The following is a 65,618-nucleotide window of genomic DNA, read 5'->3' on the forward strand; positions in this document are numbered from 1 at the left end:
ATCAAGGGATCAACATCTGCTCAAGAGATCGATAAGGTTGTAAATGAGATTGCTGTTATGCTTTCTAAAAGTGCTTTGAGAAGCTCTATGTTGAAGAGCCTTGAGATGGAATTTGGGTGTGCAGATTTGAACATGAGTCACATTCACAAAATAAGGTGGCTAAGCAGAGCAAATGCTGTGCATAAATTTTGTGAATCTTATGAGCCACTCCTTGCATTTCTAAAATCTGAAAACAGAGATTTGTATGCCAAATTGAGTGACTTTCAGTTTATATATAGTGTTCATTTCATGGCAGATATCCTTGACAGATTGTTTATGCTGAGCAAAATATTTCAAAGCACTTTTGTTGATGTCTCATTAGTGGTTGGGATGGTAGAGGCTGAAATACGCTTGCTTTAAATGCAATTTATGGACAATCCAAAAGTTGATATAAATGCATCTACTTTTGATAGCAGGGGGCTCTTTATTATTCCTGATTATGGATCTATGAATGGGCAGCTTGTTGGCCTAAGATCTTCGGTTTATGGCAACATATATAGGTCTTTCGTGATTCAAAGAAACATTGATGGATCTGATATGGATAAAGCCATAGAATTTCAGAAAGAATTCTGTTCTTTAGCGATCCACAACTTGCATGAAAGGTTTCCTGATAGAGGTCTTATAGGTTGCTTTAAAGCATTGGCACCATGTAGTTTTCCAAAGGGAAAGTCTTATAAAAATTACGGATTTATTGAAATTGAGACCTTAGCAGCTTTCTATGGTTCAACCAAAGTGTTGGAAGGTGGAGAAGTTATTGGTCCTCTCATTGACAAGATTGAGGTAAAAAAAGAGTATGAATACTTCAAAGCACAAGCTCCTCATGAATGGAATGAGCGAAATCTGCGAGACACATGGGTGCCAATTGGTCGAAATCCAAAGACAAGCACAAAATATCCTATGTTGTTGAGATTGGCACATTTGTCAATGCTCCAATGCTCTAGTACAACAGCATGTGAAAGAGGCTTTAGTATTCAAAATCTCATCACACACAAAGTCAAAGCATTAAGTTCACGTAGCTTGGATGCATTGATGCGTGTGTCTATTGAAGGTCCTCCACTTAGAGAGTATGATTTCAGCAATGCCATTGATTTGTGGAGAAATAGTGCAAAAACCAGCCGTCATATTTATGGCGAGAACACAAGGTATGTTTCATAGGTTTTATATGTTTTCAGTAATTATATAATGTACTTCATTAAACTTATTTTATTGTTTTAAGTTGTAGGGTTGATGGGATTCAAAGAGGTTGAAGCTCGCTAGATACTAGTTAAAGCAGTTTTGGTGATGTTTGTAAGTACTACACAGTAAATGTTTCTTTCAATTAAACTTTAAAGTGTATCTTGTGCAAGATATTAATGTAGTATTTTATGTCTTCCAATTGATCTTGTTTTTTATTTTAAATTTTAGGTTTTTGCAAAGGATGTTTCAAGGTGTCATATTTATGCTCTATCTATTAGAAGTGACACTAGTGTACTTCATGCCAATAAGCTGATTTTAGTCCATCGTCCCTGATAAGCTAATTTTGAAAGAAAGGATGGTAATAATACTAACCTTGTCTTTATTGGAATTTATGTTATGATGAAATAAATTATAAGTTTTCTTATAAATGATCATGGTTTATTAACATTGTATGTTGTGTACTTAATTGCAGGCTTTTTTAAAGAGAGATATGCTTTTGTCATACATGTTATAATTATCATAGTGTCTACTATGATACATATGTATAATATGGCACTAGGTGTATTACTACAGCTTATGAAAATGCTTTCATGTTTTGTGACACGTATGCTTTTGTAACATTTTATTATAAGTATTAATATGTTAATTAATGTGGAAGTAGGTTTTGAGGTTCTTGTAGAGGTTTTTCGTAGCATGCATCAGGAAATATACCCAATCGAACTTCAGCAAATTGTGTCCAAATATTCGGTAACACGAGGTCAAGCACTTCATGGGCTTCCTTCCATCGATCCCAGAGGATGCACACTTTCAGGGATGCCCACTTCAGTTGAGCTGGAGGCAAATAGAGAACCTTGCCAATGACTGCAACAATGGTGTTGAGCTTAGGCAACAAAATCTCGTTAAGTCATGGGAAATGTATCCACACAGAGCACTCATGAAGCAAAACATCTTGAAGAGTGAAGGATGTGCTCCATGGTATAGCATACACCAGATTACCTCTGTAACCCACTTCGCTCGGAACCAACCATTCTCTCTCTCCCACATTGAGCACAATGGCTTGATAGAACCCTTGTCCCACAAACCGAAAATCTACTAGAGTAGCTTTGCCCTCATACGTTGTATGGAACCACTTTGGGAACTCGTCCTCCATTGGAACCCTTCCAAAAGGAGCATGAAAAGCCTGCAATCAAGGACACAACTATATTCGTGGCGCAGAGAACGTGCTCCAGGCAGGCGAGCTCCACTGCTTGCATGCAGTTAGAACCCTTCTTAAGCGCAACTGCAAAAGACAGGTTGTCCATATCTTTCTCGTTGTTCTCATTTACCCTCTCAACCTTGCAAGTCGAAATCTCCGCCAGAGACTGCGAGCGCTTCACCTCTGCTACGCTTGTCATCAGGAGCAATTTCCCATTTTTCAATATAGAGTGCTAATAGAAATTGATTTTTGGCCTGCCCTTGGGGTAGCCTTAGCAACATGCAATTTGGGCAAAGCAGAAATTATGCATATTAAAATTTCTTGGAAGTGCATTTTTCCTATTGGACAATATGTTGATATGTGGCTTCTCTTTTTTACTGGACTTGAATGAAGACTTTAAAGTGGTTGACTTTCTCTCTTTCTCTCTCCCCTTCTTTATCTCCTCAAGTCTTCTTACACACCATCTCCACCTTTTCTTCCTCCCCTCCCCTCTCCTCCTCTCTCTCTCTCTCTTTCTCCCCCCTTTATCTCTTGGAGCCTTCCTTCACACCATAGGTAGGTCTAAGTGAAGGCAATTCATCAAGAAGCAAAAATAGCCATTTTTTATTTTAAAAAACTTTATTGATCCAAGAAATCCTCCACATTTTTAGCCTCTCTCTCTTTCTCTTCCTCTTTCCTCTAGAAAAACTCCACATTTTTAGTCTCTCTTTCTCTTTCTCTTCCTCATCTCTTTCAATTCATCATCTCCACCCTCCTTATCTCAAGGGAGGCCTTATGAGTTCCATTTAACGTTCAGATATAGAGATATAGCCAAGCCATTGACCACCATGGGCGGGTCAAAGTAGAAATAAGAATAACGAGTCCCCACCCTTTTTTTTCCACGCCATCGGAATTCATCCTTGCCCCTGCCAGCCAGATCGACCCATTCCTTCAGCCCCGGAGTCGAATTTTCAAGGTTTCTTAGTCTGTCTGCACACGGCTTTTTTATTTCTTCGACGCTGCTTCTTTGGGCGATCGTAATTTGAGGACTGTTTAGTCGGTCGGTATCGAATGAAGTTTTCGTGTCAGAGTTTTATGTTTGAACAGAAGAGCAACATGAATGTGAAGGGAGGGGGGCAGGACAGGGGTGTAATCTCAATGTGGAGCTATCTGCTTTTGATCGTAGACAATTTGTGGTCTTTCACACCAACTGTCGCTTTGATGTGCTTTGAGGAACAGGACTTTCAAGAGCAATGTTGGAGAAGATCGGATTACCGCCAAAGCCGGCACTCAAAGGCAACGAATGGGTAGTAGATGCTACTCATTGCCAAGGTTGCGCCTCGGCCTTTTCCTTCTTCAATCGGAAGGTATGCTGCTCATACGTGGTCCCTTTTATTTTTTGTGTTTTCATCTTATCTATTATCGTTTTGGGTTTGCTACTGAGCACCGAGCTGGAAAATTTCTTTCACTCTCCCGAAAACCAGATGGTTTATTAGCGTATCATAAGAAGGTGGTCTTCCTTCGTCTAGTATTTCGCCCCATGTAGGAATTTGTGAGCCCTACGTAAGATTCTGTGCACACCTTTCATCACAACTCAACTTTCTGAATCTCTCTTTGCATGTGTGTTCTTCTGCTGTCATTTTTCCGTGTGTTTATGTTGTGAGTTCCTTGCATACCCCCCCCTTTGCGTGGCTTACATAGGTGAGGGACGCTTTCGTGCGCTGTTTGATGCCATACTTATTTTTGCGCGCTTCGTCTCTAAAGCAATTTAAAAAAAATACGTCACAGGTTGTCTTCAAAGTGTCCGACACATCTCCTTATGTATGGTTCGTGTTTCTATTTCCATTCCTCTCCTCTCCTTTGTGGCCTGTAAATTCTCCTTCTTCCCTCTAAGAGAGAGAGAGAGAGAGAGAGAGAGAGAGAGAGCTCTTGTTCTTTGCTCATCTTGACTATCACTTGGATTTCAGCACCATTGTCGTAGATGTGGAGGTATATTTTGTGGAAACTGCACTCAGCAAAGAATGAATTTGCGTGGGCAAGGAGAAGTGCCCGTTCGCATTTGCGATCCTTGCAAGAAATTGGAAGATGCTGCACGTTTCGAGTCTCGGTATGGACACAGGAACAAAGCTGCCAAAGGTTGGTTGAGTTCTTTTTTTTGTGGGAACAACTGTCTTAAAGGAAAGGAGGATAAACAAACCAACCCTGCTCTGCCTACATGTAGTCCTGTTTGCTGGCCATGGCTAGTGGCGTGCCTTTGCTGCCGACCTTGCAGTCCCATGTGGTCTGCCTGCATTGCAATCTTACGTGGATTCCTGCTGCTGCTAGTTGGTGGCATATGGGCTGCTCTGGGTAGGGGGGATGTCCATGACAGATGGCAGGTACAGGATGGAGTGGGAGCAGGCATCTGCCAAGAAGTGGCCTGCAAATCTCGCTGTTTCTTGCTTCCAAGTCTCGTGTGTGCCTCTGTGGCCGTGTCAATATAGTTCACAGGTTACTCGCTCTAGAATTGCTGCTATTTATGAGTCTTCCATGATCCACGACCTCTCTTTGAGTGGGGTTATTTTGTGCCACAGGCATAGTAGTTGGCAAGGACTAAGGATATGTCAGTCAGCCAGGCAGCTGTGGGGTACTAGGCTTGTGTGCAGGCTGCTCAGGTTTGAGACTTGTGCACAAAGAACACATGGCCTTACTAGTTGGAGAGTAGAAGCACCCTGCAAAACAAGTGTGTAGAGTGATGAACAAGTGGAAGCGTGCATCTAATGATTACTTTGAACAGGAATCCAAAGGCCACTAATCAAGACGAATTCAGCTAGGAGCATGTGGTTGGAGTTAGTATGTTGTGTCTATGGGACTCTTGTGGCTTCATTGTTATGTGTGTCCTATTGCTTTTGTGTTATGTGTGGTCCTCGTAATCCAACTACTCCATCTTGTAGCCTATTATTTCATGGGTTGTGTGTGTAGCTGTGTAAGCCATATACGCTACATGGGTTCATTTGACCTATAAGAATATCATGCAGCACGATCCATACTTGAGAGCATAGTTGCAACCAACCATTTGGATCGTCCAAATGTCCCAAACGTTTGAAACCAAGAAATGTTATGTAGTTTCCAAACTAGTACTATTTTTTGTAGCATAAGTTTTCTTGAAAAACAAACATGCGTACATATTCTTAGAAAAGCTCTACTCACAAAGTTACAAACTGCACAGGTCCGATTGCAAACTTCAACATTAAGGTCCAATTTTCAAGAGTTAAAGAACATTCAGCAAACTTCAAAACTCGGAGGTCAAGAAACAATGATATACTAAAACAACAGCTTAATGTCATGACTGAATTCACATTGCTGATTTTTCATTGATGTTCCTTGTGAGACAGAGGTTTGTGTGGACAAAAACAAGCTTCTCCATCTGTGTGGGTTTCAATTGGTTCCTTTTTTTTTGTGTGAATGAGGGAGAATGTAGGCCAGTTTCTTTCACATGCAAAGGCACTAATACTTTGTGAAAGCAAGATGGAGTCTTTGTAGGTCTGGGGTTCCACCACTCCGCTGCTATGAACATGATGGGCTTGTCCTTTGCAGACATACTAAGAATGATCCCTTGCAATCACAATTGGGACTGAGCTGGTCTTTTAATTTTGCCTGAAATACCCAATAAAAATTTATCATGCTATAATTGCAAGTGTGTAGACCAAGGTTTTGGGAAAGACAAGCAAAGACTGACTCATCTGCAGCTCCATATTATTTTGCTGTGATTGCCATCCATGTACTCCGTACCTCTTGGTCAGTTTCATGATCCTTGCCTCTACAAATGGGATGGATAAACCCAGCAGCATGCAAAGAAGACTGCATTATATTCCACATAAATTATGAGGTGCAAAGTTCAAACCATAATCCATAATTGATTATAATTTAAAACATTACAAGTTTACATGATTGACTGAGTCATGGACCATGGCTCAAAGAATGGAAAAGATACCACTCCAAACTTAATTCTCAGAAATGACAAAATCTCACCTTTCCACACACAAGGGATGTGCTTTTTGTACTGTTTGCTGGAATATCGATCATAGTATCCAGCTGCTCCCTCATCTTCTCCATGAGCTCATACAGAAGCCCCATGGTTGCAAGACATGAAATTTAATAAAGGACCTTGAGAGAATGCGAGGCTCAAAGGATGTCAAGGAAGAATGCAATATGTTTTGGCCAAATGTTCATAACGATTTGCGCCCAACTCCAGTCTTTGAAAATGATGAACCTCAAAGACTGGATTGAGACAATGGCACGTGCAACTAGTGGAACTTTAAGCATGCCACCACAACGGGGACCATAGATGTACGCCTATCTTTGCGTGACCGTTGCTTTCATGTAGATGCTCCGGAGTTAACGTAAAATTTGTACATGGTCTTCCTCTAATTTGTGGCCAACCATTTGACACTATTGACTTCCATGATGGACTCCTTCATAAGATGGAGGTGTCCATAAAGGTCCAACCTGCCCCACTGCCTTTACAAAGTCAAGGAAGAGAAAGTCAAGTCCTCAGCAAAGGAAAACCTTTTACAAGCATCAGCTTTTGTTTTGCTGCCATGTCCCAAGACTGTGTAAGAGCCTTGCTTGCCCCCATGAATATGAAGCCTATGTCTCTTTGTAGTCGCTCCGTGTTGCATTTGAGCCTTCTTACAACTCCACAATTGTTAGCATTTGTTAGTATTGAATGGTGTGGTAAACTCCAAGGGGTGGTGGGAAATGCAAAGGGGTCAGTGGAGGGGTGAAAATGCAAGTGTCTTGTGGCACGATCTCATGCACAATTCTATGTGGTTCCTATGTATAGAAGTCCTTTTGTGTATGGACTAGCCGTGAGCTTGACTCTCCCATGAGAGTCGGAGCTCTTGACTTCTATGAGCAGGGAGGGGGGTTAGACCTCTGCACCGGATTGGCTATGGCTGCTGGCTCAATTCTTTGCCTCTCTTCAACCTCATGTGGTTCTCTCCTGCGGCCTCTATATATTCGGCCTGTTTCAAAGCAGTTTGTGTGTGTGGTTCATGTAGAGCTTTGTAAACAGATGCAACAAGCCCCGTAGGGATGCACATCTATTAGCATGTGTGTTTTGTGCTTAGCTTGAAGCTTCTCAATAAAGTGAGTTTTATATTTCTTGCTATTTCTCTCTGTGTGCTAATTCCGAATTCACAGTTAGTAAGTTAGTAGTCCCAAGACTGTGTAAGAGCCTTGCTTGCCCCCATGAATATGAAGCCTATGTCTCTTTGTAGTCGCTCCGTGTTGCATTTGAGCCTTCTTACAACTCCACAATTGTTAGCATTTGTTAGTATTGAATGGTGTGGTAAACTCCAAGGGGTGGTGAGAAATGCAAAGGGGTCAGTGGAGGGGTGAAAATGCAAGTGTCTTGTGGCACGATCTCATGCACAATTCTATGTGGTTCCTATGTATAGAAGTCCTTTTGTGTATGGACTAGCCGTGAGCTTGACTCTCCCATGAGAGTCGGAGCTCTTGACTTCTATGAGCAGGGAGGGGGGTCAGACCTCTTCACCGGATTGGCTATGGCTGCTGGCTCAATTCTTTGCCTCTCTTCAACCTCATGTGGTTCTCTCCTGCGGCCTCTATATATTCGGCCTGTTTCAAAGCAGTTTGTGTGTGTGGTTCATGTAGAGCTTTGTAAACAGATGCAACAAGCCCCGTAGGGATGCACATCTGTTAGCATGTGTGTTTTGTGCTTAGCTTGAAGCTTCTCAATAAAGTGAGTTTTATATTTCTTGCTATTTCTCTCTGTGTGCTAATTCCGAATTCACAGTTAGTAAGTTAGTAGTGCATGCTTGCATCTCTCCAATACCAACAACAATCACCATCATCTTCAATAACAACGGTGGCATCGGTCACAGCCTCTAGCCTCTTGTATGTGTTCTTCACTTCAGGTTGGGGCTGGCATGGATCTTGTGGACCTCCTGTTAGAGTTGCGGGCATCTCAGCTGTAGATCTAGTGAGAGAGGGCTTCTATTGTGGGTGTGCCTGCCCCCTTTCAGTCTAGGATAGGCAGAGAGTAGAGGGCTGGTAGGCCCATTTCAGTGGGCTGCTAGGGGTAGCGTTGGGGCAGACCCTAGGTGCCCTGGCAGGCCCTTTATAGTGGGCTGTGGTCCTGGCTTGGGACAGCTTACCAGCTGGTCGGCCCTAGGTCGGCCACATCAGGTCCCGAAGTCGGCCTCCAGGCTGCCCTATTTATAGGGCCAGCCTTCCCTCTTTTCTGGCGTTACTTGGAGCAGTTCTTCCCTCTTTGGGTGTTCCCCCTTGCTATATACACAGAAAGACATGCCAAGAGAGAGCAGAATATGCCAATTATGTGACCAGGGTATGCCAGAAACAGAAGAACACATGGTAATGATATGCCCTTACTATGCACACATTAGGAAAAAGTTCAGCTCTCGTCTTGAGGGACATAAAAGACTGGCTGATTTGCTACATAAGGCGTCACCCTCAGCTTTAGGAACATTTGTATCTAAGCTTTTCAAGCACAGAAACTCACCTAAACATAAAGGTAGTTTCTCTTATTACCCTCCCCTTTGAGGGAGGAGTCTTTATGTATGTAAGGTTTTGTATTGTTTCAGGTCCCATAGGCCGATTTTTGGTCTTCAGAGGACGATAATATATTCTTCTTCTTCTTCTTCTTCTCTCTCTCTCTCTCCCTCCTGTGGCATACTTCTGCTCATTTGCATACTCTCACATAGTATCAGATTTCAGGCCGGCATGGGATTGAGAGAGGGTACTATAGACGTGATCTATTCAGAGGCTTTGTAACATGTTTTTGAGGGGGATTTCCACCCATCTATGCTGCGATTTGGTGTGTCCCTTCCCCGATCTGCTTCAGCACCCTCCCTTAGGCTGTTTTGAGGTGCTCTAGCCCACACAATCAACAAGAGCAAGTCCAGAGCATTGATTGGCAAGGAGTTCCAGGTCGGTCAGGTCGGCTGGGCGGTTCTACTCTCAACGAAAGGGATAAGTAGCGGGGTATCGTTTCGGCCCATAACCCACCCACAATTATCGCATCGCGCATGGACAAAACCATTGCCTGTGTCTTGACCAAGATCATATAGATCCGGTAGGGGCAGTTTCTTTTGCAGGATCGACGGCATTGTTGAGGTTGGTATAGTTCCAAGGTGATCACGTATCTATGGCTCCCTCGTGCACGGCTGACAAGGACAAGTTGAACGGAACAAACTACGCTCACTGAAACTACAGCTCTAGATTTGGTTCATTCGTAAGGGCTCATTGGAGCTTGTTCAAGGGTTTGAGAATAAACCTGAGTGACCTTCCAATCCCAAGAAGTGGACTCAGGTTAGAGCTTGCTTAATGGGAAGCCAAAACTCCAAGGCACATTTCGTCCTTGTGTACACCATCATGGAGGAGGTTTCTCCTGCAGTAGATATTGACAAGTGCGTTCAAGGAATGGTCCAAACTGGAGGACCTTTATGCAAGGGTTTAGCAATGCAGGCTGTTACTCTAATGGGGCAGCTTTACAGTCTTGAGTGTGCAGCAGTAAGTCCTATGCAGCCCTTTCTGATGAAGGCTAAGGTCATCCATGACCTGCTTTTGTCCATGGGAGCTACACTGACTCTCTCTAGTTGGCGGCACTTATTCTCATCTAGCTACCTCCGGCTCATGAAGGCACATCAAATCAAGTAAGCTCTCTCTTCTTTAGAATCGCTACGTTGAAGCTCTTGCTTACTTAGTTTCCACCAAGCCCCAAAATTCCCTAGATGGATCTAGTATGCCACATGCCTTCATTTTAGGGTCCCTCCTTAATGCATCATTTACCCCTCTTGGGATATCATTAAAACCATTTGCCCCTTGGCACATTTCATGCATTTAGGTCCCTTAGCCTTAGATCCACCTAGTCTAGTGCCATGTCACCCTCACCAAGGACCTTGACCTTGATTCCTTTTTTATCATTTACATGAAGCCCAAACAAATAATATACAAACATTGATCCTTTAAAGGAAAATGCCGACTGACCCTTCCGAGGTCATGTTACCTCGACTTGAGCGTAACATTCCTTCCCTCTTCAGGCATCGGCATCCTCGATGATAAAGTCTGGGAATACTCTCCGTAGCTGGTATACGGATTTCCAGGTAGCTTCTGATAGAGGTAAACCATGCCATGCAACCAACACCGTGGGTATCTTCCGATTGCGTACTTGCATTGTTCCTTGGTCCAAGATTCCTGTTGGTTTGCGTCTTGCATTATCCTCTATCTCCTGAAACAAAACAACACCCTCGATTAGTGAGTCACCTGTATGCAAAAATTTCTTTAAACGAGAAACATGAAACACTGGGTGCACCTTACAACCCTGTGTTAATTCTAATTTATAGGCTACCTTGCCTATTCTTTTTAGAATTAACCATGGCCCACAATATCGAGGTGATAACTTAGCACACTCTCTTGCAGTCAAAGACTTAGAGTGCGAAGGAACTCTGAGAAAAACTTTTTCTCCTTCCTTAAATTCTCTAGCGGATTGGTTTTCATCCGCATACGCCTTAGCTCTATCCATAGCTTGGCGGATGTTAGCTCTCGCAAGTGCTAGCATCTCCCGCATCTGAACCACAAAGTTCGCGGCACTAGGTACTTTCTGAGGTACTCCAACTGTAGTTGGATTCGCTGGTCTATAACCATAGTTCAGTTCAAACGGGCTGAACTGTCACGATCTGTGACGTATTCCTTTCTCTATTTCTAGACTTATGGATGGTTTGATGAATGGACACTTGTGGAAGGGTATGCCCTTTCGACGGGACACTTCCTGTGAGGCACAACCCTTGCCCTTTCGACGGGACACTTCCTATGAGGCACAACCCTTCACAAGAGACATCCTATTGAAGAGACATTTCTATTGTAATGTACCCTCTCATCAAGGGTCACACCCTTCACAAGGGGTACACACCTCTTCATGCACATACCCTTTGGAGTATACACCTTTTCATGTGTGACTCTTCACTCTCTATATAAGAGAGGCCCAATTGTATGGATGACACACAACATCTACCCTACAGACATTCAAGCAATACAATTATTCCTTGTTCTCTGCTATCTCAGTCTCCTTTCTGTTCCTTAGCACATTTCTAAATATAGTAAATCTAGGATTTCTTACAGTGGTATCAGAGCAAAATTCGCTCTTGCCTGTAGGAAATGCCCCCCACCTTCTAGCGCCGATCTGATACATCTTTTCCGCTAGAAGGATATCCGTGCACATTGTGCATGGAAGAGATGGAGAGGATGAGCGTAAAAATTTTAAGCGCCAACCCTGCCTAAAGTCATCTATGGCCTCTCCATCTCCCACACATCACAAGTTGATGTGAATGGACACGACAAAAATCGTGTCTTTTCAGGTGCTTGGGCTGTCCCAAAACCAAGGGACGCACCTTTTCCATCATCGGACACACCTTTTGATGACGAGTCTCGACTCCTCACTCAAGAGACACACCCCATCGTGGACAAAAGGACACACCTATTCATGTAAGGACATCCCTTTTAAAAACAGGGACAAACCCCTTCATAACAAGGTGCACCTATTCCAAGGGTCACACCCCTTCGAATAGGCACACCTTTTTAGGCACCAAGCACCTATAAAAGGGTACCTAGAGGGATAAAATGGGAAAAAAATAAACCCATCCCCTACCCTTAGGTTTACCCTAGCTACCCTAGGGTTGACTGAACCCCCAAATTAATTTTTGGGGCAACTAACCACTTTAGGCAGCCCCAACGAAAAGAGGCGCCCCTTCTTTAATATTCCGTACGGCCCGCACCGTACGGAACTACCCGCAGCAGCAGCCCGCCTCAGTCGATCTGCACGCCAGCCCTGCGCAGCCCTAGCCGATCTGCACGCCAGCCCCTGTGCAGCTCTAGCCGATCTGCACGCCCTTCCTGTGCAGCCCTAGAACTCGCCAGCACGCCAGCCCCCTGCGCAGTCAGCATCTCCTCGCCAGCATGCTGCCCCCCCCCTGCGCAGTCATCTGCTTTGCCAGCCATGCCAGCCTACTGCGCAGCCCTGCATTCCCATTTTCGCTGCCAGCCCTGCAATTGAAGCACGCTGCCAGCCATCTGCCTTCTACGCTGCCAGCCTTTGTCTCTGTCGCTGCCAGGTTCTGTCCTTTTACAGCCCGCTGGTATTGCCTCGCCTGCTCTTTTCCAGCCTGCAACGGGAGCACAGCATCAGTCAGCCCTTCGGTCGAAAAACAGCCTGCAAACAGATTTTTTTTTCGCCATGACAGCAGCAGCCTGGTGCACCAGTCCTTATTACGATCCAGAATCGGGTACCTGCAGCCAGTTGCGCCATTGATAGCCTGCTCTCCTTGCCAGGTGGAGTCTTTCCAATCTGCTTTTAAGGATTCTCTTGCCATTAACAAATTACAGCAAATGAAAGAATCTCCCTTAAAGCATGGAAACCCCTGGTAATTCACCCGGCATTTCAAGGACACCTCAGGCATCATCTACCACACAATATCGTGTTCAGATTGCACAACCAGCCCATTTCGGAGCCTTTGCATCTTGGGTCTTCTGTGTCACGTGCCCTCCTAGTGATTTGGACCACATCCTCTACCTTTTGCGTGAGGCACCTCAGTTACATTACTTCCTCAACACAGTACAGGTTGTGTTCCACGAGACACGAAGATATCCAGAACCCGATATACCTCAAGAGTTTGCTGTCCATCTTTGGAGAGAATTTTACCCCTCACCTTCGGTATCTCCAGGGTACTCTCAACCTCCTTCAGCTCCCAGATATCCTCCTCTACAGGTTGTACCTTCTCCAAGACAGTATCTACACTCTGAAGGCACTCTTTCTCCTGGATATCCTCCATTTCCGACAGCAGCTCCCTATCCCTTCTCAGATCCGTGGACTCTGCAACCTACTCCTGTCCTCTCACGAGCAGTAACACCACTTTCAGCATCACCAGTGTTACCTCAGACAGGACCTCCTTTACCAGATTTCCACAGGTGGTTCCATCCTGCCTCGCCTGCCCCCTCCAACATGAGCAACCTCAAGGAGCAGCCCGAATCTTCTTCCAGAAATGGTACAAACTAGAGCGCAAGTTCGCGCTTTTCTCACAGGGATTTCCGATATGTCGCAACGCTCGCGTGAAGCCTCACCAAAGATCAAAGAATCAAGTCCAAAAAAGACCCCTGAAGTCAACATACAAGGCGAATCACTATTGCAACTTCAAATTTCCCAGCTTCAGGACAGCATCTCCGACTTGGTCTAGAAAGTTCAACAACTTCAAGATTCTCGAAGTACCACACATACAGAGGATGACGTGACGCAACCAGACGACTATGCGGATTCATTCCCACTAGAGGTAGAAAACACTGAACTACGTGCCCTCTACCGTTTACTTCAAGCTTCCAAAACTAAAAGACTTGACATCAAACTTCCGGAAGCCTACACTGGTCAACGCAATCGCCGAACAGTTGACCAATGGCTCCCAAAAATGCGCATGTATTTTGATACTGTTGACCTCACTGAAGGCAAAAAGATCGCCTTGGCAGCCTCCCTCCTCAAGGATACAGCTTTTCTATGGTGGCAAAGATGCTTAAAGGACGGCAAAAGTGTGTTAACATGGGAACGTTTTGAACACGTGCTCCGTAAGTAGTTCATACCTGCCAATGCGGACTTCCAAGCACGTTCAAAACTCTGACAGTTGGAGCAAACGGGCTCCCTGTCTTCCTACATCTCTCAGTTCACCACATTGGTGCTGGAGATTGATGGTTTAACTGAGGATGATCGCCTTCATGCTTTCATCTTAGGCCTAAATCCCTCGTTACGCATTGATGTCCTTAAAGCAAACATCACCACCACAACTGGCGCTATTGCTTACGCAGAGCGCATTACAGATTTCCAAAACACAGGGAAGCAGAGTGCTAATCGCACACAGAACTCTACTATGGCCAAAGGTGCTCGTCCTCAAGATAACACCAGGTTTCGAAAAAACTCAGGTAATCAAGGTCAGCGACAGTCTCAAGATTCCCAGAAGACTCAGAAATCATATGCTGGATTCTAAAAGAAGCACTCCTCCAAGGATCGTGCCTCTTCTTCTTCACAAAGTCATTACCGACATCCCCAACATAAAGGTGCGGCCACTGACAAGAAGAACAGCTCTAGCACAAAAGGACTTTGTACCATCTGCACAGGCGACCATAGATGGTTCGATTGTCCCAAGCGACCAAAGCAAAATTCCAATATGGAACCTAGCACTTCCCAAAGAGAAGATGCTACCTCAGCACAAGACAAGAAAGGCAAAGCTGTGCGAATGGCGAATACCATCCACCTGAGTCTTGCCAGTAACCCCGAACCTTCCCTGGCCACTCAAGTACTTTGTGTTCAAGGATCGATTCGTGGAACAACGGTCACTATCCTCATCGACAGTGGCTGCTCTCATAATTTCCTAGCTAGTTATATGGTCGACAAACTTCGGTTGACCACCAGTCCTAGTCTCATGGACTATCAGATTGAACTTGCAAATGGAACTACTTTCTTGTGCAACACCAGGATCAAAAACTTGTCTTTTCGCATCCAACATTATACGGACAAGTTGAACTTCGACATCATGCCTCTTTCTCGGTACGATGTCATACTTGGACAACAGTGGCTCTACGACTATGATCCATCAATCAGTTTTCGCAGCCATACTATCCAGTTTGTCCACCAGGGAAAACTTATTGAGCTAACTAGTTCTAGGGACTCTCCTTCAATCCCACTTGCCTCTGTCCTACAAGTAAAGAAGTGGGTTCGTAAACGTCAAGTAAAGACTTCACTTCTGTTGGTTACGGCAGTAGAGGAGACACCAACTAAGGATCCTCCTGAATACCTCAACCAACCTTTTTTCCAGTCCTACCTGGATATTTTTCCACAGGAATTGCCAAAGCAGTTACCACCTCGATGACCAGTGGATCACCCAATCGAACTTATTTCTGGCAGTAATTCACCGTCGAAACCTCCTTATCGGGTTTCTTATACTCAAAATGAAGAAATCCAAAGACAGGTGACCGAACAACTCGACAAAGGTCACATTCGGCCCAGTCGCAGCCCTTTCGGATCTCCTGTACTACTTGTGGAAAAAAAGAATAAGTCAATGCGCCTCTGCATCGACTATCGAGCCCTCAACAAGCTCACTATTTAAAACAAGTATCCATTGCCTCGCATCGATGACCTCTTCGATCAACTTCTACACGCAACACAATTCTCAAAGATTGATCTTCGTTTAGGTTATCATCAAATTCGCATACGAGAAGGCGATGAGTACAAGACAGCTTTTCGAACAAAGTATGGACACTATGAATGTTTGGTCATGCCTTTTGGGTTAAACAATGCCGCGGCCACATTCATGACACTAATGAACGACATCTTCAGGCCTTTCCTCGATAAGTTCGTCATCGTTTACCTCGATGACATCCTCGTTTTCAGCAGATCCCTACATGAGCACAAACAACATCTTCACCAAGTTTTTGAAGTTCTCCGCGCAAATTCTCTCTACATCAACATTGAGAAGAGTGAGTTCTTCAAGACCCAACTCGAATATTTGGGACATGTTATTTCCGCTCAAGGCATCTCTGTGGATCCCAAGAAGGTCGAGGTAATCCGAAACTGGCCTACTCCTAAGAATGTCCATGATGTCCGCTCTTTTCTCGGATTGGCAAATTTCTACCATACAAAGGTCTATCAGTTTTCCGAAATCGCAGCTCCTATGTCCGAATTATTGAAAAGCACAGCAGTTTTTCAGTGGCTTCCCGCAACAGAGTATAGTTTTCAACAACTCAAGCAAGCACTCACTACCACACCAGTTATGGCTATTGCTGACCCAAACCTTCCATTTGAGGTCATGACTGACGCTTCCGACATCGCTACAGGAGCAGTCTTGATGCAAGAAGGCAGAGTTATTGCTTTTGATAGCCATAAACATTCTGATATCCAAACCCGATACCCGGTTTATGATAAGGAGTTTCTTGCCGTTGTACATGCTTATCGCTCTTGGAAATGTTTTCTCATGGGAGCCGACTCTGTGGTCAAGACAGACCATCCCTCTCTAAAGTATATCTTTACTCAGCCAGTCATGAACGCTCGAGATCTGGACGACTCTGACGTTACTTGGCAATCGGATGAAGACTTACAGCAGTACCCTGACATTTTACAGCATTATTTTCAGAATTTACAGTGATATTTTCTACGTCAATTCATTATCTCCACCAGGGTCTTATTTTGAGTGGGAGGGGATGTCACGATCTGTGACGTATTCCTTTCTCTATTTCTAGACTTATGGATTGTTTGATGAATGGACACTTGTGGAAGTGTATGCCCTTTCGACGGGACACTTCCTATGAGACACAACCCTTGCCCTTCCGACGGGACACTTCCTATGAGGCACAACCCTTCACAAGAGACATCCTATTGAAGAGACAAATGTACCCTCTCATCAAGGGTCACACCCTTCACAAGGGGTACACACCTCTTCATGCACATACCCTTTGGAGTACACACCTTTTCATGTGTGACTCTTCACTCTCTATATAAGAGAGGCCCAATTGTATGGATGACACACAACATCTACCCTACAGACATTCAAGCAATACAATTATTCCTTGTTCTCTGCTATCTCAGTCTCCTTTCTGTTCCTTAGCACATTTCTAAATATAGTAAATCTAGGATTTCTTACATGAACCCTGTAGAGGAATGTTTTCTATCATTGTAGGTAAATTCTAACAATGGCAACCACTTGTCCCATGTATGTTGCCTCAATGACGCATATGCTCTAACCATATCCTCTAAAATTTGGTTGATTCTTTCTATTTGACCATCCGTTTCTGGATGATCCCCACTACTCATTCAGTCCTTAGTGTCTCAAACACCGCAGTAAAAAAATGACCGGTAAATTTGACATCTCTGTCTGACACTATGGATTTGGGTAATCCATGCAAACGAAATATATGTCTAATAAACAAATCCGCCACTTGCGGGGCACTAACAGACTCTCTAGTTGGAATGAAGTGAGCCATCTTGGTAAGACGATCAACCACCACAAGGATAGAATCATATCCACCTTGTGTCGTAGGCAAACCTACAATAAAGTCCTTGGAAATGCTCTCCCATCTACCCAGTGGTATCTCCAAGGGCTGTAAAAGTCCCGGTGGCTTCACCCGCTCTGCCTTACTTACCTGAGACGAAAAACAATGTGTCACATATTCATGAATATGCTTTTTCATCTTTGGCCAAAAGAAATCTCGCTTCACGAGATCATATGTCTTCTCGACTCCTGGATGTCCCGCACATGGGCTATCATGGCATTGTTGAATGACTCTCTGCTTGAGATCATTTTGATTAGGTACTACTACCTTGCCATTTCTTTTCAGCATACCATCCCTTATGGCATATCTTGCATAAGTTTGGCCTTTTTTGGATGCCAGGTCATCCTTCTCCCCGAGTTTGAATACATGAGCCTTAGGCTAAAGGCTCTGGACGAACTCGTGCACCTTTTGAGTTTCTATAATCTCGGTCATTAGAGCACTCTCTAATACCGTGAAACTCATATTATGCATAATGCGTGACAATGCATCAGCAACTTTATTATCCTTCCCTCTTCGGTGCCGAATCGTCAAGTTAAACTCCTGCATCAGTTCTACCCACCTAGCTTGGCGGCCTCTCAAGTCAGGTTGTTTACAAAAATGTTTCAGAGTATCATGATCAACATCAACATAAAACTCTGATCCATACAAATAATGTCTCCATGTTTTCAGAGCATGGACAACAACATACAACTCTAATTTATGAGTTGGCCAATTTCGTTGAGAGGGAGAAAGCTTCTTGCTTTCAAAGGCTACTGGCCTTCCCTCTTGGAGGAGAACTGTTCCTACCACAATGCCACTTGCATCGGTTTCAAGGAAAAACGGTTTCTGGGGATCAACTATTTTTAACACCGGTCTTGAGACCATAGCTTGTTTTATGATGTTAAAACTTTCATGTTGATTTTGTCCCCATATAAAAGGTACTTTATTTGACGTCAGATCAGTCAATGGCGATACTATTTCGGAATATCCTTTGATATGCCTTCGATAAAATTGGACAAATCCCAAGAATGATCGCAAAGCGGTCAAACTCTGAGGGATTGGCTAAGTCTGTATCGTAGCCACTTTCTTTGGATCCATTACTAACCCCTCAGGAGTAATTACGAATCCTAAATATTCAAGTCTTACCATACACAGTACAGTTTTCTTTTTATTTACATAAAGACTGGCTTTTCTCAAAGTATTGAACACTATTCTTAAGTGTTCATGATGCTCAGTAATACTTTTACTAAATACCAGAATATCGTCAATAAAGTGTACTTCAAACTTTATACGGACGTAGTAAATCGTTCGTAAGCATGACGAATGTAGCTGGAGCATTGGTAAGTCCAAATGACATTACCAAAAACTCATAATGTCCAAACGTGCTTCTAAAAGCGGTTTTATGCACATCCTCGGCTCTAATACGGATCTGATGGTAGCCACATTTAAGATCTATCTTACAGAAAATTACGGCCCCATGTAATGCATCTAGCAAATCATCGATTCGAGCCATCGGATATCTGTGCTTAATAGTGATATTATTCAATGCTCTGTAATCTATACAGAGGTGAAAAGTATCATCTTTCTTCTTCTTTAATATCACTGGTGAAGCAAAAGTTGAGAAACTTGGTTGAATCTACCCCAACTTGAGGTATTCTTCCAGTTGTCTTCGCACCTCTGCCTCTTCGGTAAAACTCAACCTATAGGGAGGTCTATTTACAGGTTGTGCCCACGGGATTAGTTCAATCTTATGTTGAACATTCCGCTCGGGAGGTAACCCATAAGGTAGCTCATCCCTAAAACAATCAGAGAACTCCTCTGCTATTTGATCAGCCAGCTTGGCCATCTCTCCATTTTGAGCAACATCAGTGCTAGCCGAAGAATCATCAATCGGCTCTACTGATGTTGTACAAAGAAACAAAAACTCTTCTTGAGCTTTTCGAATTTCCATCACGGAAACCAACGGTCCTTGAGATATATCTTTTTCACCTCGTAAGACATACATCACATCATTCATCTTGAATTGATAAATGTGCTTTTTCCAATCTATGGCTGGATTCTTCCTAGAATGCCAAGCCTTACCCTGGGCTATGTCTACATGAGCAAGTTTAGTCATTTCAAAATCAAGCTTTTCAGCATAGTCTTGAATGTTAGAAACTCACTGTGCCCACCTGTGAGCCCCGGATTTGAGGGGACAAGGGGCAGTGAGAGGTAGGAGGGCTGGGAAAGAGAGAGACTCAGGCTGACATCATAGGCAACCAGCACACGGGCTGGTTGCTGCCTGCAACAGTAGAGAAACAGGGGGCCTTGGGCCTCACTTGGAGGCGCTTGCAGCTGCATAGACTGGCTGCACAGGGCACCCTTAAATAGGGGCCTGTGGCAGGCCAAGTCGGCCCAACCAAGGCCACTGACTAGGGCCAACCCTGGTCGGATTTCCAGGGCCATCTGGTCGGCCACCAGACAGGGTACCGACCCTGCTGGTCGGTCAACCCAAAGGACCTGGGCAGTGCCTATAAAAGGCCCACTCCTTCGGTCATTCCAGCATCCAGTGCAAGACTGTAAGCCTCCTTCCAAGGCTGTGCTGTGCACTCAGAGCTGGTTCAGTTTGTGCGAGAGAGTTCCATCAGTTTTTTCCAGCACTTTGCTGAGTTTTGTATTGCTCCCTTAGAGCCAGTTTTTGCCCACCTTCTGGTGGACGAATATACTCTTGCTCTCTCCGTTTAAGTTATCTCTGAGTGAGTGTTTATTGCATCTGTGATCATCTATCTGAGTTGAGTGTGGAAGAGTTGGAGAGATCTTGGGTGGAGATTTGAGTGATTCATTCCCTCCTATTCTTTAACATGGTGTGAGAGCCATAGGCTCTCAACTCTTCTTCATCAAAGCATTCTCTGAAGAAAGGAGTCCCTTGGCAGAAAGGCGATTCTGTTTTCAGCTCAGGCTAGCATGGGAGGTCAGTACATCTTTGTTGCTTCAGTTTTTCAGTTTGCTATTCACCGACATGGATCAGCGTTCAGAAGCCTCTACATCCATTGCTCGTCCTTCCTCCTTCTCCAGTCATCTTCCTTCTTCATTTATTCCCAATTTTGGTGAAGCTGGAAAGCTCGATGGGACGAACTATCCAATCTGGAAAGTCAAGATCCGAAGCCATCTGTTGGCACGGAAGCTGTAGAAGATAGTGATTGGGACCGAGGAGAGGCCAGAGGACATTGTGGACAAAAGAGGTGAAGTTATAGTTGAAGCAGATGCGGATGAACTCAGTGCATGGGAGGAGAGGGATGCTCAAGCTAAGTAGCAATGCTTATTGGCACGACAGCAGATGCTGTGATTCCTCATATCCAATTGGCAGAGACGTCTTCTGAGGCGTGGGCCATACTGAAGGAGCTGTATGAAGCCGATAATACAGCCCGTATCATTACTCTTCAGCATCAGCTTTATAATCTTGATATGAATGAGGGTGATAGTGTGCATGATCATCTGACAAAGGTGAAAGTCGTGCGGGACCAGCTCGCAGCGGTTGGTCAGAAGGTGGACACGAGTCAATTGGCGTTGCTCACACTCCACAAGTTGCCACGGAGTTTCAAAAGTTTTGTGACTACGGTCACTGTGGGTCAACGGACTAAGCCAATCACCTTTGAGGAGCTTGGCCCACTCCTGCTTCAGGAGGAGGCTCGAGAGAAACTCTTTACGCAAACCGACGAGAAGGCATTAGTGGCCAAAGACAAGCCTGGAAAAGGCAAGCCAAAGGAGTATAAGAAGTCAGAGGACGTTGACCGCAAGAAGAAAATGAAGTGCTATTACTGTGAAAAGCTTGGCCACTCCGCCAAAGAATGCCGAAAGAAGAAGGCAGATCAGAAGCGGAAGAGAGAAGCCAAGAACAAAGAAGAGCCTAAGAATGATTCTGCCAATGTGACGACTGGACAGTTGTTTTTAATCAGTGAACATTGTTCAGCATATGCAGTCAGTGAAGGTAAAGAGGGTTGGTATGTTGAAGTGGTGCTTCCAAGCACATGTCCAACAGAAGGACTTGGTTCAAAACCATGGAAAGTGCACACCCGGATTCCAAAGTTTTTGTCGGGGATAGCCGGACGTGTCTAGTGAAGGGCATCGGTAGCATTCCTTTCATTACAACCGCGGGTGAGGAGAAGAATATCTCTGGAGTACTTCATGTACCCAACCTTTGCAAGAATTTACTGTCTGTAAGTCAGATGGACAAAAACAACATGGCAGTTCTCTTTCAAGATGGTAAGGTCACCGTGACATCCAAAGCAAATGGACAGATGGTGGCTCAAGGAGTTGAAGAGAACGGACTGTACCGTCTCAGTGCAATGTTGGTTCATGAAGACAACGGAAAGTCCAAACTTTGGCATGAGTGCTTTGGTCATGTCAGCTATGGAATCTTGGCTGAAATGTCAAAGTCGAAGATGGTGGATGGACTTCCACCAATTACAGGCAAGGATGATGTCTGTAGGGCTTGTCTAGAAGGCAAGCAGCACAGGGATAAGTTCCCACAAGAGGCCTCGTTTCGGGCCAGCAAACCACTTGAGTTGGTTCATGCCGACATTTGTGGCCCAATGTCTATAGCATCGTGGGCAGGATTTAGGTACTCACTTCTCTTTGTGGATGATTTCAGTAGAATGACCTAGGTATATTGTTTGGCTAAAAAGTCTCAGGCTTTCGAGAAGTTCAAGGACTGGAAGGCCAGAGTTGAAAAGGAATTAGGGGAGGATGTCAAGACATTCCGCACAGACAGGGGGGGAGAATTCACCTCAAATGAGTTCAACACATTTTGTCGCAAGCATGGGATCAAGCGACAACTCACCACAGCACATACTTCTCAGCAAAACGGGGTAGCCGAGAGGAAGCATAGAACCACCACAGAGACAGAGCTTGCTATGCTTCGAGGGAGGAACCTTTCTAAAGCCTATTGGAGTGAAGCTATCAATACAGCCGTACACATTCTCAACAAAACCAAGACGAAGGCCGTCAAGGACAAGACTACATATGAGGCATTTTATGGTAAGAAGCCCTCTATCACCCATCTTCGCATTTTTGGTTCTAACGCATGGGTGCATGTGCACAAGGAAGACAGGACTAAGCTCGATTCTTGAAGCAGAAAATGTATCTTTGTTGGGTATAGCGAAGAATCCAAGGCCTATCGACTCTTCGACCTAGTAAAGAAGCAAATCCTTATCAGTCGAGATGTTATCTTTGAGGAAAACGAACCTGAATTCCAGGAGGAGCCTCAGATTGAGGAGGAGGAGATTGTTCAACCCCCGAACCCACCCCGCCCCAGGTTGACCATCCAAGAGGTGGCAAAATCAGAAGCTGATGTCATAAGATACTCAGGAAGAACAGGATGTTCCAGAAGAAGTTCCAGTTTCTCCTCCCACTGAGAAGCAGAAGAGGTTGCCCCAATGGTACCTAAGGACATTGGAAGAGTCTCGGGTCACCAAATTACCTGAGAATAGCAGTTCCGGATCGCGTCGGTCCCAACGTCTTCAAAAGACCCCATCCGTGAATTTTGTGCTGGTGGCTCAGCTTGACGAGCCAAGGACCTTCGAGGAGACGAAGGACAATCCAGAATGGCAGGCTGCCATGCAGGCAGAGATGGATGCTATCCTGAAGAACAATACCTGGGACTTAGTGGCCAGGCTCCCGCGACGGAAAGTCATCGGCACTAAGTGGGTATACAAACTTCAATACAAATCAGATGGCAGCTTGGATAAGTATAAAGCAAGGTTAGTGGTCAAAGGTTTTGCTCAAACTGAAGGCATGGATTTTAATGAAACTTTTGCTCCCACAGCCCACATGGTTACTATCCGGACAGTGATTGCCCTTGCTGCCCAATTCCAGTGGCCTATTTTTCAAATGGATGTGAAGTCCGCATTCCTTAATGGAACCCTGGAGGAGGAGGTATACGTGGAGCAGCCACCGGGCTTTCAAGATCCAGGGTCCCCATTAAAGGTCTGCAGGTTGAAGAAGGCATTATATGGGCTGAAACAGGCCCCTAGAGCTTGGTACCAAAGGATTGATGTATTCTTTCAGAAGATAGGGCTAAGTCGGAGTCCTGCTGAGGCAAACCTTTACTTGTTCATTGAGAAGGGATTGCGACTAGTACTCATCCTCTATGTTGATGATCTTATCTTGACAGGTGATCATGTCAAGAAGATTTCACAGGTCAAGAAGCTACTCATGTTTGAGATGACTGACCTTGGGTTATTACATTACTTTTTTGGGATTGAAGTAAAGCAGGCCAAAGACAGGATCTTCATTTCACAAGAGAAATATTGCAGATAACTTCTGAAGAGATTTCAGATGGAGGATTGCAGGAAAGTAGTAACTCCCATGGAGGTCGGGCTCAAGCTAAGTGTTCACGACACATCTCAGCCGGTCGATACTCCCTTGTACCGACGATTGGTCAAAGAAGACTTCGACCAAGCCCGGGCTGCCATTGGTGTTACTTTTCTTTTCATTCCAATGGTGGTACTTGATTTAGGAGTCTCAACTGGTTTTACACTTTCTTTGAACTTATCAGTGTATTCCGCCACTAATAAATTTCTCTGACGAAGGTTTCGATATTGATCCCAAGCTCGGGATGCTTCGTTAGGAGGTAAGAAGTGTTTTCTAAATTCCTTTTTAAACCCCTCCCAAGTAGTGGATGCTACTGCATCTTTCTGCTGTTTTATCCACCACCTATCCGCTGCCTCATTAAACATATAGGTGGCCTTGCGGATTTTCTTCATATCATTCCTAATTTCACAAATGGCGAAGGCCTTGTCCCATTTGTGTAACCAGGTCTCAATGATATCGGAACTACGGTCAGACATCCGACTGGAATACTTTTCTGGCCTATAATTGGCAATATTAGGCACCTTAGCCCTCCTAGGCTCGACCGTATGAACACTGGACTCCGGTTCCATTGGGGATTTGCCTTTCTCTTCACGAGATGGTCTAGCAGACATACTATGAACCATTTTCCTGAGCTCAGATTGCCCTACATTTGCTTGTAACTGCTGCGCTAAAATCTGTTGCAAGGCATCCTCTAACATTGCAATTCTGCCAGATAGTGTATGACCTGTTGGGTGCGACACCTGCGGGGTCGGTCGGACTCCCGACTCTACGGTATCCATCCTAGAAGCTTCTTCTTCTACTTCCTTTTAGGTCGATGGGGGTTTTTTTTTTGGGAATAAATAATAAAACACCGCTTGAAACTGTATTTACAAATCAAAAGCCCAATTTCTAAATTTACAGCTAATCAGGCATATATCACACTGTAACCAAACCCTCTTTTCCCTATGCTAGGGAAACTCCTGCAATCTGAATTAACTTAAACACGGAGGCAATTAAACAAGTATATATTCCAACGAACTTTAGAAGGCATAGAGAGCTTCTTGGTCATATTTCTGCTGCATGACGAGATTAACTTGACCCTGAAACCACTCCATCATTCTCAGCGGGACTCCTTGATCGAATTCATGTATGTGACGTCGATTTGGCTATTGATGACCATATCAGCTTTCAGTCGAAATGAAACGGCTAAATATGACCAAGCTTCTTCATATTCGATCACAGCAATACACGTATCTCTACAGACTAACCCAACCATTCGTCCATCGCAACGCACGAACCTTGCAGACAGACTAACACAACCATACCTTGATTGAGTCATCAGACAGAATACGTGAACCGCTTACGGGCTCCCTCATCCCCGCAAAAAGGCAAAAATCGTCAACACACCACTACCACTAACTCGCTTTCAGAATACTGTCATGACCTCAACCTAGAGCCGTAACTGTTCCCAACTACGCTACTTTCATCTTCCACAATATTGCACAGCTAGTCCCTCCACGTGTCGTCACGGAATTCTAACAGTAACCATCCGTACTAGCGTGTGCGTCAGTTTCTGTCTTTTCCCCAGATTCCGCAAGACAATATTCCCCTCTCCTCTATTAGCTTCCTGGTGGAGTCACGCTAAGGCTTGACGAAAAATCAGATCAAAGGTCCGACGCGTCACCAATTGTTCCCTTAGATCGTCATGCTGATGAGTCCTCGATCCAACCCAATCACGACTGCTTTGATATCAAATATAATAATGCAGACTTGTTTACTCCTAGCTTTACGTCAAATCATGGGCGCATGCACATCAAATCACCTCCCAGCCGATGTCAGTGGCAGTAGTAAGCTCTCTCTTCTTTAGAATCACTACGTTGAAGCTCTTGCTTACTTAGTTTCCCGCCTGACATAGTTGCCTTGTAGGAGCATAATCAGCAGATGTATGCTGGACAGCATGGTCATTTTGCTGGTTATGATATCTTATATGCATGGCAGCATGCCTTTTCGGGGTGGTCTTTTTAATCAAGCATGATTTTCACCCTACTATTGCATTCAATGATGCACAGGGAAGATGAATGGTTGTGCAGTGTCTTATACAGGGACAAATATTTGAATTTGCCTCGGTGTATGCTCCTCAATCCTCTCGCAATAGAGATAATAATATGCAGCGATATCCCTAGCAGCAGCATGCCTTTCTTTGTGGTGACTTTAATAATGCTTCTCGGCAAGGTGATAATACATCAGGTTACACACATATGCTGGCTTTGGAAAGACAAAGTTGGTCTCAATTAATGCTGCAATTCAGTTTTGTTGATCTTTGGAAGGAAGCTTCCCCTCTGCCGCCAGGTTTTACTTTTCAGCATAATGCTCAGTCTTTGTATCAGGCTCGATTGGATCGCTGTTGGTACAAAATCAATCCGCAGCATGGTGACATTCTCACTTATTCTTTATGGGTAGATGATGCCTTCATGCATTCTGATCATGCTCCTCTTTGGTGGAGGATCTCCTTTCATGAAATTCCAGCTGATCGCTTGTCACACAGGAGACTCCTCATTGTGAATAACAGCTATCTAGCCCATGATCATTATAAAGAGATGGTTTTGAATGCCTCTCAGCCTCTGTCAGAGGAGAGTCATATTGATATGGATTATGTAGTGAAGGGGGGGAGGGACACATTTGGAGATGGGGAGAGAATAGCAAAAGGAAGGAAGGAGAAGAGAGGAGAGGGGGGAAAGAGAGAGGAAGAGAGAGAAGGATGAGGGGATAGAGAGAGGGAGAGAGGGAGGAGAGAGAGAGTGTGAACGTAGACAGCAGGAAGCAGGAAGGAGGAGGGAGAGTAGATAGGATTAGATGTCAGATCAAAAAAGTACATAGTAGGGGGTGGATGGAGACTTATATAGTCCCTCCACATTTACCACCTAAAGGGCCTCTAACTTGGCCTCTTTTTCTCCTCCATTACAGCCATCCCTTCCCATAGAATGTTGCCCTCAAAATTTCATATGCAGGCTGTTAAATAGGTGCAGAAAACAGCAAAGAATAGTCAGCCCGGTAGGAGATAGGGATTGTGCTGGACAATGCTCTCTGGCTGCCATGAGTTCTCATCCTCAGGGAGTCCCTGCCACTTGATAAGATACTCGGTGTAGACTTTGTTTTGGAGTATGTGATCCCTGAAACCGATGATTTGCTCCAGAACATAGAGTATGTGGCCCTCCTCATCCATAGGTGGTAGCTCAAGAAGGACTTGGACATGCTGTCCGACATGTCGCTTCAGGACACATGGAAAACATTATGAATCTTGGAGGTCCTGGGTAGCTCCAACTCATACGCCACCTCGCCAACTTTGCGGATGATCCCGTAGGGACCGTGTGAGCAAGCTTCGTGTTGGTGTTACCTTTCAGCGAGGCATAACGGTTCTTATGGAGGCGTAAGTGCACATAATCCCCTTCTTCAAAAGACAGATACCTCCTGTGTTCATCTGCATACTTCTTCTGCTTGGCTTGGGCATCTTGCATATTCTTTTTAGTCAATTGCAGAAGGGCATCCATACTCTCCAAGTCATTTCTTGCTTGCTGATTTTTCACAGCCATGTCTGCAACTAAAGATGGCATACCCACTGTGCATCCATACATAGCTTCGAACGAGCTCATGCCAATAGAGATGTGCTTGGTATTGTTGTAACAAAATTCAGCAAGTGCCAACCACTTATCCCAAGACTTCTGTGTGTCATGACAGAAATGCCTCAAATACTCATCTAGCCATTTCTTCACCCTTTCTGACTGTCCATCCGTCTCAGGGTGGTAAGCAGTGCTAGGTGTAAGAGAAGTACCCACTGCTGTAAATAACTCCTACCAAAAGTGACCCATAAATTTTGCATCTGTGTCGCTGACAATCTCCTGAGGGAAGCCATGATGCTCAAAAACATGCTCGATGAACTGCCAAGCAACCTATGATGCTGAATAACGGGTCTTAATGGGTATGAAATGGGCCCGCTTTGTCATTCTGTCAACCACCACAAAAATGCTATCCCATCCCCTATCACATATATCTGCCTTTCTATCTTTACAGATCACGGGAGTAGCACCTTTCGTTTCCACCCAGCCAATTCTGCCAAGACTTCAAGCAAGCGAGAGAGAGAGCTATATCGAAATCACGTAAATCCTCATTCTTCAATTCTCTCACTAGCCTGGACAGACCCCAAATCCCTAGATAGATCTAGATGCCACATGTCGTCCATATAGGGCCTTCCTAATGCAACATTTCACCCCTCTCTTGGGATGCATTTAATTCCTTGCCCCTAGGCACAATCTTTGCACTAGGCCCTTGGTCTCAGATCTATCTAGTCTGGTGCTATCAGCCCTCACCTAGGACCTTGACATTAATCCCTCCCGATCATTTACATAAAGCGCAAACACATATATTACAAAAATAGATCCTATAAGGGAAATGTCGACTGATTCTTCCGAGGTCATGCTACCTCGGCTAGAGCGTAACATTCCTTCCCTCTTCAGACATCAGCGTCCTCGATGATAAAGTCTGGGAACACTCTCCGCAACTGATATACGGACTCCCAGGTAGCTTCGGATAGAGGCTGACCATGCCATGCAACCAACACCGTGGGTATCTTCCGATTTCGTATTTGCATTGTTCCTCGGTCCAGGATTCTTGTTGGTTTGCGCCTTGCAATATCCTCTATCTCCTGAAACAAAACCACACCGTCTTCTCGACACCTGGATGTCCCGCACACGGGCTATCATGGCATTGTCGAATGACTCTCTGCCTGAGATCATTCTGACCAGGTACTACAACCTTGCCATTTCTAACTAGCATACCATCCCTTATGGTATATCTTGCATAAGTTTGGCCTTTTCTGGATGCCAGGTCATCCATTTCATTTTCCCCGGGTTTTAACACATGAGCCTTAGGCCATAAGCTCTGGACAAACTCGTCCACCTTCTGAGTTTCTCTGATCTCGGTCATTAGAGCACTCTCTAATACCGTGAAACTCAGATTGTGCATAATGCGAGACAACGCATCAGCTACCTTATTGTCTTTTCCTCTTCGGTACCGAATCGTTAAATTAAACTCCTGCATGAGCTCTGCCCACCTAGCTTGGCGGCCCCTCAAGTCAGGTTGTTTACAAAAATGTTTCAGAGTATCATGATCTACATCCACATAAAACTCTGAACCATACAGATAATGCCTCCATGTTTTCAAAGCATGGATAACTGCATACAACTCCAATTCATGAGTTGGCCAATTCCTTTGAGAGGGAGAAAGCTTCTTGCTTTCAAAGGCTACTGGCCTTCCCTCTTGAAGGAGGACTGCTCCTACCGCAATGCCACTTGCATCGGTTTCTAGGAACAACGGTTTCTGGGGATCAACTATTTTTAACACCGGTCCTGAGACCACAGCTTGTTTTATGGTGTTAAAACTTTCCTGTTGATTCTGTCCCCAAATAAAAGGTACTTTATCTGAGGTCAGATCAGTCAATGGCGATACTATTTCGGAATATCCTTTGATATGCCTTCTATAAAACTGGACAAATCCCAAGAATGATCGCAACGCGGTCAGACTCTGAGGGATTGGCCAAGTTAGTATCGCAGCCACTTTCTTCGGATCCATTTCTACCCCCTGTGGAGTAATTATGAACCCTAAGTACTCAAGCCTAACCATACACAGTATAGTTTTCTTTTTATTCACGTAAAGACTGGCTTTCCTCAAAGTACTGAACACTATCCTTAAGTGTTTACAATGCTCAGTAACACTTTTACTGAATATCAAGATATCGTCAATAAAGTGTACTACGAACTTTCCGATATACGGACGTAGTAAATCATTCATAAGCATGACGAAGGTCGCTGGAGCATTGGTAAGTCCGAAGGGCATTACCAAAAACTCATAATGACCAAACTTGCTTCTAAAAGCGGTTTTATGCACATCCTCGGCTCTAATCCGGATCTGATGATAGCCGCACTTAAGATCTATCTTGCTGAAAATCACGGCTCCATGTAATGCATCTAGCAAATCATCAATCCGAGCCATCGGATACCTGTGCTTAACAGTGATATTATTCAATGCTCTGTAATCTATACAGAGGCGAAACGTATCATCCTTTTTCCTCTTTAATATCACTGGTGAAGCAAAAGGTGAGAAACTTGGTTGAATCTGCCCCAACTTGAGGTATTCTTCCAGTTGCCTACGCACCTCCGCTTCTTCAGTAAAACTCATTCTATAGGGAGGTCTATTTACAGGCTCTGCCCCCGGGATCAGTTCAATCTTATGCTGAACTTTCTGCTCTGGAGGTAACCCATAAGGTAGTTCATCCCTAAAGCATTCAGAGAACTCCTCTGTTATAAGATTAGCCAGCTTGGCCATCTCATCACTTTGCGTAACATCAGTGCTAGTCGAAGAATCATTCACCGACTCTACCGATGCGGTGCAAAGGTATAAAAACTCTACTTGAGCCTTTCTGATTTCCATTACGGAAACCAACGGTCCCTGAGGTATATCTTTTCCACCTCGCAAGACATAAAGCACATCATTCATCTTGAATTGATATACGTGCTTTTTCCAATCAATGGCTGGATTCTTCCTAGAATGCCACGCCATTCCCAGGGCTATATCCGCATGAGCAAGCTTGGTTATTTCAAAATCAAGCTTCTCAGTATAGTCCTGAATCCGAAGCTCCAACTGGGTAACCCTTTGGTCCCATACTTCAGTTGAACTTCCATCAGCCATCCTGACTGTATACGCATAGTCAGATGGACTTGTCTTTAATTTCAGCCTCTTCACGAGCTTGGAGTTAATCACATTGTGAGTTGACGCTGAGTCAAACAACACAATGACATCATGACTGGCCACTTGCCCTTTCATTTTGATTAACTCCGTATCATTGAAGGCTGTATACCCCGTTGCTGCGGGCTTAGATAGGATGTTATCAGGTGCACTCGTCACTAACTTAGTAACAGACACACAGAACAAACAAGGTACTAACCTCTGAGAAGATCCCGCTAGCTGAATCTGCATCTCTTCCGCTCTGGGACTTCCCTGCATCTCCACGTCGCACTCTGAGATCACCATCTCAGCCATCCGACGATCTTTATTACGTGGACAATCTCTCCACTGATGAGGTTGAAGGCAACCAAAGCATAAGCCTTCCCTCCTCGCTTTTTCCCTTTGTTCCGGGTTCAAGGGAGACTTAGACCAAGCCCGGGCTGCCATTGGAGTTACTTTTCTCTTCACTCCAATGGTGGTACTTGGTTTAGGAGTTTCAGCCGGTCTCGCCTGCTTGGCTTGACCACTCGGCTGCGAACCACTCCCTCTACTAGCCCACTTCTTCTTAAACCCAGATTTCTTCGGATACCCATACTGGGTTCCGACCTGTGCAAACCCACTTGGCTTGCTGCCCTTGGCATCCTCGTAGTTCAAGGCTATAGCTATTGCATCATCTAGCGTGTTTGCGTACTTAGCCCGAACTTCCATTTTTATTCGGTCATTCAATCCAAATATGAAATCTTTCACTTGGATTGATTGATGCAGGGGTTCGTCGACCTTCATTACACTCTCTCGAAACTTATCAGTGTATTCTGCCACTGATAAATTTCTCTGACGAAGGTTCCTATATTGATCCCAAGCTCGGGATGCCTCGTCAGGAGGTAAGAAGTGTTTCCTGAACTCTCTTTTAAACCCCTCCCAGGTAGTGGATGCTATGCCATCTTTTTGTTGTTTAATCCACCACCGATCCGCCGCCTCACTAAACATATGGGTGGCCTCGCGGATCTTTTTGATGTCATTTCTGATCTCACAAATGGTGAACGCCTCGTCCCATTTGTGTAACCAGGTCTCAATGACATCGGAGCTACGGTCGTTCATCCGACCAGAATACTTTTCCGGTCTGTAATTAGCAATATTTGGCACTTTAGCCTTCCTAGGCTCGACCGTATGAACACTAGACTCCAGTTCCATTGGAGCCTTTCCCTTCTCTTCTCGAGAAGGTCTGGCAGACATACTCTGTAGCACTCTCCTAAGTTCCGATTGCCCTGCGTTGGCTTGTAATTGCTGCGCTAACAACTGTTGCAAGGCATCTTCCAGCAATGCAATCCTGCCAGATAAAGTGTGAGCTATTGGGCGCGATCCCTGCTGGGTCGGCCGGACTCTTGATTCACCAGGGTCCCTCCTGGAAGCTCCTTCTTCTGCTTCCATTTGTTCAGTAGGTGTTTTGGTTTGGGGTTCTTTTCTCTTTTCTTTAAAAAAAAAAAAAAAAAAAACACCCCAAGAACACTGTAATCAAAAGCTGACACAATTCAGTGTACTAACACTCTGAACCTAATTCCCTATACTAGGGAATACCTGCAATCTGACATGCACACTAATTACGTATTTGACACAGGCATATATATTCAATCCCGCCTTTCCCTATACTAGGGAAATTTCTGCAAATAACTCAAGTATACAGGCATAGTCTCAAGCACAATCTGTCCTTGCTACAGCATCAAATTTTATGCATACTTGTCACTTTTCACGCAAACGGAGCATCAGCAAACCAAATCAGGAAAAAAAACATAGAATTGACAGAAGTGACAAAGAGCCTTCCTGGTCTATGAATTCTGATCGAAATTTGTCTGAAGGAACGAATCGAAGACTGGCACGGGTTGAGGTAGCCAGGTATCCCGAAGCCTGTGATACCAATCGTCAGCCACCACGCTCCTTTGCTCTTCAAAGATCACCACGCCTCCGTTAAACCCACGAAGGGTGTCGTAATATGTGTTTGCGCTCCACGCCTGCACTACGCGACCAGACGCCGTCACATATCCTCGGGTGTCCGTCGTCACGGCACCCCTCTGGTTCGTAGGCCTGTCAATTAGTTACAGGAACCCCAAGTCCTCTCGCAGGCCCTTCAACCCATTACGGGACTCCACGTCATCTCGCCCGTCATTGGTTCCGTGCACGACCAGTCTGCGTTCCTCTCACAAATCTCACCGAAGACCTCCACGTTCCTGCGCCACCTACGAATAGCAAATGTAACCAACTACCGTCCGTCGACGCAGTACCAACTAGCTTCGTTGAATCGCTGCTATCAGCTCGTTCGTTCGTCGACCAGCCAGCCAATACGTTTCTTTCTTCCCTGACTAGCGTCGATTCGTCTCTCTCCTACCTTCCCAACCTTGTGCTCTGATACCAACTATCACATATATCTGCCTTTCTATCTTTACAGATCACGGGAGTAGCACCTTTCGTTTCCACCCAGCCAATTCTGCCAAGACTTCAAGCAAGCGAGAGAGAGAGCTATATCGAAATCACGTAAATCCTCATTCTTCAATTCTCTCACTAGCCTGGACAGACCCCAAATCCCTAGATAGATCTAGATGCCACATGTCGTCCATATAGGGCCTTCCTAATGCAACATTTCACCCCTCTCTTGGGATGCATTTAATTCCTTGCCCCTAGGCACAATCTTTGCACTAGGCCCTTGGTCTCAGATCTATCTAGTCTGGTGCTATCAGCCCTCACCTAGGACCTTGACATTAATCCCTCCCGATCATTTACATAAAGCGCAAACACATATATTACAAAAATAGATCCTATAAGGGAAATGTCGACTGATTCTTCCGAGGTCATGCTACCTCGGCTAGAGCGTAACATCCCCGCTCTATGGAAGGCAACCCTGTGATGAAATCCATAGCAATGTGAGTCCATTTGCCTTCTGGATAGGTAATGGATGCAAGAGACCCGTGGGTAACAAGCTGTCCACTTTATTCTGCTGGGCAGGGAAAACATTCACTGACAAATTTAACTACATCCTGCCACAAGCCATCCCAGATAAAGCTCTGTTTGACCTTTTCATATGTCTTAGTAATACCCGCATGTCCTGCCATAGGAGATGAGTGCATTTCATGTAAGACCAGCAGTCGGTACTTTGAATCTGGCACCAAATAAATTATGTGCCCATTATGCAGCTTAAATTCAGCATGGCCCTGGCTCGATGGTCTCTATAACTCCACAAATATGGAAACTGCCTTAGAATCCTGCATGTATTCTTCCTGAATACCATGAATCCACTCCTGGTAGATGGTAGAAATGGCGGAAAAACTGCAAGCCCACATACGGGATAAGGCATCTGCAACCACGTTTTCTTTCCCTTTCCTGTACTCAATGTCGAAATCATAAGACTAAACCTTAGCTAGCCACCTCTTCTGCTTCATTGACAAGTTGGGCTACGTAAGGAAATACCTGAGTGTCCCATGATTTGTCTTAACCTTGATTTTGCTACCGTACAGGTAGTGGTGCCATTTTTCGAAAGCATGGAGGATAGCCAACATCTCTTGATCATACACATGGTACAAGTCAGCAAACACATCTGCAAACTCTGAGAGCAATCTCTGCATATCACAATCATCAACACGGGGAGTGCCACCTCCTTAGTCACTAACATATTCAATGCATATATGGCACTGCCCCTCTTGAGCTCTCTGGCCAACTGCCTTGCTGAAATGACCTGCAATTTAGGAGCTGCAATACCATGCAATGTAACTGATCCATACCTGTGGACAAAGCTGAGTGTTAAGGCATTGAAATCCATGCTGATTTTGCCCAGTGATTGCAACCAATCACAGCTCAGAACAACATCTATTGGGCCCATGTCAAGGGCCAAGAGATCACCTGCAAATGTATAGTCATCAGAGAACTTAATCCTTGCATCTTGGCAACAAGATCTACTGACCATATGCTGTCCATTGGCCACTTCTACTCTCAGCCCATGGCCTATCTCAGTAGCAATCAGTCCCACCCTTTGTAAGGTCTTGCGGTTAACAAAATTGTGGGTGCTACCACTGTCCACCAACACATGTACAATCCTGCCATTAATCATTCCTGTTAATTTGATAGTATCAGCACTTTTGGCACCCATTAGGGCATGCATGGAAATAGTAAAAGGTGTTGGCTGGGCATCCCAATAAACCTCCTCCTCGTTCACAGGAGCATTACCACCTGCATCTTCACGTGCATAAAAAGGCATCGCATCGTGATGCTCCATAGAGAAGAGTGTGGGTGGCTGAGCCTACGGCCTCTCATGCCATCAGTGGGCAGAATCTCATACGAATGCGAAGCATGAGTGTCATGCACAGTACCATCACCAGGATCAAAAGGAAAGCCAGTGCCTTTCGTGGCTGCAGTGTCAGGAGCCTCATCCGCATCATGTATTTTTGCCATCTCATCTTGAGAGGTATCCAAAGAACGTGGGGCATCAAACAATTCCTCGTCATCTGAGAGGTCAATGATCATGCTGAGCTTAGCAGTACCACTGTTGCGCATCTTGCACACATTCATGTGCTCAGGAGTCCATTTCTCGCCACATTTAAAACATAAGTTGGCCTTCTTTCTACTGTCCATTATTGCCTGTGTATGCTGTTTTATCTCAGCCTGCCCATTTCCAGCAGTAGGCTTGCCTCCAAGCTTGGCATCAAGATACCTGTAAGGCCTGGCATACGGCATCTTACTACCCGAGACAGTAGGAAAGCGAGGAAATGGTGCTGCTGCAGATTTCTTGTCAGTCCACTCAGTAAACTTAGGCTTCGACTCAGCGTCATACCCTGTAGCATGTGAGCTGCCCATGGCATTTCTGTGCTTGCCAGCATATTTAGGCTTGAATACTCCTGCAAGCTGAGCTGCCCTCTTAATTGTGCCTTCACATCTGCAGCAAGAGAAGAATTTAACCCATGGATGAAACGCAATAGCTTTCCCTTTTCAGATACATCCTACACAAACAAAGAAAGCCTCCAAAAGCGCTGCAAGTACTCTTGGACCGTACTGGTCTGTGACAAGGCATAAAATTCAGCCAAGTATTGATCCAATACAAGTGGAGATACAAATGTAGTGACCATCAATTCTTTGAAACCCCTCCAAGTGGTTGGTTTCTGAGGTGAATCCCTCATGTATCGCCACCATGTGTGGGCATAGTCCTGCATATGCATACCTGCAAAAATGATGCGCTCCTCCTTAGACTTGGGGTAGAAGCGGAAATAGTCTTCCAGCTTCGTGAGCCACTCCTTCAACTCATTCAGAGTGCGAGTGTCCCCTTTAAACTTATGCATTGTGAGTTTGTCCTTGATATCCTTGGCTACATAATTCTTATGCGTGTAACCTCCAGAAGTGCGGGCATCATTACGCTTGAGGTTCACATAATCGGAGAAGGACATCTCAATTTTGATGGCTTAGGTAGGGCCTTGTATGAATGCAAAGATCTGCCAACATGTCATCAAAAGTGGCTTGCTTCCAAGTTCCCACCACCAACTCCCTGCTGTGTAGAAGCTGCTGCCATATGATGCACTGGCTGCGTCTGACTATATGTACTTGCTAGCAGAGTGAGAGGTGCATGAACCGGGGCTGGGTCTCTCTGCCAAATGCATCTCTCCGAAATGATGGCATACCAAAGGACTTAGAAGAGGACTGACCTCTCTCCCAAGGGTGTGGGCTGCCATATAAACCCAAGCCAGCTCCAGGTATACTCGCTGGTGCAGTGAAAGGAGCACTAGCCGAATGCACACCAACGGGTCAGCCCAAAAGAGACGGCTCAGCTTGCACGTTGAGAGCCAAAAGATGGCTTGACATCCTGTAAGAAGGTGCTGTGTGGCACAGAAAATGCATCATCTATGTCCAGATTATCCCCAGGCTGGGGTACATGCAATGGTCCAGAAGACTGATGCTCATAGGCACGACGGGCATCTGCCATAAAACCCCTGTGTGGAGTAGACAAAACATCTTGAGTGTCTGAATGGTCCCCTGGCTGTGGTGCGGGCTGCTTACCCTTATCCTGCATAGCAATGGCAGATGTGATCTGCTGACCAATTTGCTGTCCCATCTGGACAAGAGCCGTATCCTGCATAGCCATGGCTGTGGTAAGCTGCTGGCTGAACTCCTGTCCTATCTGGCGGAAAGCACCTGGAGCAGAGAGGAAAGGGCATCCCGAAACTGCGTCTGCGCTTCTTGCACTTCCCGGGATGCAGGAGAGAGAGGCTGAGTGGAAGGAACCTCTACACCACCAATGGATGCAGCCATTGTGGTAGGCACTTGCTCATACTGAGCAGCCTCATCAATGTCATGCAATATATCACGAGGGGCATGCTTCAGTGGCATGGTGACTGGCCCTGGAGAGAGGAGCTCGAATGTAGGCGAGGAGAAATGGATAGCAAAACCCTGTTGTAATGAGCACCTGAGATAGTGTAGGGAAAACACGAAAAGGTCGATGGAGAGGCTCGAAAGAAAGGTCGTCGAAGAACCTTCGAAACGGAGCTAAAATGGCTCCAAACACGTTGTGAAAGACTCGTAAAAAGAGGCTGAAAAGTGAACTTTTTTTTTTTTTTGGGGGGGGGGTGAGGGAAGGGGTCCTAAGTCACCTAGGACAGTTAGGACAGCTCTAACCTAAGACCGTTAGGATTGTTTGGACAGTGTCTTAGGCCAACGTAACCCATCCTTTAACCATAGTTAGCCCTAATTTACCCGAGACCCAAACTAACTAAACCTAACCAAATTAACCCTGTGTTAGTCTACCCTAGTTAGAAAACCTTGTAGGCTAAGGTTTTGCAAGAAAAGAAAAACAGCAAGCGGCGACGGTGTCAAGTAGGGTGGTGCACGAGCGCAGGCGGGCAGCGAGGGCGTGGAATAGGACGGCGTCGTGACCATTTGACGGAATGCACATGGGCTCTTGGTCTCATTGATGGCGCACGTCGGGATGCACACGAGGTCTTGTTGATGGCACATGTCGCACAGGTTTGAGTGATGCCTTCAGCCCTCGGAATTTGGTGCCACAGCTTTCAGGATTTACCAATTGAAAAGCCTTGACGATGGTTCGTACGTGCTTGCAGCTAGAAATTTCTCACGTGCTTGGAGCTAGGATTCGTTGCAGCAAGCAATTGCTCACGTGCATCGTTTGGTAGGATTTCGCATTAACAGATGGGCAGGATTTGGCGTTGACAGCTTGATGTTGAAGCTAGTTCCAAATAGGGCCCTAGGAAAGTGCTCTGATACCAATGTAGTGAAGGGGAGAAGGACAGATTTGGAGACGGGGAGAGAATAGTAGAAGGAAGGAAGGAGAAGAGAGGAGAGGGAGGAAAAAGAGAGGAAGAGAGAGAAGGATGAGGGGATAGAGAGAGGGAGAGAGGGAGGAGAGAGAGAGTGTGAATGTAGACACCAAGAAGCAAGGAGTTGGAGGGAGAGTAGATAGGATTAGATGTCACATCAAAAAAGTACATAGTAGGGGGTGGATGGATACTTATATAGTCCCTTCACATTTTCCACCCAAAGAGCCTCTAACTTGGCCTCTTTTTCCCCTTCATTATGGATTATGCATGGGATGCATTTGTGTTTTGCATGCAATCAATGATTCGTGACTATGGTAAAGAATACATGAAGGCATTGAGACAGGCTGTTGCTAGAGCCAAAGACACTTGTCAATCTTTGACTGAGTTAAGTCAGTTTCGGCCTTTGTCTTTTGGCAGCTTTATGTCAGGCTAGATATTGTTTGCAAAGCAATGATCACAGGAAACTCACTTAATGGGAGACAAGAGCAAGACAGAGAGCCTTTCTTGACAAAGGTTGCTCCTCAAAGGAATTTTTAAAGAGCGTGCATTACAAGAGACAGTGTGCAAATATCTGCAGAATCCAGATGCTTGATGGTATGTGGACGTCCTCTAGAGCCCAACCTACTACAGCCTGTGTTGATCATTTTTCCAAGCAATTTGGGGCAGCTGATCCTCCTTCTCAATAGATTCTTGATGTGAGACGCCGGTTATTACAACATGTTTCTCCTATTCTCTCTCCTCAGCAAGCTCTAGATCTGGAAGATTCATTCACTGAAAGAGAATTATCGGATGCAGTAAAATCCTGTGGCAGATGGAAATCTCCCGGATGGGATGGTCTTACAGTTGAATTTTTCATTGCATTCTGGAATATCCTCAAGTCAACTTTGCTGCGCATGATAAATTATGCATGGGAAAAGCAGTACATGCGAGACTCATGGAAAAAAGGGCTGGTCAAGCTTCTTCCTAAGAAGCATATATGTGAGTCTCTAGCTGATTGGAGGCCTATCACCCTTATGTCTGTCATTTATAAGATCATCACTAAAATGGTGGTGAATCGGATTAAAGGGTATTTGCATGATGGCCTTCATCCTGCGCAATATGGTTTTGTTCCTCGTAGGCACATCACTGATAATATTGCAGATGCCTATGTTGGAATAGAATATGCAAAATATACTCAGCAAGATGTTTTACTGTTGCAAGTTGATATTGCTAAAGCATTTGACATAGTTCAGTGGGATTTAATTTCGCAAACTATGAATGCATTGGGTTTTGGGCCAAAATTGCAGCACATTATTTATTGGCTCTACAATGACAGTAAAGTTGCTTGTATCCTATCTGGAGATGTTTATGAAGAGTGTAGGCCATCTCATGGGCTATCCATAGATGCCACTTATACCTTGGTATGTGCCTTGTAGACCTAGTTATAGTCAGTCAGGACTTTTGGTACAGTTAGTTTATGTACCATCTAGGTCAGTTAGGACACTTAGCCCCCTAGGGTTTTGTGATGTTGGCTCTCCCTTGAGCCTTCTCACTTGTACTTGCAGCATTTTGATCATAGCAGCTCGTTTTTTGGCTTCTTGCACTCATTTCTGAGCTTCCATTGCTTCCTACACCCAACAGTGGTATCAGAACAAGTTAGGGATCCACCCTCTAGCCATTTCCAGTCACCCGGAGCCCTTCTAGAGCTATTGGGAGCTGTTTGGGAGCTTGTTTCTTGCTGGTTTGCTGGTCTTCTACACACCTGTGAGCATCTGTGGCTTCTCTAAGCATTTCTATCGCGGGAAGCTTGCATTTTGGAATGCCTGCTACAAAGGAAGACCTATTTCGGAGCATTTTGGACCTGCCGCACCAGCCCCAAGCTCTTCTGCAAGTGTATGGCCTCACATGTGTGGTTTCGTATAGCCGTACGGAGTGTACGGACTACCTGCGTGAGCATTTACTGCCTTTCAGAGTTTGTACGGACCATTTACTGCCTGTACGGACCAGATTCGTCCACACGTGTGACTGTACAGAGCATTTGCAGACTGTACAGACCTGTTTCAGAGAATGTACAGACTTGTACGGCTGATTTCGGGACTGTATGGAACATTTAATGCTGTTGCCTGCTGTATGGATCTGCCTCGGGGTGCGTGCCAGCCAACTTGAAGCTTTTCCAGCACTTTGAAGCTGTTTCGTGAAGCGTGCAAGTGTTCTCTTGCTGCCTCGAGCTGCGTGCAGGCTGTTGAAGCCATTTGGAGCGTGTTGAAGTGATATGGAGTCTACTCTTTAAGCCCATTCTTCTTCTTTTGGCATCCTTTTGCCTCGGGCTGCTAGTTCCCCTCCATTGGATCTCTTTCTCTCCATTTCTAAGTGCTCTCCTCCTTGCGGGAGCACTTTCTTTTGCTGTAATTCTCATTTCCAGCTCTCATTTGCTCGCATTCAGAGCCTTTCACCGCTGTCCTTTCTGGCTACATCATTGGGTAAGCTGTTGTTGCATTGGCTCTTTCCTCGTGTTGCCTTGGAAGGCCTCGTGTTGCCTTTGGGGATTTTTCTTGCAACAGGTACACCTTGGGACAACAGAGTCTCTTGTAGGCATAAGCTTTGAAGCTTGGGCAGATTTTTGTTACTTGATGTTGAGAGGTTGCCTTTCTCTCATTTGCTTTGCCAGTTGGTGCATTTGTCTTGTATTTCAGCACCATGTCTGGTGGCAAAGATGATTTGTTTGGGATGATTGGGGCTGATGACAAGCTTGATGGCAACAATTATTCCATGTGGTCATACATGATGGGACATGTTTTGGTTGCCAAGGATCTATGGACTTATTAACCAGCTTGCGGTGGAGGGGGAGGAGCATTTTTCACTGGCTAGACGGAGGGCAGCTTATGAGCTGAGTTGTTTTCTAGGGGATTCGGATTGCCATGGCTCCATGTCTGTGTCCTACTCTTTTGGAGCACCTTCACTCTGCTTGAGCATCTTGATCTATTGTCAGAACTCGTACTCCTACTCTACCTAGCTCTTGGACTCGAGCCCAAAATGCAGCTTGGCCGCTTTGAGTTGGTCCTTGGCATCATAACAATGCCTACAAGCTCGATTTCCCACGGATCGTTTTGGGAAGCATTTCTGGCTTTTGGGATTCTACCATCCAGACAATATTTTGAGCTGTTTTTCACTTGGGTTCGTCACTGGGCACTTTGGACTTTGTGGAAAGACAAAAATCACAGAGTCTTTGGTGATCCCACCTTCTCTAAATTTGGTTTTTTTAGAGTCTCTTTGCAGCAATTTTTCTTTGATTGACTGCAAACTCATCACATAGACCATATTGTCTTCCTGTCATATAATGAGATTTTCTGATGATGTAATATTGAACTCCCCATTCTGGGAACTCCTCCTTTTGGTAATTTAGAAATTTAACACTTTCACCAAAAACAAATGTGTGTCTACTGTGTGTGTGTGTGTGTGTGTGAGAGAGAGAGAGAGAGAGAGAGAGAGAGAGCTTATTTATGAACCTGAAGGTCCGTGAATGTGAAGTTTCAGGTGGCTCAAGAACAGGTTCACACATACAGGCTGATTTATTGCTGAAGGATCTCATTACTAGCGGGCCAAGCCCTCAGATTTCAGGAACAATTAATTTTTTGAATGATAATGTCACTGATTCGCACTCTTTGCAAGGTGATGAGTATGCATCAGTGGATGGGGAAAATATCCACTCAAGAAGCATGTCTTTAGGGATGGAAAGGTTAGTCAATGAAGATGACCAAAACAGTCTTGTGACTCCTGAAATATTACTCCAGCAGGCCCAGGAGGAGAAAAGACAGTGGCTTGCTTTGAAAAGAGAGGGTAAGGCTGAGGATGCTTTGCAAGCCTTTAAACGAGGGAGGGAGCTTGAACGGCAGGCAGAGAGACAGAAGTTGTCCTTGAGGCGGAGTCAGAGGAAGGCAACAAATTCTGCAAGGGCTAGCAGGGAGCAACAGGAGGAGCATAGTGGATCTGACAGGAAGCAGATAACTCACAGCTCAACTTCAGGGGTGGAGGGTCAGGGAGTAGCTGTTGACAATGGTATAGATCCCATAAAGGCAAAACGGGGCCGGGAGGAACATGAAGGAAATGATGATCTTATGAGTGCTCTTAAGGACCTAGGGTGGAGCAATGCAGACCTTCATGATGCAGGCAGGAAAGAGGGCAAGGCAAGGAGTGTCGAAGGTGAGCTTGCAGAGCTTGCTGCATCTGTGCGTCATGTGGAAGGCAATGCAAGTCAGGGAGGTACCTCTTCAGTGCAGGTGCTTGCTCATAAGAGGAGGGCACTTGCTTTAAAAAGGGAAGGAAAATTGGCTGAGGCAAAGGAGGAGTTGAAGAAGGCCAAGATTATTGAGAGACAAATAGAGGAGCAGGAAATGGGTGCTGGGGAGGAATCTGATGATGATTTGGCTGCACTTATTCGTGGCTTGGATAAGGAGGGCACACCACAGAGTGTGGATGCTATAAACCTTGATTTGGCTTCTTATAGTGGCATGGTTAACTTTGGTCATGATGATGATGATGAGGAAATGGAAGTAACAGACTCAGATATCAATGATCCTGAAATGGTTGCAGCTTTAAGGTCAATGGGGTGGGAGGAAGAGGCTGCTGCTATGGAAAAATCTACACTTGCCTCTGGTAAGCATGTGCTTGGTGATGCAACATCAGCTTCAAGACAGCAACGGAAGACTCATATTGGGTCAGCAGGTGGTACCAAGTTGCAAGGGTCCATTGGAATTGGATTAGATTCCTTGGAGATTGCAGAGGCAAGCTTGGATGACAACATGGAGGTGACTGATGAGGACATGGAGGATCCTTACTATCTTTCAGCATTAAAGGCAATGGGTTTTGCAGAGGATGACGCAGGAAAGCTCATGCAGCCCATAATAGCGTCCATCCCTAAAACTTTTGAAAAGAGAAACTTGCAGCAAGAAATACTGTTCTTAAAGAAGGAAGCTCTTGTCTTAAAGCGTGCTGGCAAGCTTCAGGAGGCAAGGGAGGAGTTGCGTCAAGCAAAGCAGTTAGAGAAAGAGCTGAAGGAATTGCAACTTGAACACAGTAAAGGCAGTGATATTTTGGCAGCATTTGCTGGACAGGAGCCAGCAGGAGGTGTACCATCAGAGGGCATAGCTCACTTGATTAGTGAAGAAGTTGATTTGGAAAATGTAGAGGTAATAGACCCCGACCTTGCAGAGGCACTAAAATCTTTTGGTTGGAAAGATGTATCCAGTGCTGAAGATAGCATTGATGCAGAGAAGAAAGTCCAAGCTGTGGGACCAAACTTTACTGGGAAATTCTCAGAAGTTGCTTGTGCATCCCATCATCCAAAGACACGATCTGAACTGCAGAAAGAATTGTTGGGTCTAAAGAGGGCTTCCTTAAAACTGAAGCGAGAAGGGAGGCTAGAAGAGGCAGAGGATGAACTGAAAAAGGCTCGTGTGATAGAGAAAGAAATAGAAGAATTAAACTCAGCAGCAGTTAAACCAATGAAAGTACCTGACATGCAATATGAAATGATTCAAGGATTTGCTAACTCTGAAAAAGAAGATGAGGAGGTGACTGAGGATGATATGGACGATCCTGAAATGTTAGCAGCTTTGAAAGGCTTTGGATGGATTGAACTTGAGAAAGATGTTGAAACAGTTTCAAGAGCCAGCTTGGACAAAAGTTCTGCATCGGCAGGTGGCACAGATATATTAACAAAGGGAATGAGTAAGTTGCCCATGAGAAATAATGAGAGTGGTTTGCTCTCTCTCTCTCTCTCTCTCTCTCTCATCTCCGCCCCCTCCACCCCCCCGAAAAAATGTAAAAAATAACCCCCCCCCCCCCTTTTGTTCTTTTCCAACTCCCCAGAACAAAATGTAAGGAAAGGAAGAAAGAGAAAAAATAACCATTACCCCACAACCTTTGCCCCTTCTTTTCCGCTCCATGTCCCCCACCTTTCTGTTCCTCCGAAAAAATAACCATTACCCCACAACCTTTGCCCCTTCTTTTCCGCTCCATGTCCCCCACCTTTCTGTTCCTCCATTTATTGACCTGAGTGCTTATTCCTACAGGCTTGCTCTCTGACTGACTTTAATATAAGCATGCTTGCACTTCTTTGTGCTACAAAATGAGCTTCACTGATTCACTTCCTCGACATGCTGTTTGACATTATTTCTTGTCTGGGATTTGGCATGGTCCATGATGCAGGTCAGGCCATGGATTCTGATTATCAAACAGATCGGAGGACATCAGTTTTTGGCCAAAACAATGACAAACATTCTGAAAGTAAAATTGAGGAGGTGATTCCTTCAAACAAGAGCATGCTGGTAGATGGCCTTAAACCTGACCATGCTGGAGTTGTTGACATTCAACCTTTTCCGCCTGTTAATGAAAGGAAGAATTTAAGTGCCAAAGCTAATATTCCATATCCTGCAATCGTGAAGGATCTGTTCACTGGCGAAGCTTGGGGGTCCATTCAAGCACAAAACAGAGGAGCTGTTGATGAGGTAAATGTGTCGGATAAGATTAGAACTTTACTGAGGCCTGAAGGGAAAGTCGAAAGAAGAAAGGCGACGACAGTTTCAAATGTGGATGTGGACAATCCTATATTGCTAGAAAGGAAGGCAAAAGAAGAAGATTCCATTCCTGTTGGCAAAGAACCTGTTAAAGAAGGGGTTCAGATGACTAAGGGTTTCTCTGTAGTGCCAAGTGATAATTTGAGATATAGTGCGGAGTCTGTGGACAGGAGTAATACAGGAATTCTTTCAGTAGAGACTTTGCAACAAGAAATATTGGCTTATAAGAGAAAGGCTTTGGTTTTAAAGCGCGAAGGTAGGCAGGCAGAAGCAAAAGAGCAACTCCGTGAGGCCAAGCTGCTGGAGAAGCAAATCGCTATACGGAAGTCTCAATCAGAAAGCTCTATCATGGAAGGTGAATCTTCCCGCATGCTTGATCAGCCAGGCAGTTTGTCAAGGTTTGAACCCGAGACTGTCTCTTCAGCAACCCCAAAAATAGCTTCATCTCAGCAAGCTGATAGGGCATCAAGGACTGACGCAGGCTCCCGTGGTTCTCTTTCTTCTGTGACAAGTACTGGAACATCTGCAACGGCTGCACAGAAGTATAATACAGGAAAAGACAGGCTGAAGCTACAGCGAGAATCTTTAGCCCATAAAAGGAAAGCACTGGCTTTGCGGCGTGAGGGGAGAATGGAAGAAGCAGAAGCTGAGTTTGAAGAAGCAAAATCCCTTGAGAAGCAGATGGAAGAGCTAGGGGGAGGTGACAGTGGACATCAGGAGAAAGATGACTCTGTTTCAGTTGACGACCTCTTTGACCCGCAGCTTCTTGCCGCACTGACAGGGCTTGGATGGAAGGAAACTGATATTGTTGGTCAAACTGCAAGGTCAACATCTGAGGCCCAAGTGAAAGTGCATAAAGGAGACAGCAAGAAGACTGACGTAACTCCTGTCACAAAATTACAACAGAATGAAGGGAGGCAGCAGCTTGAGGAGAAAATAAGACTGGAGAAGGTCCGTGCAGTACAGCTTAAAAGGTCAGGGCGGCAGTCTGAAGCCTTAGACGTATTGCGTGGAGCCAAGCAGCTTGAAAGGCATCTTCAGTCAATGTATCAGTAGCACGAGCTGGTTTGATTGCGTCAAGCTCTGACTTTATATCGAATGACTTGTATCATATAAAGAAAGAACAAAAGGGTCTCTATTGACAAGTTGAAAAAATGTCAAGTTGAAAAAATGTCTTTCTTCGTTCATACAGACAGTCAAGTAACACCTTCATGATCATTCTCATCTTGAATCTCTAATTCATGTATGGGTGTTTGAGAAACAGTTTTTTAAGCTGTTTGCTGCTTGCCCAGTATGCTTGCAAGCAAAGAGAATGGAAGCATGCGTTTGTCTACATCGTAGGGGAGGTTTGCTGGAACATTTACAAGGTGCTAGTGTCTCATAAGGAGGGACTGATGTGAACCTTGGTCTTTCACTTCAAATAATTAATTGATCTTGCAGTCATTTCCTCATGCATGATATTTTTGTTTCCATGTCCTCTGCCAAGATTTTGGTTCAAAAGGTAATCAGGAACGAAATGCTCCTTTCTAGGCCTGGACCCTCTGCTAGTCAAGGGTAACCATGGGCAAACAAAATTCCTCGTTAGGAGACTCGATAAGGAACAAGTCAGCAGATGCTCAAGCTGCGAAACATTGAAAATGTAAGAGAAATGGTAGCTAAGGGGCACCATTTAAGTGACTCGATACATAGTGCAGGTGGTATAGCAACTTCCATAGAGCAAGCCATGACCAAGCACTTGTTTCGCAAAGCCAACGTCATGAGATGGTAATCAGCAGTGACATGATAAATGATCCAAAGAGTGAGGGTCCAACCTCTCTCGGCAAGTGGGAAATACGTCATTTAGGAGCAATCTCTACGAATTTAGAAGGGTGCTAGCTTGACAATGTAGGCCTGAATTGAGAGTTTCAGAGGATACAAGAGGTACCCATTCTTCAAAACAGCCTTGATCAGAAGATGAGCTCTCAAAGTACATCTTGTTGGATGAGCCAATCTCTTCTCAATGATAAGATTACACTCAAAATGATGAAGGCAAATTGAAGCTCAGCACTAGCTTTGACAAGCTTATTAGACTTTTATTTTTGTCTATAGAGGATAATGGGTATCCTCTAGGCTTTTTCTTACTACACTAAAGCCGTTATGAAAACATGTCAAGAACTCTAGTGCAATGAAGTGAGCTAGTCCGACTACTCCAAGAGGAATGCAATTGTATCATCTTTGTCGCTTGCCAAAGTGTTGCATTGGTTGCAATAATGCTTATGCTTGCTCATGTGCACATACATTTGCGTGCATATATATGAATGTGCATGCATGGGTGCTTGCTGTTGATAAGGTTGGATCTAGCCTAGAGATTATCAATGGTCGTTGAAAGCTCTATCTCTCTTGACCCTCACGAAATGTGAACATGTTGACATTCTAGTTTTTTTTTTTGGTTATAGATAAGAATGGATCTAGGCTAGATATGTGTTGGAAAGGTTTGTGGATCACTCACTCTCACACTATTTAATGCTTTGGTTGGGGATCTCCCATGCGTCAAGCTAGGGATCAAAAGAAGTATCTAGAAATTCGTGGTTGGAGAGCTTGGAGGTGATGTATAGTTAGTCAATGCACGTGAGAGCTACAACGGTGGAGAAGAGATTGCAAGAGGTTACCTCAACACAAGGGGAAATCTAATAGTAAGCTATATGTAAAGTACATTGTAGGACATGGAGATGAGTATGTGCCATGATGTTGAAATCATAGAGTTCACAAGCGAGTATGATTAGGGCTTGTTAGGGTTGCTTTGAATTTATAGGGTGTGCCTTGATGATTTTCGCATGTGTAATATGACGGTCCTACAAACAACGCATAACAATTAAACTCTTGGCTATGTGTAAAGTACATTGTAGGACATGGAGATGAGTATGTGCCATGATGTTGAAATCATAGAGTTCACAAGCGAGTATGATTAGGGCTTGTTAGGGTTGCTTTGAATTTATAGGGTGTGCCTTGATGATTTTGGAATGTGCAATATGGCGGTCCTGCAAACAATGCATAACAATCAAACTATTGGGAGTTTTTTCCCTATATGAGTTAGATCCTCGTAGATGAATTTGCAAGGGTTGCCACTTTGGCATTTTGACTAGAGCTTTTGATGTTGCATAGGTTTTTTGGGTGCTCACCTCCACTCTTCGTAAACTGTGATGTTGGTGAAAGTGCAACACTACATGGGTCACCTCGCGGCATGATAAAGCTAAATATTTAGCACAATTGTAAGTTCATGCGGGCAGCAGTTCGAAACTTCAGGTCCCAGGATAGGGCCACGTGTCACGCACACTGCTCAAGCACAGTAAATAGATTAGGGGGACAGGTGGCATGCAGAATGCTAGTGGCCACATGGTGCGGTGCCCAAGGTGACATGCGAGGGCATAAGGCCACCGAGGGGACACGCGACGTAGCGTGGCATGCAAGAAGACATGTCGAGCGACTTGGAGATGACATGCGGTGTGAGAGAGAAACATAGAAGAGAGCACGCGAGAGGCAGAGAGACAAAAGAGAGAGAGAGAGAGAGAGAGAGAGAGAGAGAGAGAGAGGGGGGGGGGTTAATATACATACATATATCAATATACAAATATAAAAAATATATAAATATTAATATATAGAAATCTAAATAAATGAATATGTGTGTGTGTGTGTGTGTGTGTGTGTGTGTGTGTGTGTGTAATGCTCCATTTTGATAGCATATATACAATTTTATCTGCCTCTCACCATGTTCACTAAGGCAGATCTGGTTTCATTTATGTCAGCTATCATGGAAATTTTCTGGCGTTCAAAACATGGCAAGAAAAGTCTCAGATTACTCTCTATGCATCGTCTCTGTTCTCCCAAGATGCACGAAGGTATGAACATTCTTGATATTCAAATGCATTTACTTGCTCACAGAGGGAAAATGATGATACAGTTTATGCAAGGAGATCAGCCTTGGGCTTACATGATTCGCTCTCTCTTATTACATCTTCATACACCTGCCTTTGGGCATTGGCAGCTTACTCAGTGGGATTTTTTATTTGGCTCTATCCAAGGCAAGATCAGAGGATGCCCTTTTGTCTCTCGTCTGCTTCTTGATTGGAAACATATTCTATCCCATTTGGAATGGCATGGCAGGGACTCTCTCTCGGGCAACTCCTTGAGGGTAGAGAATATTTTTTGGTCTAAAGTTTTCCACCCCCCTTTGGCCATACAAGAACCCCGACGTTCTTATTTTCTCTCCTTCAAAGGCATTTCATCTGTGGCGGATGTACTTCGGGATGATGGCACAATCTTATCTTTTTCTATGGCTGCTCGCAAATATGGCTTGGGAGCTGATTATCGCCCTTTATGGCATCGAATATCAGCAATGCTCCAACCGTACTTGCCGGTACCCCATTTGGAACTTCAGAATCGGCTTGAGGATTGGATCTTACGCTCTCCTTCCTTATATGCCCGTCCTCTGAAGCTCTCACATATCACAGTGTCATCACTGTATAAAGTGTTATTACCTCCGCCTTGGATTTCCCACAAAGCAAATACTGTTTGGCATATAGATCGCCCAATGAAGTGGTTGTGAAAAAGGCTGCGTCTTCTTTGGCATTACAAAGTCCCTCTACGACAACAGCTTTTCCTATGGCGAGTTCTTCTTGGCATTTTTCCATCAGGACAGTTACTCGCACACAGACATATAGCTTCGGCTGTTTGTCACCGATGTCAGCACTCTACTGAATCAGTGTTTCATATCTTTTGGTCCTGTCCAAACACTTCTGATCTCATTGCTCTTATCAGACAGAGGCTTCGACATCGATTTCCTACTGTTACTTTTGGCAGATTTTTCTAGTTGTTTGGCTTTCATCCAGAGAGACAGGGTTTTGATTTATTTTTTGTATGGGTGCGCTATTGGACACTATGGACTTTATGGATGGACAGAAATCATAGAGTCTTTGGTGATCCACTTTTTTCATCTTTTCTTTTTTTCAAACGATCTCTGCAACAATCTTTTTATGATTGTCTTCAGACTCGTTTGATTGATCAGGATGTATATACAGCTTATACTGAGATCTTCAGTTGAGTAGTAGTTACTTCGTTTTTTTGAAGTAACTATGAATGTAAATTTTCTACATCAATAAAAGATTTCTTCCCACAAAAAAGTGTGTGTAATGCTAACACATGGAGAGAGAGAGAGAGAGAGAGAGAGAGAGAGAGAGAGACACTCAGAGACTGAGTGTCTCTCTCTCTCTCTCTCTCTCTCTCTCCATGTGTTAGCATTACACACACACACACACACACACACTCTCTCTCTCTGTCTCTCTCTGTCTCTCTCTCTCTCTCTCCATGTGTTAGCATTACACACACACACACACACATATATATATAGAGAGAGAGAGAGAGAGTGAGAGGAGAGATGGCAATAGGGAGGGGACAGACAGAGAGGGGGGGGAGAGAGAGACAGACCGAGAGAGAGAGCGAGAGAGAGAGAGAGAGAGAGAGAGAGAGAGAGAGAGAGAGAGAGAATATATAGATTTTATAATAATTTATAAAACAATAAACTACTTATATATATTTTGGTCACATACACACATGTATATATCTATATATATTTATATACATATATAGATAGATAGATAGATATCTTACTTCTTACTACTACAACTACTACTACTACTACTACACACACACACACACACACATATAGATAGATAGATATATATCTTACTTCTTACTACTCCTTGAAGGGAGAGTTGCCACATGGCACTCATAGAGAAACTGCATGAATTTCTCTATGAGTGCCATGTGGCAAATCTCCCTTCAAGGAGTAGTAAGAAGTAAGATATATATCTATCTATCTATATATGTGTGTGTGTGTTTGTGTGTGTGTGTGTGTGTGTCACACACACACACACACACACACATAGAGAGAGCGGTAAGTGTGTGTGTGTGTGTGTGTGTGATCTTTGGACCAATGATAGTCATGATGCAGTTCAATAAGGCAGTAAAGAGAGAATGACGATAAAGGTTCTTAGGGGAATGTAACATCCATACCTAAGGGGCTACAACTATTTATATAAAGAGGTCTCTTTTGATAATCAAGAGAAAGAAGCATGTCTTTGCTTGTAGGAGAGAGAATGTATGCTTCCCTGACTGCCATGGCGGCCCCACCATGCCCCCCCCCCGCACCATCGATCATGTCCTCTCTCAATTTTAACAATGTAATGCCGTCCCATTAAAACACCATCCATTAAAATATGTACAAAAAACGCATGTCTCTGCATGTCTCCTTTCCACTATGTGATCTATTTATTATGTACATGTGTTGCTTCTATTCTTCTATTCTACTTCTTAAGGAAAAGTTGCCATTTGGTAGAGGAGCAAAGGTGCCACATAAAGAGCACAGGAGAGACCTTCCTTTACTCTCAGCCCCTCCATGTGACATGGCCTTCAAGCTTCCATTTCAAATTTTCGACAAGCTTGAAGCTTGGAGGCATGGGCTTAAAGCTTCCTGAGTTGAGTTGATTTGTCATTGCCCCTCCTCCCTTTGTGTAAATAAATATGTGGCTGTAGGGATTGTTGTTGTAATCATCCATTACTAACACATGCTGGCCGACGATTCATTTCAAAGGTTGTGCTTGATTTTTGATTCTCACTAGCAGCATATAGCATGCTACAACTCTGTGGATTGGGCATGGGAACGAGGAGGGATAAGGGGACTACACTTGCCATGAAGTTGCGAGGGATGGAACATGGTCTCTTGAAAGCTTCTCTATTGTTGGAAACACGCCATGGTTTTGTTGCTCCATCATCGACGATTGCCATTTTGACTGGTGGGTAGAACCTGGAGCCGATCTTCTCGAAGTTGCCCATTTTGGGAAAGGATCCATGGAGATGTTAGTGCAAATGAAGGCTAACAATGATTGGATTCCCAACCCAAGCCGCATCCTATTGATCTTGGAGAGATTTTATGAATCCGAAGCCTAATCATGGGTTGTGTCAACTTGGCAAGCACAAGGAGGCACGGGGACATTTTACTATAGTGATGGTAGATTTAAATAAGATCTTTGGCCTTGGAAGCTAAGCCCGAAGGGCCAAGGGAATTATGGAGGTGCAAGAGGTAAAGTTAGTTCATATACTTAGCATGCAGCCATGGTGATAGATTCTTGGCTGGCTCTACTTTCTTGGCTCAGAGGCATGGGTTGAAGCTTTCTGAGTTGAGTTGAATCATCATTGCCCCTCTTCTCTTCATGTAAATGAATCTTTGGCTATGGCAATCATTGTTGCAATCATCCATTATCAAAACAAAATTTGCAATGCTCCAGCGGACGTTGAGAACTGAGTTGCGCTTGGTAGCCATAGCCATGAGACATCATTCACCCTTGCTCCTTCCAATCTCAACGCTTCTCCAACTTTTGCATCGATAGCCAGGCATTACTACAATAATCCATTACTAAGATTATATACATATGTGCAATATTCATGCATATGGATGTCTACTACAAAGAAAGAGAGAGAGAGAGAGAGAGAGAGAGAGAGAGAGAGAGAGAGAGAGAGAGAGAGAGAGAGAGACCATGTATGTGTGTGGGGGTAAGGGGGTGAGTAAACTGAGCATAGAGCCAAGTGAAGTGATGTCTACAATGGAGAGGGTCTTGAAATTTCTTGAAATCAAAGACATCTGAAGATCCCACCTTGAGACCCAGTGGAGCGGGTCTCTAACCCGTTTCATGTATGTCAATTGCTTTTTTTTTGTGAGAACAAATATAGTTTCTTTCAATGGGGTTATTTGTTCTAGTACATCACATGGGTCACTCCATAAATGATCTCCATCTATTCAGTAGTGCTTCCATTTCATCGTTGGACTATTGACATGGACGATTGATTTTGTGTGCCTTGTTAGTGCATTATCTCCTTGCTTTAGATACACCTATATGAATGCTCTTCAATCTCCCATCCTTTCTTTGATCTTTTTTCCGATTCAATCATGCATATCCTTCATAATTAAAACATCCCTTGACTTTAACTCTCTAGACATAATACTAAATAGTTGATTTGACTTTAACTCTCTAGAGATAACACTAAATATTTGATCTATGTCTTCATGTGTGTGGCCAACACAAGAAAACCCACTTCCACTTCTTTAAATATTTTCAAAGTAACCAGCATAGAGCACAAATATTCTCTCTATAGCAATTATCAACTTGTTATACGCAAGATACGAAGTAAACATCCATGTGCATCTTTGACCTTTTGTATTGGCTTCAAGATGGATGTTTCCAATTGGTTACTATCATGTTCATGCAAACCATCAATCCATACACCATAAAGTAGACAGTATCCATGTGCTAATATTTCATACAAGTGTGTTTTTAATCCACGTTTACCCTCTAGTTGCGGTGGAGTTACCTTGACAATGTTGTTATGTTATGATCCATGCCAATCAATGGTGATGCACATGGACTTATTGATATTTATAATAGCTTCCTTCCTCCAATAAGCATATAACATTCTACCTTTATGCCCTTGATGGAAACGGATTGCACACCGTTTTATAATTTCCTCAAAGTTGCTCATATTTTCTATCTTTAATGTTTAATTCATGACAGATCTTATTTTGGCATCCTTTGCTTTGATGGTGTCTTGACATTGCAAATATATCAATACAAAAATTTTATAAAAGGTTGACCTTGAAGTTATGTGTTCTTGTCTATTTTGTAAAGTTTTATTATAGTAGTTTTTAGCACAATCTTCTTTCTTATTCCCAAAGGAAGATGAGGATGGCATATTAGACAATATTGTTTGTTGAAGATGAGGTTGTCGCAATGCATTATCTAAGGTCTTCAAGGATTTTCTTTAATGTGATTGTTGCATTCGTAGTACTCCTTCACTATTTAAAACTACAGGCATTTCCATGAACTTTATGGACCACTTTGTCTATTATCTCTACCCAAATGCTTTAGTATGTACCATGTGATAGTTTTTAGTTAATCACTGATATCCTCGATTGCAATTAGCTATCCCATTAATCATGGGTATCAAATATATAAAGGTTTGCAAAGTCTTGTCTTTAAGTGCTGAGCTTGCCAAAGGAAGTAAGAAAACTCTTGAAGAAGATGATTATGTCTATTAGGCCCTATCTTACTCCAAATACCCATGTATATTCCTCACAATCATCTTTTGTAACTTTTAGATTAAAAGATTTTTACAATAAAGTCGCATAAGAGTCATTTCCATATTCTCTTGAAGAAGATGGTTATGTCTATTAGGCCTTGTCTTACTCCAGATACCCATGTGTAAGCCTCACAATCATCTTTTTTCAACTTTTATAATTAAAAGTTTCCTACAATAAAGTTGCATAAGAGCGATTTCCATATTCTCTTCAAATAGCATTATATGTCTCTTAGGTTTTGGAATTGGTGCCATGGTTTGTCGCCTCTTAGCACTCACATAGTTTCTTTTCTAGAATAGTATCTTTGTTCCCAACTTAAGAGACCATTACCCATTGAGTTCATCCCTAGTCAAATGCTAAGTGGTCTTAAAAAGTATTTGATGCTTTATAATATCTTAGAAATGGCAATCTTGCAAACACATTCTTTGAAGTAAATAGTTGGGTGTTATGCCATCTATTTTCTCCACTCTATTGAGAACATCATGACCAACATAACCGGTTAGACATTATGCCATCTATATCTTCACAAATATTGTCAATCCTTCTTATTGCATTGCTTATCCCACCAACCTTTCATTTGTTTCCTTTGTGATCCTATATTGTCATTATTAACACAGGGAAATTCTTATATACTAGTGAGCATGTTGGAGTCACCTACAATACAAGCAACATCTTCTATGTAAACACTACATCACATTAGAAATGTCCTCAATACCTGTGACCATGTTAGTATGATGCTCTCCACAACTGCTAGCATTTCTTGATTTGGATCCCTTTAGTGTACTTCTTTTCTTTTGATAATACATTCATGTTCTTCCACCACATTCAAGGAAATTATCTTAGGCAAATTTGATTTCAAGAATCTCGGCCCCTTTTGTTTTCTTTGAGAAATATGGCTTTCTAAATTTATAAGAATATCATAAAAAATATTTATAATAGTTATTTAGACTAATCTCTGAGGACAAGTATCAGCATAACAAGAGTTCAATCTATGGGGAAGTCGTCAAGGAAAGGTTACATCGTAATAGGAGTACAAATTTTCAAACAAGGATAATAGAAGTATCATTTGCTCTAGTCTTAGAAGGATTCTGCAACATCACACAACAAGTTCCATACATCCTTCATCGTGATGAAATACTCTTTGGTTGGAGAATCTTCTTTTTGAGGCCCTTTCTAAGCTTTTGTTTGTTGCCACCATTGATATTATGGACTTGTAAATGTGTCCATTGCACTTAGAATTATTCCTTCAGATGTTAGCTTAATTATCTTTACAACACAAAGAAATGTTTTTAGCATAGCCCTTGAATTTGCCAATTGCTAATACTTCTTTGGAACAAGAAGACATCTTAACTTTTTCTCCCTTGAAGTAAGTTTTCTTTATATCATAAAATATGTTTTTGGAATGATTTCATCTCGATCCCAAAGAGTTATATGTGCTTGCATATAAAGAATGTTACATTTTAATAAATCACCCAATGTTTCAAAGTTTAAATGTGGATATTTTAATTGTACTTTGGGACAAATCACATCAGTGATTATGATTACAGATCTTCTCTCACCACAAAGTTGGAAATGACAAGGATGAAGACTAAGTATTTGTCCAAAGGCTACCACTTCATGGCTATCATATAACAACACATACAAACCCTCTTTTAGAGTGAATATCTATTTAGAAAAAATAGATTAGCAACTAGGAAAAAAAATACAAATGTAACAAATCTCTAACTTGCAATTCTAAACACTAGAAACCCTTAGTTTTTTGTTTTAAAAAAAAAGATAATTCTTGCCATATTTTTCTAAAAACACCAACCTTTTTTACATCATTTAAAACATTATCAAACTTGAGAAAGAGGTTATGTTGGATCCAACTTGTTGCTTGAGCAATAGGTTGGGCCTTTTTACCAACCTGTGGCTTGAGCAATAGGTTGGGGTGCAATATAATCTCTTTTTACCAACCTTTGTCTTGAACAATAGGTTGGGTTGCAATAATCTCTTCTAGAAACAACAAATACTGTTTACAAGTTTAATTTCATTCTAAGTTGTTGCTTGAGCATCAGGTTGCATGCAACACAACTTAGAGACAACTTGTTGCTTGAACAGTATGTTGGGGTGCAACGCAATATCTTACTATAATAAAGAGATTTTATTGATTTAAGCAACAATAAGTTGGAGTGAAATGCAACCTCTTGATAGAATCAACAAAATTTGTTAATTTAAGCAACAAGTATAATTTCACTCCAACAGTCTTGCTTGATCAACAACACTGCTTCAACAACATCAAGTTGGGGTGCAACACAAATTGCCTACAACCCAACTTAGAGATAACATGTTGCTTGTATCAAGAACATGTTGGGGTGCAATGCAATCATGGTGGTTGTATGATAAGGACAATAACATATCTATGTCTTTACAAGCAATGGTTGTTCTCCAACATGTAATTTCTTGACATCTTTGTAGGGTGGCTAGGAAGCTCCAATGACAATCGTGTACTTTACAATTCTACTCCATTCAAAGAGGTCCCCACAATGCTCAAAAAATGAGTATTAGTAATAGATGTGGGTGGCTAAGTGGTGAATTGGGACAGGCTTAGAGGCCAATTAATGGATTTGAAGGATGTTCTACCCTTTTTTTTAAAGGTCATGGATTACCTTGAATGCATCCCAAATCCTATTTCACTGATACAAACATTGCAGACCAGTCTTGTAGACTTCCTCCTCCTCACAAAACGTGGCAAAGTATTCCCACTTTTCCTCTCTCTTCTTCATCGAAACCAAGAGGGTTCCCTTTTTCCAAGACCTCATCAAGCATCTTCTTAGCCCTCATGCAAGCAAAGGTTTTGTCTTGGGACCAATTTACATGAGCTCATCAAGCATCTTCTTGGTCCTAAAGAAGGCAAAGGTTTTGTCTTGGGACCAATTTACATTAGCATGGTTTCATCTTTACATTTGGTACATTAGTGCAAATGCCATTTCTTAAGTAAGTAGGAGGAAGGCTATTTGTAACCTCACCCACCTCCTCATTTGCTACAAGAGCCATGTGGGTTGTTGCAATAGAAACTACTATTGTAGTATGTGAGCAACAAGTGGTAACAGGAGGCACCACAATAGGCATTAGTTCTAATATATGGCTTGCAAGGCCTTGAGTACTCTACAATATGTGGTGTCAAAAAATGATTGCAATAACCAAGGAGCATTGTATGCCCATGTAAATTTAAACACAAAAGATTAAAAAAGATAATATTAAGGTATAACTTAAAAAGCATTAATAATTAAATGCTTGACCATAAAAATGATGCAAAATCTCTCTCTTTCCCACTTAAAATGAACCTAATAATAGAGAGGGAGAATGTCAAGAGTCGTCTCTTCCTCCCAAATAATTATCAAAATTAAAAAACATTTAATGTTGTAGAATCTCTCTCCCTCCCTCTGTGTGTGTGTGTGTGTGTGTGTGTATGTGTGGAAAATGCAAAAATAATAGAAAGGGAGATGCCCAAACTTCAAAAACTAACTCAAATTCAAAATACATATAAGTTAAAATTTAACTAAAAAAATATCCTTTTTTAAACTTTTGACCATAAAACAAATATTGCCATAAATAATGCATGCACAGACCATGTTTAAAGCTAATGCCTTAAATTTTGCATCATAGATTTGACCCTAGATTTAGAAACCCCAATTTTATCTCTCTTTTTTCATCATTGGGTTTACTAAACGCTACCCCTAACAAAAATTATTTCATTGAATCATTTAATAGATCTATGTTTAAAAATATCATCCCTCTCTTAGTGAACAGTCAAAAGGTCTACATCATAAACCAAAACTTCATTCAAAGACTATTTTAATAGTTCTACAACTAAATGAAGAAACATCCCCCCTTGACAATTAAGAGCTCTGTAGCATAAAGCAAAAGTTTATCCAAATAGCTGTTATAGTTCTGTAGCAAAATGAATAAACAACACCCCCCTTCTCTTAATTAACAATTAAGAAGTCTATAATACATACCAAAACTTCCTTCAAAGACCACTTAACAATTCCATGGCAAATTGAATAGCAATGATTTTGAAACATGACTATGCCTTTGTCAATGGAGTGGAGAGATGTCTACGCGCAAAGTTTCTTCTTCATTGTAGAGCTAGAATCGGCGGGCTTTGAAGACGTAGTTGTCTTCTTTGCAGGTTTTTTATTTGACCCCACAGTGATAGATGGATCCATATCATAGGACGGACAACAAGCCTTCATAGGAAGGCCTCCTATGGTGTTTGGAACCTCCCCAAGAGGGGTTCAACCATTTAGAATATGCTTGCCACCAAAGGGAAAAGTTGGAGGATCATCCACAACAATTTGAGGAGTGTCCACAACATGGTTGCCAAAATTTCAAGGATTGTCCACAACTTGGTTGTTGAAAGTTCAAGGAGTGTCCACAACATGGTTGCTAAAAGTCATAGGAGCAAACAACAACACATTAGCATAGGTGCCTGGTCAGAGAGCATTGCTTGCACATAGGGAGGTCATGTTTTGCAATTGGGAGGAAGGCACAAATGAGTTGGCTCCACATTCAGAGCCAAACCTTGATAGGGAGCCATGGCAAGCAACAAATGCATAGAGAATGTCAAAATTAAGGAGAAGTGTGGAGGAAACACACCGAGAACATAAAAAGTCTTGAGTGAAGGAGGATAGGAAAGACCATGACATAGGCTTTAATGCTATAGGCAGGTTAAAATGGTGGAAGAGCATCAAGGAGATCCATGGAGTAAGGCGAGGGAAAGAATGAGAGTGAGACATAGAACTTTGTCAACTTACTACAAGAGATTGTGCATGACCAGGGACAAGAAGGCATGGTGAGGCATACCAAAGTGAGGGAGGTGCGAGTGTATGGTAGAGGGGAGTGGGGCTCTACATCAAAGCTCCATAGGTGGGAGCTAAACAGGGGAGATGATTATGCAAGGTGGGAAGCAAGGTGAGAGGATTGAGGAAGGGCAAAGGTAAGTGAGAGCATTGGATGGTTTCGCATGTAGTCACTACATGGCTACCACATATTAAGCATGGCGATGGCCATGCACCTCCCAAAATTGCCATGTGGTGCTTTGTCATGAAGGCTAACCGACCATTGCTAGTCAACTCACGTGGTGCAAAGGTGTGCCAGTGGGCACCTTGCAGATTGAGGGCACGATTGTGGGCACCTAAGGGTTCATAAATGTGCTCTCTCCATCCACTGCATGGCCTAGACGATAACATCGCTAGCCACACACAATGGGCTGCATGTGTAGAGCCTCTTATACACTATCAACTCTATATTGTTTTCCCAAACCATTTGCCATCTTCTTTGCTATTGTACTCATCTAACCCATGTCCATGTCCATCTCTATTATTGTCATTATCCAGTCATTATGACATGTGTATTTTTCCTTGTATGGGGATAGTAATTATATACTTCCTAATTGGAAGTTTAATGTCCTTTCATAATGAAGCTAAAACTATGAGCTTTCTATTATGCACTTCTTTTCCTTAATGATAATAGTAGAAGAAACAACATTGTCCAAAGTTGTAGTCCTTTATTTCTCCTATTGAGAAATAAGTATTACATTTTGCATGGACTTTATATTATAGTGTATTAGGACTATGAATAGTGTTTCTTACATGAATATATTTCTTAAAAGTATTATATTAAAGTATTCATAGTCCTACTACACTATTCATTGTGTAGTAGGACTATGAATTGTGTTTCTTAAAGTATTATCTTTCTGAGGATTACCAGAATTCGAGCAATTGTGTTTGAGCAAGGTGGCGGTTCGAGCAAAGACTTTCATAAATTTTCACATTCTAGTGTGATGATTTATGTTCAAAAAGTATCATACATTGCTTACTTTTATGGTTATTGTCATACCCATGACATTATGAGTAATCAATTGCCTTACATATAAACAACAATTTCTAAAAATGTTTGGCTATATTTTTGCAAGGGTCAAGGAAGAAGAAGGGGTTGATGAAAGGGGTCAAAGTATGTGTTTTTCTCATGAAATTTCCATTTTCAAGGAAAGAAATAATGGGAGGATGAGCCTCCCAAGAGGCCACGATATCGCGGCCTCTTGGGAGGCTCCTCCTGCCAATTTTATTTGAGCCATAACTTGGTCAATCAGACTCCAAATATGGTCATGTTTGTAATCAAAATGATCGAAAAGATGTTTGTAATCAAAATGATCGAAAAGATGTGAATGAATCCATTTATTATGCTAAAGTGTCGAAATTCTAGAGCTTTAGAAGTTTCTATCTATCATCTTTGTAAAAATAAGTAAAAACAATCTCTGATAGTGTCATGTAGATTTATGAGTTATCCAATAGTAAGTTTTATCTTTATTAAAATAAGTAAAAACAATCTCTGATAGTGTCATGTAGATTCGATTATTTTTAGTAAAAAATTATTGCTACTATAGGTTTAGACAAAGTTCCTCACAAGCATCGCTCAAACTCCGGGCTCGCTTGAACGCAATCGCTTGATGTTTTGACTTACTCTTTCTTTCTTACATCGTTTGAATCATAGGTACATTATTTTAGCTATTAGATGCTAGAATTAAAGTAGTTTTAGCTAAATTCTTTTAGAGGGTGGAATGAAATAATGAAGGAGATAATTAGGTTGTATGGAAATAGTAGGCTATAGCACTTGCAAGGACCTAAGAGGTAAGTCCCCCCATGGGTAATAGAGGAAGGAGGGGCAAGGAGAAGTAGATGGTGACTCATTTGAAATAAAAGGCACTTAGATCATGAATAAGAGAAGTAAGAAGGTGCGTATGAAGAAGCCCGTGATTAAAAACAAGAAAAAACAGATGAAAATGAAGATGTATGTTTTCATTGTCATTCTTTTTCCCAACATTTTCAACTAAACCAATCACTATCTTTTTTTTAATCTTCTTGAATCACCACATAAACGTACTTTGTTGAACAAGAACATGCGCACAATAATGATAATAGGGGAGAGAGACGAAGATGGGTTGGACATCAAGACAATAATAAAGAGAATGATGATTGGTTGACAAAAAGTATCGAAAGATCCTAAATGATAGAAGGAAGAAGATGTAGAGGAACAGATTCATGACTAAAACAAAAACTAAGGGATGAAAATAGAGATAGGTGTGTTAATTTTTTTTAACATTTTCAACCAACGTGTCGCTATTCTCTAGAGAGATCTTGAAAATAGAAGGAAAGAAAGAGATGGGCCTCTTTTGCACATTCTTTGTTCTATGATTTTCATCTCTTTTTCCTTGTTTTTAGTCATGGACCCTTTTACCTACCTTCTTTATTCCCTTATTCATGATCACTTGACTCTTTTTTTTAAAACCAATTGCCATCTTCTTGATCTCCGTCTCAACATAATGGCTACTTCTGTAACGATAAGAACATGATTTAAACATGAAATTTTTGTTGAGAGATCACGCTAAACATCATGTGATTACATGTGCATAGCATTAACACTTATAGAGTGCTATAAAGGAAAGGGTTAGATGCCCTAACCCTAACGCTAACCCTAAATGGGTTTGTATATATTCTACATTTTCAACTAAATCTAGTGTACAGTTAGTCATTTGTGGTGTGCTCTCTAGCTGTGCCCTCTCTCCTCATCTCCACTCTTCTCCTCTCCCTTCTTCATATTTTGTCATGGTATTAGAGCATCCTTGCCTTCCTTTGAGGCACTGCGATCAGTATGCGAGAGTATGAGAGAGTGTGATTCATTGAGAGATTGAGAGATTGAGAGGTCTATTCACTTCCGTAAAGTGAGAGAGAATTTCCGTTCATTGGAAGAGATTTTCGTCCATTTCCATTTATAGTTCTACTTCGAGTTTGAGAGAAAGAAAGAGAGAGTTCTACTTGTGGTCTTCTTTGTGAGATATTCTCCTTCTTCAGGTGAAAGATTTGCTGAGAGGGAGAGAATAGATTTCTGTTCTACTCCTATTTATTGAGAGAGAGAGAGAGAGAGAGTTATAGACTTCTAGTCTAAACCACAACTGGACTACAAGATTCAAGCTTCAGCTAGACAGCAACTCCATCTCCTGTGAGATCTTTGCAATGAGCTCAAGCTCTCGACAAAGTAACAGCGACTCAACCTCAAGGCCATCCATAGCAAGGGCAACTCACCCATGAATAAGGCACTCCATCTACGCTCCTCTACAACAAAGAACCAGTATCCTAGCTGGTACACAATTTAATCCGACAACGATTCGGCTCTTGACGAGAGCAAAACAGCACCGGCTACTCAACACATGAATTGGCACAATAGCTCGAAACTCTTGCAAGATGGGTTCATGCGACAAATGCTGATGCGCATGCTGTGAACTCCATCCACAAGACAGCCACTGAATGGGAGCTCCTGCCCATGCTCGAGCTACTCAAATACAACTCCAACCCTGCAACACAGCTCTTCCTCAACATAGGCTCCATGAATTCAGCGTGCTCCATCAAGCTCCAAAAGGCACACAGCATCTCCCAACAGCCAATTTTCGATGGCTCTCTCCATCCTATGTCTACTACAATGAGCGTTGCATAGCGACCTACCTCTGACAATTAACTCTTGCAGCTTCACCTCCATAATGCCTAAAACAACCCACTCCATAGCGCCTAAGCTCTGTGACAGCCCGTGATCCTCCATCTCTACATCAACGACATCCTAGGCCCTCCATCAACGACCAGCTCCCCTCACCGAAATCATAAAGATTAGGAAAGGTTCACAGAGATGAAACCATTAGAAGTTCAAAAGAATGTCATCTACACAGCAGATAATAAACCGAATCCAATTCAAGGGACAGGCATTATCCCTATGAACAATTTCACTGGTATGAAAGGATTGGTGAAAGATGTACTCTATGTTCCGAAACTCAGCAAGAACCTCTTCAGTAGGTCAAATGACGAAACACAACTACCTAGTCATCTTTGATGGAGATGAATGCACTATCAGAGACAAAGCCAAAAGATTTCAGCTAGTAGGAAAAGGAGTCAAGGAAGGACGATTGTATAAAATGCTAGCTACAGTACCAGATTTGCATGCCATGTCAGCTCAACCGCAACAGATGCCGCTACAAAATGACACAAGAGATATGGTCATGTTAATTTCAAGAGCTTGCTAGATCTCATGAATCAAAATATGGCAATTGGGATTCCTAAGCTATAGTTTCTTGGAAAAGTTTGTGAAGCATGGTGTTTTGGCAAACGAAAGCGAACCAACTTCGGCAGAAGTACCTCTCGAGCACGAGGTATTCTTGATTTGATACATACAAATGTATGGGGTTATGCACAGACCCACAGCATCAATGGTTCACTTTACTACTTGACTTTCATCGACGACAACAATAGATATTGTTGGGTCTACTTTCTAAAAGAGAAATCTGAAGTGTTTTCAAAATTTCAAGAATTCAAAGCCATGGTAGAAAACCAGATAGGCAGAAAGATCAAAGTCATGAGATCAAATTGAGGAGGTGAATACATGTCTTCAGCATTCATAAAATTTTATAGAAGTCACGACATTCGAAGACAATTCACTTGTGCAGATACTCCTTAACAGAATGCAAGAGCTAAAAGGAAGAATGGTACTTTAGCAGACAGTGCTAGAGCAATGCTTAGTGAGAAGCATCTTCCGAATTAGTATTGGGCAGATGCAATATCCATTGCAAACTACTTGCTTAATTGACTTTTGACACACCTTATGAAGCATTCACTAGACATAAGCCACACATTGGGCATATCTACATATTTGGTTGCATAGCATATGCCCACATACATGATGATTATCTCGCAGGAAATTGGATGCAAAGTCACGTAAATGCATCATGGTTGGCTATAGTGAAGAAAGCAAAGCATACAAGTTGTATGATCCCATCAACTGCAAGGTCATTATCTTCACAGATGTAATCTTTGATGAGGAATCAGAATGGAAAATTTCAAACACACATGAGATAGATGCACCAATTGCACAGTAAGAAGAGCAAGAATTGTGATCTACTAGGGAAAGCAGACCACCAGCCAAATTGACATATGCTCAAAAAGGCAAAGCAATTCAGGTTGAAACTAGCAACTATGCTCTTATGACTACCATCATGGCTATGGAAGAGGCAGTGTACTTCAAAGATGCAGCTAGAATGGCAAACTGCTATGAATGAAGAAGTGGATGCTTTGTACAAGAATAATAGTTGGGAACTATGCGAACTTCCACCATGAAAGAAGGCCATAGCAAACAAATGGGTATACAAAGTGAAGTGCAATCTAGATGGAAGTATTTAAAGATACAAAGCCAGACTAGTTGCAAAAGGATTTGCATAGCAATATGGTAAAGATTATGATGAGACTTATGCTCCAGTAGCAAAGATGGATTCCATACAGTTCTTGATATCACTAGTGACACTTTAGCAGATGGAATGTGTACCAGCTTGATGTCAAGAATGCATTTCTAAATGGTTATCTAGATGAGGAAGTCTACATGCAACAACTAGCAGTTTATGTTGAACAATGAAAGGAGAATACGGTTTGTCATCTTAAGAAAAGACTTTACAGCTTAAAGCAAGCACCCAGAAGTTGGTACAGCAGAATCGACAAGTATTTTTCTGATTTGGAATACATGAAATCCAATGTAGATCATACTCTCTACTACAAAGTTCAAGGGGAAGACGTTACTATTGCGCTTTTGTATGTAGATGATCTGATTATGACCGGAAGCAAGGATAGCTTCATTAAAAAGCTAAAACAAGACTTATCTGCAGAGTCGACATGAAAGATCTTAGACTTATGCACTATTGTCTTGGAATTGAGTTCTGAAGAGATTCAAACAGCACCTATGAGTTAGTTGAAATATGTTGACAATCTCCTGAAGAAGTTTCTTATGGCAGATTGCAAGATTGCAGCCACTCCCATGGAACAGAGTTTGAAACTTACTAAAGATTCAGAAAAGCCTGATAGGTACTACAGGCAGCTCATTGGATCTCTTATAAATCTGACTATCACACGGCGATGTATTTGCTATACAATAAGTTCACTAGCATACTTTATGGCAAATCCAAAACAGTCTCATTGGAATGCAGCCAAAAGAGTCTTGAGATACATCAGAGGTACAAGACAGTTTGGGATAGAATACAGAGGAAGTCATCCACGATTGCATGGATACTGTGACAGGGACTATGGCGGAGATCATGAGACCAAGAGATCCACACATGGATATGCATTTTTCCTTGGTCAAGGTGCTATATCATGGTTGTCAAACAAATAGCCAACTGTTTCTTTGTCTTTGACTGAAGCAAAATATACAGCACTCACTATAAGTGCATGTGAGGCTATATGGCTCAGAAGACTATTGTCAGAAATAGATTACTTTGAGGAATCAAAGCCAACAATAATATACTGTGATAATCAATTGACTCAAGCATTGGCCAAGAATCCAGTATATCACTCTAGGACAAAGCACATTGATGTCAGAAAGCACTTCATCAGAGAAAGAGTGTTACTTGGTGACATCACACTACAACATTGTGATAGCAAAGAGAATGTTGCAGACATCTTTACCAAACCACTCGATAAAGAGCTTTTTGAGAAACACCGACAAGCTCTTGGTTTGACATAGAAGAAGGACATTCCCATTAAAGGGGTGTGATGGAATGTAATGTTCAGTCCTTCTTCGATTCCCCAGAATCATCATCTTGAGGGAAGGCCTACTTCATGATGTTGATCTTGAGGGAAGGTGTTGAGAGATCACGCTCAACATCATGTGATTATAATTTTGTCATTTTTTTATTTTCAACATAGAAAAATCATATTCCAAAAATCCAATTCTCATTTAATTTCATAAATTGGCTTTAATATAAGCTAACAGAAGCAATTTTGATTAACATAAGCTAACATAAAGCAATTGTGATTAACACAAACTACCTAATGTAACTTAACTTGAACGAAACTAACCTAATGTTACCTAAAGTAACCTAATGGATGAGAGGGACGCATTGGAATGACAATGAGATGGGCGAGGAGGGAGGGACATGGGGGGCTGAGGGG

At 43.1% G+C, this 65,618-nt stretch overlaps 1 protein-coding gene and 1 long non-coding RNA gene across 5 annotated transcripts in view; both read left to right on the forward strand.

Annotated features, from left to right (window-relative positions):
- Positions 1-1,148, forward strand: part of LOC147891389 (uncharacterized) — a 4,035-nt gene extending 2,887 nt beyond the window's left edge. The window contains exon 3 of the long non-coding RNA XR_015542633.1: positions 456-1,148. This is a non-coding gene — a long non-coding RNA (uncharacterized LOC147891389). The remainder of the gene's footprint in view (positions 1-455) is intronic.
- Positions 1,149-3,106: 1,958 nt separating this feature from the next.
- On the forward strand, positions 3,107-45,818 carry LOC147891390 (phosphoinositide binding protein). Of its 4 annotated transcripts, none has more exons than XM_087389282.1 (6): positions 3,107-3,365; positions 3,629-3,756; positions 4,357-4,525; positions 41,389-43,587; positions 44,068-44,186; positions 44,304-45,818. In XM_087389282.1, exons 2-6 carry the CDS (start codon positions 3,643-3,645, stop codon positions 45,489-45,491), a joined length of 3,789 nt encoding a protein of 1,262 aa, XP_087245408.1. In that variant the 5' UTR covers positions 3,107-3,365; positions 3,629-3,642; the 3' UTR covers positions 45,492-45,818. The 4 variants fall into 4 exon arrangements, with proteins under 4 accessions (XP_087245408.1, XP_087245410.1, XP_087245406.1 ...); XM_087389284.1 differs by having other exon boundaries at positions 44,068-44,159; XM_087389280.1 differs by having other exon boundaries at positions 44,068-45,818.
- The last annotated feature ends 19,800 nt before the right edge of the window (positions 45,819-65,618 follow it).

The sequence above is a fragment of the Dipteris shenzhenensis genome, chromosome 18, assembly GCF_047967505.1.
Source record: "Dipteris shenzhenensis isolate YYH24624 ecotype China chromosome 18, Dip_SZ_1.0, whole genome shotgun sequence".
Lineage (NCBI taxonomy): Eukaryota > Viridiplantae > Streptophyta > Polypodiopsida > Gleicheniales > Dipteridaceae > Dipteris > Dipteris shenzhenensis.

Excerpts from the sequence above, each read along its gene's own strand:
- LOC147891390 (XM_087389280.1), top strand. The coding sequence starts at position 3,643 with ATGTTGGAGAAGATCGGATTACCGCCAAAGCCGGCACTCAAAGGCAAC. Across the intron at positions 3,757-4,356 it reads TTTCCTTCTTCAATCGGAAG|CACCATTGTCGTAGATGTGG; the intron begins GTATGCTGCTCA and ends CTTGGATTTCAG. Across the intron at positions 43,588-44,067 it reads TATATTAACAAAGGGAATGA|GTCAGGCCATGGATTCTGAT; the intron begins GTAAGTTGCCCA and ends TCCATGATGCAG.